The sequence below is a fragment of the Propithecus coquereli genome, unplaced genomic scaffold (assembly GCF_000956105.1).
Source record: "Propithecus coquereli isolate 6110/MARCELLA unplaced genomic scaffold, Pcoq_1.0 Scaffold301, whole genome shotgun sequence".
Taxonomy (NCBI): Eukaryota; Metazoa; Chordata; class Mammalia; order Primates; family Indriidae; genus Propithecus; species Propithecus coquereli.
The window spans coordinates 2131615-2203703 of NW_012148631.1; the positions used below are offsets into that span (position 1 = coordinate 2131615).

A 72089-nucleotide genomic window follows, 5' to 3' on the forward strand; every position below is an offset into this window, starting at 1 on the left:
GGGGGGCAGATGGTTTTGGATGATTCAAGCACATTACATTTATTGTGCACTTTATTTCTATTATTATTACATTGTAAAATACAATGAAATAATTATACAACTCACCATAGGTTGGGGACTCCTGTTCCAGACGACCGTTACCGGTTTCCATCTGCCCCTCCTTGGTGGCCCCTTCGGGGTAAATGACCCCGACTGCCCTCACCTCCTGGTCCACGTTCTTGAGCTCAGTGACTGTTGGCAGGTAAGATAACCCCAGACAGACACGAAGCAGAGTCACCTGCGGAGACGCCCACCGCGCCCCGGGTCACATACCCGCTCCAGGCCTCTCCCTTTCCCACCTCCTGACCTGCGTATTTGTGGTCTAACGACAGAGCCTTAGCCAGGCCAAACTTGGCCCATGCTGTATTTGGAAGTGAGCCCAACCTCTCTCCCAGACTGCAGCGCCCCAGTGCTGTGGTCCCTGTGCCTGTCTCAATGGGCCTGAATGAAGTCGGCCCTGTTGTGCTTTAACAAGTGTCATTGAGTAATTTTTTTTAACCCTGAGACCCTCTGCCTGGTACCAGATGGAGCCTGGAGTCTCCACAGTGCTCCCGAGCGTACTTACGCCTTCAGCCATCTCATTTCCCTGCCTCAAAGGCCCACCCCAGACCCATGGATCTTTCTCCAAACCCTTAGCAGGGCGTGGAGAAAGAGCATGGACCTCAGTGAGGGCCAGGGGGTCCTCAGGTCACATTTCCCCTCAGCCAGCTGTGTGAACTTGGGTGAGCTACTTGAACTAAGGGACCATCGACTCGCCTTACGTGGGGATGAGATTACCTGGTAAGGAGGCCGCCTGGCACTTGGGACACCGTCAGCATGAATTCCTTTTCATTTCCTCTAAGCAAGTCACCTGGCTGCTTTCTGTCTTTCTAATTTCCTGACCCAGGGTCTGTGGGGGGAAGCGTGTGGGTGGAGCAGGGGAGAGGTTACTTACACACAAGCCTTTTGTGGCTGTTGAGCACCCATAAACAAGAGGCTGCCCAAATTAAAACCATCCACCCCAGAAGCAGAGAGGTACCAGGCTGGTCTCCAGCTTCCATCCTTAATAACCCTCTCCCCTCCCTGCTTCCTCTCCCTCTCCCCTTTCTCATTCGTCTACACCCAGAGGGTATGACATAGCAAGCATCACTTGGGGAGGGAACGGCCGATTCCAAATGACTTGATCCATTCCACACCCACGGAGCCTGTGCCGGAGGCCAGGCTTGACTCTGGAGATTCACGGATGATATGAGGGGCCCCTGACCTCCCAAAATTCCTACCTAGAGGCTTTGTACATAAGTGGCAATGTGTGTGGAGGGGGTGGGAGTACAGGTACAGACATGCAGGAATGTACATGAGTCGCTAGAGTATCACCTGATGAATGTGGTGCGGAGATGGGTCCAAAGTCCCATGCTGGCCCAAAGGAGAGGGGGAAAGAGGGACCCCCCAGAAGAGGAGCCGGAGCTTAAAGGCTGAGCAGCAATTCACCAGGAGACCAGGCTGGAGCAGAGGAACCCAAGGGGTGTGCCTGCACTGAAACGCTACCTTGGGTGTGGGCTTCAGTGCCAGGAGTTGTAGTAACCGGGGCAGACTCCAGGAGAGGGAGTCTATGAAATGGGATTGACAATAATTACTCCAGCTATCCCACGGGATTCTTGGTAGGGTGACTCGAGACCATAGAAATGGAGAACTCTCTAAACTATAAAATACTATGCTGATATAAGGATTATAGTGTGAATTGATATGGTTGGTTGTCAGAGCCAAAAGCCACCTGAGGAAGCCGCAGGTCCTAGGGCAGTGACGTCTCCCAACTGCAGGGAGCAGCTTGCATTGAAGCTCATAAGGGAAGTCACTTCTCTTCATCATCATATTACAGGACTGTTACAACTATTATTTGAGAAATTTTTAAAATTTTTTATGTCATCAAGTGGAACAAATCAGGCAAGAGCTTAGGTGACAAGAAACAGCAGCAGGATTGGGTGTATAAATAGGGTGGTGGGGAGACCTGAGAGCCACCCCATCCTATCACTAGCATTCCACTTAAGAGTCACCAATGGCCAAGTCCCACTCCCTATCTTAGAGAAAGGGAAACTGAGGCCCACAGAGGGTACAGTGTTTGCCTAGATCGAGTAATAATCCTAACAGCTCGCATTGTGGAGTGAGCATCACCATTTTTTAGGTCATTTGATCTACACGATAACACTATGCGGTAGATACCGTCATTATCCCCATTTCACAGATTAAGCAAACTGTCGAGTAACTGGGTTCACACTGTTAGTAAGTGAGGGTTATGACTGGCACCTCCCTGTTGCCAGAGCAACCAGAAGTCCACAGGTAAGAGTATCTTTATGGGAAGAAATACGTTGTTTAATTTATTTAGGGTGTGTGTTGGGGGGAGAGTTGACTAAAATGAAGATGACCCATGTTAGACGTGGAACATGGGAAAACCTATAACGATGTCTCTTTTACCTGGGGATGAAAACAATGTGCAAGGACTCTCTCAGGTTTTGGGAGCCGGTCAGCTCAAGCCGGACAGGCAGAGAGATGCAGTTAGAGGCACCATGACTCCTGAGCCCTCCCGCTCCCCCTCCCTCATTAGCTGACACCATCAATTCAAGGTTAATGCATGCCAGGATGGGGAGCTAATTATTTCACCATTACAGACATAAATTTCCCCAGGGGAACAGTCAAAGATGGGAGCTGGAGAGAAGAGGAAGGAGCTGAGGAAGAAAAGAGGCCACCTAGCTCTTACAAATGAGAAAATAACATGACACCATCCAGGGTGGGCTTCCCACCCACCGGAGCGTGCTCTCCTGGAAATCTCCACGTCTTTCCTAGTTGGCCTCCAAGCTGACTGCTCTGCCCATGCTCCTGTTGCCTGGATATCTGGCAGTCATCAAGCCCCCACCCCTGCTTGTCAGCCTTAGTGGTTCCTAAATGAGATGGAGAAAATGCTTCAGTTCCACAATTTATTCAGTTCCTAGTCTGTGCCAAGACCTTGGATGCAGGAAAGGGGGATGCGGGGGATAGCCACAGTGATTAATAACTCATAGTCCCTCACTTCAAGGAGCTTTTAATAGTGGGGAAGACAAACGTGCATCCAATCAACTCTAGCACTCGGCTATATTATAGGAGCAAAGTGCTATGGGACAGAGAGATTCTTTTGTGCTAGGAGATTCTGGAAAGGAAGAGATATTTGAGGTGTGTCTTGAAAAATGAGTAGGGGTTTCAAGACAGGGAAATGACAAAGAAAGGGTATTATTCCAGGAGAAGGAAGCAGGAAAAGCAAAACTGCAGTGTAAGGAAAAGGCAGAACATGTTTGCTGTGTCTGGGACGTTGGGGACAGCGTCAGAAAGTGAGCTTGTAGGAGGAGCAAAGGCAAGGGAGTCAGCTGGGAGAGAGCATGGAGGGCCTGAAAGGAGACAATGTGACATTTAGAACTTCCTATTAGAGGCAATGGGGAGCCACTGATGACTTTTGAGGAAGGGGGTGGCATGATCAGGCCTGCATTTTGGAATGAGGGCTGGGGCAGTGTGTAACAAGAGCAAATGGAGGCAAGAGGACCCAGGTGGAAGCTCTTGAAAGACTCTAAAAGGAAGAAGTGGAGACTTCAATTAGTGGATGTGTTGGTGACCTCATTAAAGAAGGTGACCTTTCAAGATGATAGAGGTTTTCATCCACCCATTCAAGTTCATCAGTGTTCTTGTTGCCTGAAGACAGCTCAAGCCAAGAGATTTCTGATAAGTTGCCTCCAAATCAGCGATGTCTCTACCATCTTCTTGCTGAAAACCAAACCAGAGGAAAATATAGAAAAGAGCACAGCTGTACATGAGTGTACACACATGCTTGCGCACGTACACACACACACACACACACACACACACACGCACGCGTGCGCGCCAGCCCTATATCCAAGGCAGAGATGTATGTATATGGGGGAGATTGAAGAAGACGATGGACTCAGAACCCCCTCTACATACACATGTAGTTCAAAGAGAGGAAGGCCCCAGCAGAGCAGGGAAACTTCCCAAGCCAAGAGATCAGGGAGACACGAGGAGGAAGATGCTGGAAGGTTGTGGCAGAGGAGAGGTGGAGAGTGTTTACCGTGGATTCCAGAAGCTGGCTCGGGAAGGCCGCCACTTACCAAGCACCTTCGCTGTGCCCTGGGGTTTGGCCAGGTGCTTTGTATATTCCTCATGCTCACAGTAGCCCTGTGACGTGGGCGTAATTATCCCCTTTTGCAAATGAAAAACTGAGGTTCAAGGACATGTGGAAGTGACTTGTCCAGGGTCACACACAGAGCTGGGATCCAGACGTCTTTCCAAAGCCCATGTTCCTTTCTTTACACCGGGGGTTCTCAACTGTGGCACTGCTAACATTTTTAGCCAGATGGTTCTTCTGTGTATTGTAAGATGTTCAGCAACATCCCTGACCTCTACTCACCCGGTGCTAGTAGCACCTGCCCCCCGCCACAGTCAGGAAGATCAAAGATGTCTCCAGATGTGTCCACTGGGGGCAAAATCAGCCCTGACCGAAAACTCCCACTCTACACCCTCCTATCTCCCCAAACAGGGCATTTATAATTCCCATCCCCACCGATCCACCACCCTTGCAGATCGACCCTCTGTTCCTCTTCCCGCTCACGAAGCTAGTAACCCCCTGCACATGCGCACTTCGTCAGCCCAGCAAGGCAGCCTCAGTCAACACCGCCACTCCGGGGCCCAGCCCTGACCCTGCTGTGTGAGATGGAGCCACCTGCGTCCCCTGCCTGTAAAACACGGGGGGTCTTGACCAGCGGTTCTTAACCAAGGCTACACATGAGAGTCACCTAGGGATTGTTTTATTGTTCTATTTCTTTTTTGTTAGTTTATCTTCAATATTCAAAGTAAAGATACCCTTGTTCTACCCCAGCCCTACTGAAGCCAAGGGTTGCACGCTCCTGGTTAAGAACACCTGGCCTGAATCCTTCCTAGGGCTCATTTCAACCCCACCTGCATTCGTGAGCTCCCTTCGATTCGTTCAGCCACCTCCTAATCATTTTCTCAGTCCCCGCCGTGTGCCAGATGCCATGTTAGGGACTAAGGGTCAGACAGGGCTCTGGGTAAAGGAGTGAGGAACAGGGAACAAACACACCACTGCCCAGTGCAGGACGTGCTGAGAGAGAGCCATGTCCAACTCGCTGTGCTGCATGGAGAAGCGACGGCCAGCTGCTGTGAGTGTCAGTCTGGGGAGACACGGAGGGGACACGGTGTGTGAATGGGTGTGAGGCTGCAGGGGTGGTGTGTATATCTGTGTATGTGTGAATAGGGGTATTTGGGTGGGATTATGGGCACACGTGCCTGTATGGGGGACAAGAGTGTTGCGATACAAATGCATATATTGTGTGTGTGTGTGTGTGAGAGACAGAGGCAGATTGTGTGAATTGTGGATATGGTGCATGAACACATGTGTGTCTGTGTGTGAAGAATATGAGTGGTGTGTGTGTTTTTGCCTTTGTGTGTCCATGCAAGGTGTGTGTATACAGCACATGTCTGTGCATGCGTGTGTGTTTGTACAGGGTCAGCGAGAGGGAAGCCCTCCCAGAGAGGCCAGGCCTGGCTGGGTCTGACTCTTGAGGAAGTTTAGGAGCAGTTCAGTGGGGGGAGAGAAGGGGTGGGCCTTCCAGGAAGAGGGACAGAGAGGTGCGACTGAGTGTGGCATGGGTGGGGCATAGCAGTGGCCAGGCAGAGAGGGAGAGAAGGAGAGAAGATGAGGGGTGGCTTGGGACCACACTAGAGGATCCCTGCTGGAGCCCTCGGTACCCCGCTGGGATTTGAGGCAGACATGCCGGCGTTTTGGGGAGACAGTGGCAGCAATGGGGTAGCTTTAACCACTGTAGCACTTCTGGGAGGCTCGGGAAGAGGCCTGGCAAGGCCACTGTCATGGCCACACCTGAGCTGGCTGCGTGAATGTTTGCAAACAAATGCATACTGAAGGGGTTAGAAACCCGTGTTCTAAGGCTCTGCTTGGAGTGACATGTCTATAAAATCCAGGGGAAGGGGCGGTGCGAGCAAGCCAGGAGCCTCTGGCAAAAATGAGGTTGGTTGACAGCTCCATGACCAGCTGCTCTGCGCAAGGCGAGCCTCTCTGCCAGATCACGGGACCACCTCCCTCCGCCCACCCACCCCCACACCCCCGCCCTAAGCCATCTGTCTAACCTCTGTACTCTGGAGCATGAGGAAATTCAGCACAACCCCACTGCACCACCAGCACCAGGCAAAGCATCTTCCTCCAGCTCTACCCAGGACAGATCTCCTTGGCCAGCGGGCTCTCTCTTCAATCTGGACAGGGTGCTGCTGAGCAGGACACAGAAGTGGCCCATGGGGATGGACCGGCATGGGAAGGGACAGGGGGAGCCTGGAGGCTGTGCAGCGACTCAGACTGGACACCAGCCTCCCTGGTGTGCCTCCTTGGGCAAGGCATTCTACCTCCCCAGCTCTCAGTTTCCTAAGACAGGAATTTGGAACTGCCAACAGCACTGAGTTGCTGTGATTCATTCAACAAATGTATACGCCCACCATGTGCCAGGCACAGGAAGACATGAGAGAGCAAAACGGATGAAGACCCCGCCTACGTGGAGCTTGCATTCTGCAGGGAGGAGACCAATTGGTAATAAACAGTAAACGCAGGAAATGACTCAATCATGGAGGGCAGTGGAAGGAGATATGGTAAGAAACAAAGAAAAGAACAGCATAAAGGGGACAGAATGGCTGGGATGGCAAATACTGGAATATGAAATGTGGCTGTCGGGGTGGAAGCATTTAAGGAAATGCTGACGTAGACCAGGCAGAAGACAGTGTGGCTGAGACCAGCAGTGGTGTCTACTGATTCCGTGGATGGCTGTGTCTGGCACTCTGAGGGTCTGAGGAGTTCAGAACAGCCATCATCATTCTAACTGGATGGTCAGGCTCCCAGCCTAACTTAGTGTCTCAGGACAGGACCTGGGGCTCACAGAGCTCATGGTGTCCACTGGGACCTGTCCAGTGTCTCCAGATACCCTACAACCCTACCAGCAACTGACTATTATCCCAGTGATTTCCCTACATTACCCACCAGGGACATGCCAGCTAAGAGGCCAGGTACCTGGCCTGGGGCATCTCACCATCCCAAGATCAGCAAGTTCAGGTGCCTCCCCTCTGAAAATAGCAAGGCAAGGCATGCATCTCAGTGTCCCCAGCATGGAATGGTGCCAACAGGTCTGACAGTACTCGGGGTGGCTGTTAGCTGTAGGAGTTTGCCCTGAATCTCAACTTTATCCTGACATTATAGATATTTGTGTCCCCCCAAAATTCATATATTGGAGCCCTAACTCTAATGTTATGGTATTGGGAGATGGGGCCTTTGGGAAATAATTAGATTTAGATGAGGTCATGAGGATGAGGCCCCCAGGATGGGATTAGTGTCCTTTTAAGAAGAGTGAGAGAACCCAGTGCTCTCACTCTCTCCGCCATGTGAGGACATAGCAAGGACGTGGCTGTCTGTAAGCCAAGAAGAGGGCCCTCACCAGGAACTAAATTGGCCAGCACCTTGATCTTGGACTCTCAGCCTCCAGAACTGTGAGGATACAAATGTCTGTTGGTTAAGCCACTAGTCTATGATATATTGTCATAGCAGCTCAAGCTGATTAAGACACGTGAGATTGCAAATGCAGCCCCAACCCCTACCCTCTACTGCAGAAGACAGCATGGCTCGATTTCACAAAGGCTTCACAGAGACAAACTGTAAAGGACAAAGGAAGCTGCGTGGTGCAGTTGAAAAAGCACTGGGTGGGAATTAGGAGAGCTGATCAACTGCATGCACTTGATCTTAGCCGAAAGGCCAAGAAGCAATCTAATCAGCTGCCTGACCTTGGATGTGTAGGTCAACCCCTCAGGACTAAATGGACTTGGTCAGTGGTTTTCTAAGTCTGTCCCTTACACCCCTAAGGATACATGAAGATGCATCAGGGAGAGGCCAGGTGTACAGGTCTCCCCATTCCACTTCGACAGGAACTGGCTCCAAGTTTACCTGTCTTAGAGGTACTCCCTAGTGAGATTTATTTTTTAGAAATAAAAAGTGTTTTTTTTAAAAAAAAATAGCTCAAAAACCCTTGAATGAAATATCTCCGAGGCCCTTCCCAGCTCTAAGATGCTATCATGCTGATTCTGGGACTTGGTTAAAAGAAGAAAAAAGTCATCCCAAAGAAAGATGTACTATGTGTTGGGATCAGTGAGGGAACCTATTCTTCAAGAGAGTTCGTAGGGTGATGGGAGAGAATGTAAGTGGCATATAACCTGACTCAAAGTGGATTATACAGTAATTTTTACTGTGGAATTTGTTGGCTCATTTAACTGAAAAATCTAAAGAAGAGCTAATATCCTCCTTCAGGCAAGGCTCAATCCAGAGCTCCCTGTCTCATCATTTTGCCATTGGTGATAGTATCTTCATCTCCAGGTCCCATATGGTGTTTCATCACCTCTCAGCAGCTCAGGGTGTTCCCTTGTGATAGCAAAGTGGCTGTTCCAAATCTTACATCATCACATAATTTCCCTCCAGAGGAAGACCAAGAATGTAAGTCTTCTCTTTCTCAGAAGCACCAGCAAATATTTCTTCAATCACCCATTCTAAACCAATCACTGGGACCAAGGGGACAGGATATGCTGTTTGGCTTACAATGATCAAGGTCCACCCCTGAAGTTGGTGATAGAGTCAATCCCATGCAAATCAAAGGCTTGAAGGGGAGAAGGTTACACGTAAGATAATCAGAATACAGACACACCAATGAAGAGTGATGCACACAGAGCAGCAGAAATAGCCATTGTCTGGGGTACCTCATAATTGTAGATGCTTCATGCTTGGTCTGTCCTTTCATACATTAGTGCCTTTGATCTTCACAATATCCCCATAAAATCAATAGCACATGTATTATTTATCCTATCTCTAGAGAAGAAAAACAAGAGCCCAGAAAGTTTGAGCTGTGCCAGGAGCCCAGGGCTTCTGACTCCAAGCCCAACACTCTTTCCAAAAGCCAGATAGGTACTTAATGACATTGCTGTTCATCTATAGAGGAGCTTGAGGAGGAAACGTGAGAAGATGGACTAGACTCAAAAGTTAATGAGCTTCTGGGTGTATATACCCAAAAGAATTGAAAGCAGGGACTCAAACAGGTATTTGTACACCCATGTTGATAGCAGCATTATTCACAACAACCAAAAGGTGGAAACAATCCAAATGTCTACTAATGGACGAATGGGTAAACAATGTGATATATACATACAATGGAATATTATTCAGCTTTTAAAGGAAGGAGATTCTGATATATGCTATAAACATGGATGAACCCAGAAAACATCATGCTAAATAAAATAAGCCAGACACAAAAGGGCGACTATTGTGTGATTCCACTAATATGAGGTACCTAGAGTAGTCAGATTCATCGAGACAGAAGGTAGAATGGTGGTTTCCAGAGGCTAGGGGAGGAGGGAAGAGAGTTATTGTTTAACAGTCACAAACTTGCAGTCTGGGGAGATGAAAACGTTCTGAGGTGCATGGTGCTGATGTGAATGTACTTAGTACCACCAAACTGTACACTAAAAATGGTTAAAATAGCAAATTTTATGTTATGTATATTTCACCATACACACACACAAAAAAAGTTAATGAGGAATCGTTGCGGGTTTTCTGAAGGTGAACAAGCGCCTAGCTCAGACAGACTGAACGAGAGGCCTCTGCCCTGACTGCTCAGCGTGAAATAAACCCCTACAGGGAGGCGCCGAGCACAGGTGTGGGCTTAGCAGACTCTGCCGGCGAGACTTCTAACAGAGTTAGAAGTAACACTCATATATTCAGAAATGGGATGTAGGATGTTTTTTCTCTCTAGATTTGGCAACTTCAGAGCTAGTAACAAGTTGCAATGGCAGACAGAAGAAGAAATAAAGAAGAAAAAATTGATTTCCCCAGCCTGTGTTACACACCAAACCAAGGCAAGAAACACACCCAGACGTGGAAATTAACTGACCAAGGTTTGCATACCATACCCAGGTGCACAACCACAGTGGGAATTTACCACCTGGTCCCACCTTCACACTGTGTCTTCTCCAGCGCCTTGAGGCCCCCAGGGGAAAAGAACCCTGCCCAAGATCCTGGGGAAAGCAAACAAGCAAGCCTTAGAGATTATCTAATGTAAACCCCCGCCCTAGAAGGACAGATGGGGGAAGTGATTGGTCCAAGGTCATAGTTCGGGCTCACATCAGCACTTGCCTGGACCACTGCCCTGGTCCCTAGCTGAGCCCACTGCCTTTAATTTCTCCAACTTCAATCTTTCCACCAAACAGCTGCCAGAGTGATCTTTCTACAACACACATTTGATCCTGTCACTTCCCTGTTTTAACTGCCTAGATCCCATAAAGTCCAAACTCCTGGGCATGGCATTCAGAAATGACCATGAGGCCCTGCCTACTTCTCCAACCTTGCTCAAGGCACACTAAGCCACGGGGCAGGCCCCTGTGCCTATCCTCACACTGTTCACTGCACTTGGAATGTCCTTCCTCCCTAGGGCAACTACTCTCCTTCTCAGATTCAGTTAAAGCATCACCTGTTCTATGAACTATCCTGACCTGCTTGCTCTCTTCCCAGATAGAATTAAGCAGCTCTCCTTCACTCGAGCCTCCACCGCCTTCGCTTCTACCACTCGAACGTCCAACCACTGTTTTTGTTGAGCTGGGTATCATTTTAGTTTTTATTCAGCAAATATATTTTCCTAAGGTTTCATGTTACTTCATTTTCTTATGGAGTCATGTACTCCTCAGCTCTCATGTGTTGGTGTTTTGCAGAATCACAGTTTTCAGACAACATGAGGATGTAGCAGTCATGAATATACAACAATCACAGCTGACAAACTACGGACTAAATCCTGCCCGCTGCCTGGTTATATAAATAAAGTTTTATTGGAACAAAGCCATGCCCATTTATGTGTCATCTGTGACTGCCTTTGCTCAGCAACAGCAGAGTTCAGCAGTTGTAAGAAAGACTATGTGGCCCACAAAGCTGAAAGTATTCACTATCTGTCCCTTTACAAAACAAAAACGTTTGCTAACCTAGAAGTTTATAAGCACAAGGACCATGTCTGTTTTGTACCCGGAATGTTAAGTGGTACCCGATAAATACGTTTGAATGAATAAATGACACACATGGTCCTCAAGCAGAAAGGGGGTTAAAAAACATGGTAGGAATGGTGGTGGGAGCAAAGGCAGAGCACTGGGTGTGGGTTTTCAGGAAGGAGCTGGAAGGTTTGGAGGTGCGTGTTGTGGGAAGGGAAGGGGGACCTCAGATGAGCCCGGTGTTATCTTCTCTGCTCCTCTGATGAAACAGTGGTTACCCGGCATCAAAGAAGGAGATGGAGTGTATGTCCAGTGAAGAGGGGGACACCTCCTCCTTCCACCAGCCAGGCTGGGGCTAGCAATGGATCTTGATGGGCCAGCTTTGAGAGCAAAGGGGTGAAAGCCAACCTGTAGGGTCCCCTAGTTCCCCCTGTTTTTTCTCTTTTCCTGACCAAGAAACACAGAGTTCCTTGACTGCTCTGTGACCCAGCCAGCTGCATGTTTTTCCCGAAAGACTTGAACCCGGGCCAGGACCCTGAATATTCCCAGGCACTAATAAAGCTGTTTAGGTTGTCACCTAAAAATATTGAAAGATTAACCATGTTGCCACACACATAGAAATTAGCCCCCATCCTGAGCCAAATTCCTTAAACATCCACATAAACTCCACACCTCATGGTGGACATACCCAGATAGAATACAGTTATCCCTCAATATTCCTGGGGATTTGTTTGATGACTCCTGCAAGTACCAAAATCTGGGGATGCTCGAGTTCCTTATATAAAAGAGCGTAGTATGTGCATATAACCTAGACACATCTTCCCAGGTGCTTTGGATCACCTCTTGATTACTTATAATACCTAACACAATGTAAATGCTATGTGAATAGTTGTCATACTGTATTGGGTTTTTATTTGTGTTATTTTTTACCGTTTTGTTGTTCATTTTTTCCTGACTATTTTCCATCTGCGATTGGTTAAATCTGTGGATATAGAACCCATGGATGTGGGGGGCTGACTGTATCTCTTCTCTCTAGCTGTCCCTCACAAGGATTGCTGTGGGACTCCATCTATAAGGTCCCTAATGAATGCTGCAGACTGAGCTTACTGCTTCTTTCTTCGGAATCCCAACCGGTCCCATCTTGGGACAGTTTAGACAGTCCCTTGCAGAAACTCCTCTAACACTGTTTTTCGGGTGACTCCAGGCATATGTTCGGCCATGTAAAACAAAAGTGCTTCTGGCTAAGGTCACACTGCTGCAGTTCCTGCCTGGGACCCTGGCTAGGAATCGTCCCAGGAATAGAGAAGTGACAACCCTGAAACCATATCACCAGGGAGGCAGGAAAGGGGTAAAGGGAAGAAATAAGGAAAGTTGATTGGAAGCCTTTGGGAACAAGTCTAATGGGAATTTATAATATAGTATACATGTATGTATATATACACATATACATAATATTATAATATATGGTACATAGATATATATACTATTATATATAGTATACACCTATATACTATATCATGTATTATATGTACATATTATATATATTATAAAGAAAAGTTGGAAAGACAGAGAGGTGTCTATTTGGTGGGGAGACTTACAGAAATAAATTTAGTTTTCAAAGCACTTAACTTCAAAAGTGCCCCATCACCGCAAGTGGGTACATGCTCAGGTTCAAGAGTCATCAACAGTCCAGAACAGAGGTCAGCAAATGCCAGGCCATGGGCCAAATCCTGCCCAATGTCTGCTTGTATAAATAAAGTTTAAATGGAACATAACCTCACCCATTTATTTATATACAATCTATGGCTGTTTTTGTGCTACAACATCAGGGTTGAGTAGTCAGAACAGAGACCACATGGCCACAAAGCCTAAAATATTTGTTTACTCTCTGGCTCTTTACAGAAGAGATTTGTTGACTCCTGAATTAGAGCCCAGCAAAGGGCCTGTCCCCATAAATGTATGTTAAATGATTGAAAGCCGCACAGGTATGTGGCTTCTGGGCTTGAGAGAATGACCAGGTTCAAGGCAAAGCAGTGAATTAAGCAAACATCAGGTCAGAGAATTCAAGTTCCTGAAATGTAGGACCAAAATGAACAGTGGTGGAAGGCAGAGACTACCTTTGTCCTAGGGCATGGGGTGGGGGGCCTCCAAATCAGCTGCCGCTGGCAGATGCCTCCTAACTTACAATGGCCTCAGTTCCAGCCAACCAAGACCTGCAGCCCATCTCAGATTGGAGACCCCAGAGAGAAGTCCGGGACACCAGGAGGAAGGTCTGGGTCAGCTGGGAGGGGTTTGAGCTGGCCCCAGGCCCCAGACCCCAGACCCACTCTCAGAAACACAGGCCTGTGGAGGACAGTGAGGAAAGGAGGCAGAAAGCCCCAGGCTAGAGCATGAGGAAAGGACAGTGGAAAGGAGAGCTAAGGAGACAGTGAGGAGACAAAGACATTGCTTGGAAGAAAAGGGACAGATCTGGTTTTCTTGTGAAATAAAATGAACCATGCTGAAAAGGGCTCAGTAAGGTGGCAGAGAACAAATAGAATGCATTCTTTTCCCTTACTCATTAATTCTTTCAGCACCTACTATGTGTCTGGTTCCACGCTGAGCATTAGGATGGGTGCAGATAACCCCTGCAGGGTCCCGGGGCCCGTCGTCTGGTGTGGGGCAGGCGAGAGCACAAACTACTACCCTGTGGCTCCTGCTGCGGTGGGTGCTAGGAGAGCCGGCACACAGGATGGGGAGAACACCTGTTTGGGGACAGGGGGGACTCTGAGTGACCTGGTGTGGTTGGCCTGACGGATAAGAGGAAAAAGACAAAGAGTGTGCCGGGCAGGGGGACAGCATACACAAAGACAGAGACAGGGAGATGGAGCGGCGAAAAGAGACAGACAGAGAGCCAGCAGGGGCATCTGGAGAACTGGGAGCAGTTCAATGTGGATTGATAATTCAGGAGTGACAGAGTGACTAAGGTATCTTTGGGGCCATATCCTGAAGGCTTTTGAGCGCCATGCCTAAAGGAGTTTGGGCTTTATTTGGAAAAATATCCCCTGTAGGATGTTTAAGCAGGGAAGTGATCTGATAGTCACAGAACTTCAGGAAGAGTATTGATAAGAGGGGAGTGATGTGGTAATGGAACAGTGCTCCTTCCTCTGGGACCCCCTTTAATGTCACCCCTCCAAGGAGGCTTTCTATTTCAAGCCTATCCAAGCAGAATGCCCCTCGCCCCATCTGCTCCAAGCCAGCTCTGCGTGTCTCCCAGCGCTTACTCCTACACACGCCACATCTGTGCACGTGCTTATTTCTGTTCTGTTCGTCCTGCTCACTAGAACATGAGTCCCTTGATCAGGGACTTTACCCGTTTTGTTCACAGCTGTGTCCCCAACACCTTTCAGAAGAGCATCTGACACACAGCAGGCTCTCAGATCTTGTTGAAAGGATGAAGGAAAAAATCATAAAAGTCCTATCTTTCCAACACAGGGAAAACTTGGCTGCGGGCCTGTTTTTATCTAAAGTGCGAGGCAGACGGGACTTGGGTTGGCCCAGAGGACATTCTGAGCTGCTCTGAAAGTCAGTGACACGAACCCCAAGCCCAGGAGGTCCTAGGGCTGTGGAGCCATCCCCGCAGGCCACTGCCGCTGCAGCACTCTGAGAACCCGTGCGACAAAGATCCCACCCACACGCGCTGACCTAGCACCTTGGGCCCTGTAGGTTTCTGGCGTGTACATCACGCCGGCATCTGACAACACCGATGCTTCCAGGGAGGGTGCAACTTGCTACCTAGGACCCTGGGTCTGAAATCAAAGATAAAAAATAATTTATTAAGTACCCCTTGTGTGCCAGGCACAGAGCAAGGTATTCTACATATGCTAATGCTACAAAGTAGGTATTGTTATCCCCAGTTTACAGAGCAAAAACTGAAATTCGAACTGATCAGGGGGTGTGCCACGATCACGGAGCAACAAGCGTCACAGCCCAGATGCTAGAAGCCAGGTTTGACTCCACCGTCTGCACTCTGCTCTCCTGAGCCGAGACCAAAGAGTCTAGTCCGGAGCAAGACCCGCCCTCCAGGCTTTTCACCCTCGTGGTTCTCAACCCTTAGCCCCCTCACCCAGTGGCGCCTCTTGACTCCTGAGGAAAACACTGACCCTCCAGCGTGGACAGGGCCAGCTTGGCAAAGGGAATGGAGAAAGGAGAGGCCCCGCTGGGCCCTGAAACACAGGCAACGTGGAGGAGATGCAGAAGGATATTTGGAATCAAGAAACCCTGCACACTGACCCGGGAATCATTCTGATCAATCAAACTAATGTGCGCAGCTTACCCCTCTGACAATGACTCTAACGTTTTTTCTTTTTTGATTGATTTCATCATTTATTTCTTTATCTATCTGTGTATTTATTCAAGTGGAGGGACTACGGTAAGGCTGAGTGTGCGGGCCTGAGCTCTCTGCGGCAGGGAAAGCGATGCTGGGGGCTCGGGGCGGCCATTGCCCTCTCTGGCCCACTGCCAGCATAGCACCATCTGCACAGCTCCTCCGCCCAGGCTACCCTCCCGTAGGGGCAGCTTCCCCGGGTGCCGGTGAGGGGTGTGGACGATTCACCCTCACCAGGACTCAGCCGCTTCCCGTCAGTCCAACCCACCTTCCTTCACCTGCCCTGTGGCCGACAGTGCCAGTGATTGTGCTTGTGGCTTGCGAATGGTCTCTGAGCTCTTTCATACCTTCAGCTTCTGGCATAATCTTCCAAGGTGCCAGTGACTTAGCAGCTCAGAAGAAAAGGCTGATTGAGAGAAAAAGAACAAAGCACCAAGGCTTGCAGAGAGTGGGTGGAGACCTCCCCTGGCTTCGGGGATTCTCAGGCTGTGGGTGTCTGGCTGAACCCCAGGAGACGTGAAGGAATCCATGTGTCACCTAAGGCTGATGTTACCATAGATATTTGATTTTCCCAGAGTTTGAGATGGGAAGACTCCTGCAGGAGGTCAGCCCTCTGCCTCTCCTCTGGTCAGGACTCATGGCCTAGAGCAGGGGCTCCTGCGAAGTGGTTGCTGAGCCCTGCCCCCACCCTGCCTCCCCTGCCCTCCTTGACACATGGCTGACTCCTTCCCATCCTCCAGGAACGTCACTTCTCAAAGCAATATCCCTGAGTCGCTCCATCTAAACTGGCCATGTTTGTTTATTTCCTTCAGAGCTCTTATCGCAATTTGTTGTTAAGTAGCTTTCTTTTCTTGGGAATAGTCTGTCTTAACCTTCAAAGGAAGGACCAGGAGTGATTGAATCAGCATTATTCCACCAGCACTTAGCACAGTGCCTGGCGTGGAATGAGCAGCCTTCAGTAATATTTCTTCACCGAATCAATGAGTGAATGGAATGGGAGCTCTACCTCACAGCAGTAGTCCTCAAATTTTAGCATGAATAAGAATTACTTGGGGAGCTCATTGAAATTCAGATTCCTAGGCCTCCCTTCTTCAGATTCTGATTCAATAGGTCTGGGGAGAGGCCCAGGAATGTGCATTTTTAACAAGTACCCCTGGGGATTCTGACAGAAGCACCTCTGGGCAGACCACAGTCTGGGAACCACAGCCTTACATGCATGGTTTGTCTCCACTGCAGAGACATTGCCACAAAAGAAGTTTTCACCGCCTGCCATTTCTTTTTCCTCTAATCCTTTAAGCATATAGAGTCTGGAAGGTTGTGTCTTGGAGCTGAGGCGAGTTGCAGAGAGGAGAAGGTATGTGTTTATCACTATTAGAAATTAGAAGCAAATATAAGAAGCTCACAATAGACTACTGTTACCCAGGCACACAGGTGCCGTTGAATTTTTGAAGACCCAGTATTTGACCCTGGTATTGGGGCTGCACCAATTAATAAGACAAGGTACCTGACCTCAGGGAGCCCTCGGCTTGGTGGTGGAGATAGGCAGGCCCATGATGTGGAGCTCAGTGACGTCCAGTAAGAGCACCAGTGAGAGCAGCACAGGGAGGGAAAGTTATCTGGGAAGTGAACAAGCTCGACAGAGGAGACAACATCACAGCCAGGTTTGCTTTAACTAAAACTTACTCGGCGGGAAAGAGGAAATATTACAGGGCAAAGATCAGCACAAACCAGAAATGGCCACACCCTGAAAAGCGTTTGGGAGGAAGCAGCAAGAGACCTTTCGGGAGAGATGCACAGTGTTTTCCACGGTAACAAGGTTAGCCTTGACCTGCTCAGAGCTTACAATTGCCAGCCCACGAACAGGATCCAGGCCACAGCGGTATTTTCTGTTGCCTGTCTGGGGTTTAAATTTGTTCGAATGGGAATGTTTTTAGGCAAAGAACTCTCTTGTTTGTCACAGTTCCCTCCACTCCTTACACTCAGCCTTCCTCATACATCAAATTACCTACCCAGGCCCTGAAAGCTATTAGGGCTGCCACCCTTTCTAGGAGAAGACACCTCAACGGAGAGCTGAAATCAGACAAGTGACTTGATCCCCTCTGGATTTTAATGAAGATCAGTCTGGTGATATGTGGTGGACAGGAGGGGACAGAAAGAGCAGTCAGGAAATCCCTAATAACCTTGCTCAACTGTCCACATACTTTTTTGATCCTATGCTCTCAATATATGTACGTTTATTTACTTAGAAACCACGTACATGTCTTATGTCCTAATATAGTGTGTGCAGGTGAGATAAGATATACGCGGAAAGAAGCATTTACATGGATGAGATAAAGATGAAATAACGCTTTGTAAGCTTTTATTTTGTTAACCCTTCAAAACCACCCTTTTTGCTAAAAAATTATTGCGAAAAGTAATATTTGTAGTGAGTGCAATGTGGTTGACATGTTTCATCATGTTTGTATTATCTTCATATCAACATTTTTGCAGTACAATGTTCAGAAGGTACGGTTTTAAGTTCAAATTGTTTTGATACTCAGTTCTAATAGTTTTCAGAATTGGAAAAAAGATACCTCACTAAAGGTGCAGAGGTCCAAATGGAAAAGTACTGCATTGGCTGTGCTTACTAAAATAATAATATTTCAGTCTTACCCATTATGCAAAGGGCTTTGTTTAAATTCAGCTAGTCAATTTCTTAGTAAATTTCAGTCTTCTCTGATGTTGATCAATCATTCCTGCAAACTTGTTACTTGCACTTTTATATTTTTAGCAAAACACTGAAACTCTTTGTTTGGAAGTGTTTAATTGGGTTAGGATAAGGGAAGAGTCTGTGCTACCACTGCCTTGCTATTTGCATTATTAATGTTATCTTCTCTCAGTGGTTTCTTTTTGCAGGACTCTTTATTTTTCTTAAGCCATGTGTCCATTTCTTTAGGGCTAATTTAGTGAAGACAATACATAAATCCATTTAAGCCAGCCCATGTGAACTGCAGAAGGTCAAATTGCACTGAAAGCAAAGGATTGGGGGGCCATGCCCCCCACGTTGGAAAGCCCCAGTTCAATCATCAGGCTCTTGGGGTGCAGCCTGTCAGTGAGTGACCTTGGACAGTCTGACCACCAGACCAGTGAGTGCCCAGTATCCATGCACGTAGTAAATATTAGTACATCTTTCCCATTGTGTGAAGCTGTAGAAGTTCTAATATTTTCTCTCCACACCCAGAGGCTCATCTTGCCCAGAGCCTATTGTGTTCGTGCCTCTTTTTGGAAACCCCAGTTTCCAAGGTGAGGAGAAGCTGAGCCAGCCATTGCAGGACAGAATGAGAAGACAGAATGAGAAGGTATCAGCAGTGGAGGTCAATCTGGTATTGAGGGGGGAAGATGGAAAATAAGAGGGTTGAGGTTGTCCGAGGGTTTCCAGCTGGATTGCAGGTCAGGTGGGCTACCCGGGGCTGCCAGGCAGCCTTTCCTGAGAAGTGCAGGAGCAAAGTATCTTATCCCACTGTAGCCTCCCAGGTGAGGGGAAGATCAAAGGCTGTCTCTGTCCCCTGCTTTACTTGAGCTCTGTTCCTCTGTCCTCCCCACCATCATTGGATACACATTTGGAGCAAGCCCCTGACTCACAATCCTAAGACCTGGTTCTGGTCCATGCTGGCTCCACCACTTAGGATCTGGGTGACTCCAGCAGAGCTTCTTCATCTGCAAAATAACAACAAAGAACCAAACCCCACTTGCTTCACAGGATTATTACGCCACTCAAGTAAGACAAGGCCACACACAGTAAAGGCTCTGAAAACTGCAAAGCACTATATAAATGAACGGCATTATTGTGACTTATTATTACCCTGGATGCTTCACGATTGAGGTACAAGGCAAGACGTACAGACTCACTCAGGCCCTTGTTTTTCTGGGACGCATTCTAGGAGGGTGTCTAGCCATGTGGAGTGGGAGGTGGATACCGAGATGAGCACACTGTGGGCGGGATGTCTGCATAGCTGAACATCCTGAAATACCGCTGACCTCAGGTATCCCGACACTAGAGGTCACACTTGGAAACGAAGTGACCTGGATGGTGCAGAGGTTGCTGGAGGTTCTGGAGCTAAGGAGCAAGAACGCCAGGGATCACTGGAGAAGAAGCTGGTATCCGTGGAAACTCCCTAATCTGGACATTTCTTCCGTTTATCCGTTGATCTGAGAACTCATCATGCCCACTGGCCAGATAAGAACCCGCGATCCAGAGAGGTTAAGCAACTTGCCCAGAGCCGTGCAGATAACCATCCCCTGCTCTCTCAACTGAGTCTCACTGTTCCTGAGTCACAGTCCTCCCCCATCCCACCCCAACTCCCAGCCCTGAATTGCCTTTGTTATTCTTGAGCCTTTGTTCTGCGTGACAACATCTTAGAAATACTAAGAAAAGCCCCAAACCACTGTTTATTGAGAAGCTGAAACCGGCTCCTCAGCCACTCCTGTTCCAGCCGCCTGCAGGGTTCCCAGGTGAGACTGGGCCGCTCAGGAGGAAAGGAAGTGCCTTCTCTTCGCATGCCCGCTCCCTACCAACCAGCTCAGAAAGATTTTCGAGGCTGGCCGGGCTCCAGAGGGGCACTAAGGAAGTTGGTTTGGGGCCAAAGACACCTGCGGTACGTTGTACACCGAGGCCCTCCCCTGCCTGCAGCAACGTTCGCTGGTCCTCCTGCCTCTCTCCGCATCTCCCCTCTCCCCCTCCAGGACTGGCAGGGGTCTGGAAGGAGCTCGGCCATGGTCAAGAGGGAATGAGGTGTCTCTGGGCATCTGCTCCCTCCCTGCCCCTCCCTCTGACTCCCTCGAGGCTCCTAGCTCTCCAGGGTGCAAGGCCAAGCCGCCAAGGAAGTCACTGTGCCTCCCTCTGGGGCTGGATCGGAGAGTGATTTTGGGGGTTCCTGGCTCTTGTGAGGGGGAAGATTCAGGGCTCAGTCAACATCGTCAAAGCTCTTCTGTTAGGAGGTTCAGTTGGCCATGGAGAAAGAGGGCCTCCATGTCTGGGATGCCCCTAAAGGGACCGTGCAGGAAGTGAGCGTCCTCTGTGTGAGGACTAGGATGGGGGCAGGAGGCGAGATGGAGAAATGCAGCCACGTTTCTCCCGCCGCTTCCTGGGTTGCCTGCTGAGCTTCTACCCTCCATTCTCTTGGCCTCTATGTGTCTTTTTGAAACTTCCCAGTCTGGAAAGCCCTAGGTCCTGGGATACGAAAGTCTCTTTTATTGTGTAGAATAGGCTTTCTGCTGATTCCAAAAAAGCTCTTAAAATGCACAACCAGAAATCAGAGAATGGTCAAGTTCTCATTTTAAGGATGGGAAGCTGAGGACGACAGAGGCGAAGTGTCTTGCCCAAGGTCATACTGCTAACTCCCACCCCATCACACCAGGACAGCAGGTGTCCTCCACAATCAGGGCTAAACATAGTTGGGGGGGGGTCACTCACTTTACCTGACTCTCATGGGTCTTTGATCTCGGGAGTATTTCCTGGCTGGGGGCCAGGGGCATGGCTAAGACACAAACCCCCGGCAGCCAGTAGCCACAGCAGAACTGGATGGTTCCCACAACACCCAGGACCAGTCAGAGCCCCACCGAGGGAGGGGCTGTGAGAGGCTCCGCCCACACCCATTTCTGCCCAGCAGGTTGAGCAGCTCAATCCTCCCCAGAGAGAGCGCCACTCCTCCCGAGAGTGGCTGGGTGCCCACATCCGAGGAGTCAGGGCTGAGGATGGGGAGAACCCCGGGGACCCAGAAGACCGTGCCCTGCCTGAAAGTCCTGCCTGAAGGCCCACAGGACTTGCCCTAACAGAGTCTGGACAGCTGCCTGGTAAGGGAATTGCGGCCCCTCTTGGTGCTTGGAAGGAGGGGAGGAAAGGAGATCCGAACACAAGCCCTGCTGGAACTGGAGGAGGGACTGGGGGAGGGGGCAGGGCCTGGAAATTGCCAAGCACCAAATTTGTGTCGGGTAACACCATCTCAGAGCAAGCAGCAGAGCCAAGATTAGAGCCCCTCTGGCTGACACTAGAGCCACGGGTGTTCACCCCCGTGCTGCCAGCCAGCCAAGGCCAGCGGACACAGGGCACACCACGCGCCACCTTACCTTCCGTGACTTTCTTAAGGAGGACCCATGGCAATAATGCCTTTCCTCGCCCCAACCTAATTCAGGCTCCACTCCTGCTTCCCAGCAGATGATTCTATCTGTGCTGGAGTGACTGAGGACAGGGACACCGTGCCTGGAGTTGTCATGTTGGGCTTCACAGTATTTATGTGATGGAAATACTGGAAATGGGAGTAAAGACTCAGGCATATTGGAATCACCTCTGCTTCTCAGACCCAGTCCAGAAAAAGGTGCCCTCAGCTACCTATGTGACCCTAATGTCCTGTCCTTCCTCAGGTGGTACCAGTCAGCTCGCACTCTGGGTGGCAGCTTGGGGTACATTAGAAAGAGCTTGAGTTTTGGGCTCTCTTAGTCATAGTGGGATCACTGGGTTCCCCATGGGAGACGTGGAAGGCAGAGAATGAAAACTATTTACTGAATGTTACCTATTCCCATTTTTCAGATGGGAAAACTGAGGCTCTGAGGGGTTAAATGATTCAGGTGTATCTGAATCCAAAGCTCAAGCTCTCCTCTACAAGTAAAGGCAGGAGTTTGACCAGAGGCGCCCTCAGGGAGGACAAGTGCATAGATTGCCCCTGCTCAGGAGCCTCCCAGGACCTCCTGAGTACTATGTTCCAGCAGATGCAGAAGGCTGGATGGTTCTACCCAGAATCTGTGTTGCAGCTGGAGCAACAACCCTCAGGACACTGTCCTCTGGTGGCTCGGTGCACCTCTATGCTAAATGCCATTCCCAGCATCTGTATCAGAACTGGTGGTCTAAGCCTCCATTCAGGCCGGCCGATCATAAATAGCCACTTAATGATTGGCTCCTCTGCCACGTGCGGTGGCGGCACCAGAGGCTCTTATTACTTGGGACGTCTGTGGATGCAACACTGCATCCCAGAGATGGGTTTGGTGTAAGAAGGACCAGCATCAAATGGAATCCCATTCAGCATGGGGGGCTGGAGGCTCTCTCCCTAGATTCAGTGTGAAAAACTTGGAAAGCACAGAGAAGTTGGAAAACAGATTCGAATCATGGCCACTCAATTGCTGTGTGACCTCAGCCAAATCCCTTCACAAATCTGAGATTCAAATCTAAAAATTAGCACCCACTGGGCCCCACGGCCAAGAGAATTAAATGAGATTAAACACCAAACAAGGCATCTAGCACCTTGAAGGCATTTAGAAGGCTTTTCCAGCTTCCCTCTTCTTCCATAATAAAATGAGACACATTCAGCAACCTAACCAAGCAAGCAGGGTAGGATGGGATCACATTTTTGGCTCTAACCTGGGCAAAGCTGCCAGAGCATGGGGAGACTCCTTATAGGAGGTTCAGAGGCCCAGGGACACTGTTTCCCTTTTCCTAGCAGAGGGTCAGCCACAGGGAAAACATCATTCAATAGGAATCTTGGATCTGAAGACTAGATGGTTCCCCAACTTGATCAAGGGCAGCTTCCTGTAGGAGGAGTAAGAATGGAGGAATATGCTAAAATGAGACCCATGATAATTCAGGCCGGACTAGGAAGAAGTCTGTATAGCCAAGGGCTGGGGAAAGGGGCTGAGTATAAGTGGGTAGGAGAGCGGCCGTGGGTGATCCTCCACATCTTTGTCCAACATCCGGAGGGCTCCCCCTCCTTTGTCCACCTGGCAAATGCAGCGCACTCTTCAAGAATCAAATGACCTTCTCTGTGACATTGATCCTGGCACTGTCCCATCCTCCCCCGATGGAGCTGACCACTCACTTCCTTTGCATACTAAATATCCTCTTGCCTCTGCTCCTATTATGGGATGGTTATAGGGAACACCAATCACCACTCACACATCTCTCTCCCCTAGTAGAAGGGAGCTCTCATTGTGTCTCATGTGTGTCTAGTTCAAAGGAGGAGCTCAAAAGCCTTTGAAAAATTGAATGAAGGGATGGAGGGCAGGGGAGCCCCTCCATGGACCCTCTTAAACTCGATGCTGGGACGAGGCGAGGACAGAGGTTGGGGAGATGGGCCAATGGAAGAATGTGAATTTGATTTTTCTAGATTGATAATGTTGATTTTATAGCTGGTATTTTGATGAGAGAGAAGGAAAGAGCTAACATGACAGAGAGCCGAGTTATAAGAGCTTACCTATGTGCAAAGATGTTCATTCCTGATTATAACTTAGCATTCTTAGTGGGACATGTATTATATAAATGGTGCATTCATTTCAGGAGCTACCTTGTAGCCATTAGAAACAATGAACTGGCACGGATGGCATCATTGATATTGAGAAAGAGCATGTTTCATGGTGCAATGATGAAAACTCTTGGGTCAGCTTGCTTGGATTCAATCCTGCCCCTCACTTGCTACATGATCTTGGGGACATTATTTATCCTCTCTAAGCTTCAGCTTTCTTATCTGTAAAATGAGGAGAATGGTGGTAGATACTTCATAGAGTTGGGAGGATTCTAGGTATGCTTGGTTAAGTGTAAGCATGTATTAAGTAGTGAATAAATGTTTGCTATGTTAATCAAGTGGAAAAAAAGTTAATAGCCCAAAAGTGGATGCTATTGCCCCAATTTTGCTTTTTAATTTTTTCTCCATGCAGAAATATATATGTATATAAATATATACGTGTATGTGTGAGTAAAAAAACTGTTAACAGTGGTTATCTCTGAAGTATGAGACTAGAGAGAGGAAATGAGGGAGGGACTTACACTTTCTTTGTTTTGTTTTTATTTTATTAAATAGACTATTTTTCGAGTTTTAGGTTCACAGCAAAATTGAGCCCCCCACACACATACGGCCTGCCCTACCATCAACACCACACACAGCAGGGTGCCACAGTTGTTATAACTGATGCACATACATTGGCATATTATTGGGACCTACACTTTTAATTTTGTACATTTCTGTCTTGTTTTCATTTCTACAATGAACACATATGGGTTTGTAAGTAAAGTAATATTAATGAATGGCTGAATCACACCCGGAGCTCTAGAATGGCTAGATTCTAGAAAGTGGCCTGGTTCACAAGGTTACCACACGGAAGGGGATGATCCTCACCGGGGTTGCCTGGGAATGAGGCCTGAACCTGAGAACCCCCATTCTGCTGTCACGGCATGACAGACACAGGCTGGCCTGCCTGTCTGCCTCCCACTCTCTCAGAGGGTCGTCTGACAGCAGCTCCCAAACCGAAGGAGGCCAGTCCCTGGGCCATGCTTCCTACAGCGCAGCCCCTGAACTGAACGGCTTCTTTGGGCTCCCAGGGAGCAGGTCTGGGAGGTGGAGAGAGCAGCAGGTGCCCTGGGGCTGGCTAAGGCACAGGCCCCAGCCACTTCTGAGGGAAGAGAGTCCTGAGCAGGCGGGGGAGCAGCAGGCAGCCCCTTCATTACCTGGTCCATGGAAGGTTCTCAGAAGGTTTTTATTTCCTGTCTATGCAGCAGGCCTCACAAGCCTAGACCCTGGGATAAATAAGAGAACGTCTGGCTCGGTCAGGGTGAGTGTAGAGTTGGGGGTGTCCATCCTGGCAAAGGCAGAACAAGGACAGGGTAAGGACAGTCTTGGGGCTCCCAGGATAGACCGGCTGCATTTCTGGTGCTGGCAAGCCACTTTCTAAACTCAGCTCTCAGCCCTTCTTTAGAGTGGATTTAAAACATAATCCTCCAAAATGAAGCCATTCCTGGAGGGACCGCAGGGAGCAGGAGCTATAAACAAAAGTTGTGGAGAGAGGCTGCTCCCCGTGCATGCTGAGAAAACGGGGTGCCCACCACCCACAGGAGCAAGGGGCCGGGTTGAGAGCAGGTGAGCCTGTTGGATCGGTTGCTGCTCACCCTGTTCCCTGTTTCCCCAGGTGATTCCTACTTCAACCCCTCTGAGTGAACAGCGACCCAACATGAACTACAGTCCCCATTTGACCTTCCTGTGCCTGTATCTCTTCACTCAAAGGTGAGCTTTGCTACCCCAGGATGGCCTTGGTCTGAGTAGCTTTGTGTATAGGCATTTGGTCGGGTGTGGGGGGATGGCAGCTCTTCCTACTTACCTACAGCAAGGCAACACCCAGACCATTCACTTCCCTGGAGCACTGGGATTATGAAACTTCCTACTAGTTATTCTAGTTAGAGAAGAGAAATTTCCAAAATGGTCATAGAAGGAGGAAGCCATGTGCTTTTTGAGAAGATACTTGGAAGGTTCCCAAATTATCGCCACGTTTTAATCTATGGCAAATGGGTCATGAAATGGAGATGCTAACTCAACAGCTGAAAATTAAGAGACTTCTCTTTAGAAAAGTCACTGCTGGTCCACGCGCACAACACACACATGTAAACACAAGCTCAAGTTTATGTGCATAAATGTTCATTCACACATAATCAAACATGTGCAACAAAACTCATGTTGTTTTCCAGGATGTGTATCCAGGGGCGTCAGTTTAACATCGAGGTCAACGGAAGTGACAAGCTTTCCCTGCCTGGCTTTGAGAACCTTACAGCAGGATATAACAAGTTTCTCAGGCCCAATTTTGGCGGTAGGTTATCCTTTGTGTTCAAGACATGAATTCGAAGGGACAGGAGCAGAGACAGTCTGCGGTGGAGGGTTTCGGGAGGTTTTAGTTGACTCCATTCTCTGATCTGCAGCCTATTTAAGAATTGGCAATGATGGATGAGGACGGCTACTAAAGACTTTTCATACTATCTTGAAGAAAGCACTTTGCCTCTCCACCTGCGAGATAAAGAAATACTCTCTCCCACTGATGAGGTTGCAAGAGCCTCCTAACAACCACTCACACGCTGTCTTTCTTCTGCCCCCACTTCCGGTGCCATTATTCAAGGAACTCACCGTATGCCACCAGGACTACCCCACCTGGTCTTCCTGCCTCCAGCCTGCCCCTTCTCAGCTAACTCCTCACACTGCCACCTAGACAACCCAGAGCACCCACACGTGCCCCAGCAACCTCACACGGAGTCCGGGCACACCGGGCCCTTCCCCACCCAGCCTCTGGCGGCCGTTCTCATCCTCCCCTCTACCCTGACTTCCTCCTCCTACGATGCTCCACGGTGTGCCCAAATGCGTCCTGACATTCTTGGCCTCCCAGGCCCCTGGCCCTTTATGGAGGCTGTTTATCTGCCTGGGATTGCTTCTTCCAACTTGACTCCCTGGAAAAATGCCACTTTTCCTTCATGTCTCAGTGCAAAGGCTCCTTCCTCTGAGACGCCTTCCCGGAGTCCTCCAGGCCCCATCCCCTTTCTTGACACTTTATTTTAGACATACCTTCAAATCATAGCCATTAATCTGGTATACTGTAACCGGTTTTATGTCTGTCCCAGCTCTAGGCTGCAAACCCTTGGAGGAGTCTTGCTTCGTTACCTCACTAACTAACCCCAGTAGAAGCTCAATACTTGACATATAACAAGTTGTTGACTAATATTTGCTGAAAGAATTAGGCAAGGAGGGAGAGAATGAGAACAATGACACACCTCCTCATAGCAGAAAGTAGTAGGAAGAGCCTTGGAGTTGAACAAGCCTGAGTTTGGCTCCTAATTCTGCTGCTTTGGCAAGTACCTTAGCTTTCTGAGCCTCAGTTTCCCTTTCTGTAAAATGGGGACATCCCATCTATCTTGCAGGGAGGACTGAATGCAGTGGAGTGTGTAAGCCTGAAGCATAGTGCCTGCCATATGGACAGGGCCCAATCCATTTCAATCCTTTTCCCTTCCTGCTCCTCCCTTCAGGTGATAAAACTCTCTGGTCAGGTCTAGGGTTAGCGTGTTAGTCCAGATCCTCCGAGGAGCAGACAGCAAGGGGGGATAACATCTTCAAGATACTTGGTGGGAGAATGTCTAGCAGGGAAAATGGGGCAAGAGGAGAGGGAAGCTGGGGGAGCTGTCAGACCACAGGGCAAGTCGGACCCTGTGGGAAGGAGAGGGGGAAGGAGAAAAGGCCAGCTGGAAGTGTCTTAGATGGCAGCGCTGTTTAGAAAGGCCATCAGGGAGACCTCGAGCCAAAGTTGACATCAGAGGAGTCCCATCTCTGTGACTCCAAGGAAAAGGCCTGCCTTAGTGTCCCCACTGTATCAGCTGAAGTCCATGGGAAGCATGGCCTCAGAGCAAGGTGACAGATTCCAAAGCACAGTAGTCAGGGCCCTCAGTCGATTATACTCCCTCAGCTGGAGATCCGAGAGATGCCTTTGCACGGCCACATAATCAGGGTTTGAGATCCTGTGTCAAGGAACCTATAGAGGCTCCACCGTCCCCTGGTTTTCCCAGGCCCTTTTGAACTCTAATGACAAGCATGTGAGTCTGCACACCTTGGTCAGGTCCACTCAACAGCAGGCTGGTGTTTGCAGGGCGCTGGGGCAAGGAGCTCAGTCTGAGAACAGAGATGTGAGGCCCAGTCCCACCTGGGGTGAAAATGGGGCACAGGGCCCTCAGTCAAAAAGGGAGGAAGGTACAACCCTCCACCCCCTGTTTTATGCCTTTAGGCACTTTGCCTCCTAGGGAGCCTATACTTGCATGGCAGCCTGGAGGCCCAGGCAGTAGCCATTGCTCTCCGTAATGTCTGTGCACTCAGATTCTCGGACCCTGATGTCCTTACGAGACAAGACCTCTGTAGGATTTTTCAGGAGCTGAGCTGGACAGCGCAAAGGTTTGCGAGCAGGCAGTAGTGAGCACCACCCAGGAACTGGCTTTGACCTCTTTCCTGGAAGAAAGCTGCCCTCTGGTGGCACAGCTTGCTTTCATAGCCAAGGAGAAGAGCAAGCTCCCGTCCATAAAAAAAGCCAACTGAGGCGAGGCCTGGACTGAACTATGTAGAAATAAACTAAACAAAAACCACAACAGGACTGGAGCTCGCGTGTTTCCCATTCCCTACATTCTTCAGGGAGGGCAGCTAGCACTGACTGATAGCACTTAAATAGGTACTGTGACCTTCCCAACCCAACCCCGATGTCTTGGGCTGTTTGTGCTGCTATAACAGAATACTGGAGACTGGGTAATTTATACGGAACAGGAATTTATTGGCTCACAGTTCTGGAGGCTGAGACGTCCAGTATCAAGGTGGCAGCATCTGGAGAGGGCCTTCCTGCTGCATCACCACGTGGTGGAGGCATGAGAACAAGAGAGAGGGCAAGAGGGGCCCGAACCTGCCCATCAATCCCAGCCATAAGGGTGGAACCCTCGTGGCCTAACCACCTCGTAATGGTCTCACCTTAATACTATTACAATGGTAATTAAATATCAACTTGAATTTGGAAGGGAACAAACATTCAAACCATAGCAGCACCAGTAACTCTATTTTGCAGGTGAGAAACCACAGCACAGAGAGGCTTAGCAATTTGCTCAAGGTCACAAGGCTGTTAAGTGACCAGTGTGAGATTCAAACGTCCCTCTCTGACTCCAAGCTCCTCTTCTTGAGCTGCACCTTCCTGCCTGGAGGGGCAGAGAGCCACTTAGCAACCACACCCCTTCGGCACCTTTCAGGGCCTGCCCTCAAAGATCTCCCCCTTTTCCACCAAGTATTAACACTGAATTATTTTTTAATTGCATTTGCTCCAAAACTCCATTTCCTAGTTCCTACCTACATTCAATGGCTTGGTTTTCTTAAATTAATAATCAAGTGACTTTGCCGGATTCCTACTGATTATATGTTTTTAAGCTTCTTTTGAAATCCACCTCTCTCCCTCCTGGTTAATGCATAGTCACAGTCCCCTGTGGCACCCACCAGGGGTTATGTTTGCAAGTGAATGAGATTGCATCTATTAACCTGGTGAACAAAGTTGTTCCTTTTCCAAAATCAGCTAGGATTATGAAAAGGAGAGGGGAAGGGAAATGCCATTTTTTTGAGCACCTATTATTTATTATGTGACAGACGGCCATCCTGCTGGGAGCTTTGTAGAGAGAACCATTTATGAGCAACTTCTGGTCCATAAAGAAGTGCTGGGCAGGCACTTCCTGTACATTCCCTCTTGCCCCCACTTTACAAAGACACCATCACACACCTAATCTCCTTCAACCCTCTCCGTGACCCCAGCATGTCATTAGTACCATCCCCACTTGCAGGTGAGAAAACTGCAGCTTTTGAAGATTCGGTAACTTTCTCAGATCACAGAATGGGGATGTAACAGAGCTGGCGTCTAGGCCCTTCCTTCCACATTCCCGTCTAAGGAGGAGTAAGCTGCCTGGCCTGGCCTGGCTCCTGCAAACCTGGCTCCTGCAAACCTGGCTCTGACACCTTGGTCTCTAGAGCCAAGACTGGCTCTTGCTGAAGTTCAATCCGGCTGCTGAGACTCCGGGACTGAGACCTAACAGTCTGCACACAGGACCAAGTGGGCAAGGTTCCAGAATTCTAAATAGTTTAGGGTTCCAGGAGAGTAAAGGAAGGGGAGGAAAGTGTCAGGAGATCAGCAAAAGCTCAGCTGTGAGCAGTCTTGAATGCCATCTTGTGGTAAATTTACTTATCAAGGGGGCAAAAAAGACATCTGCACAATCAGATTACCAAATCTCTGTTACAGATCTATTAATAAATGCAAGCACCATAGGAAAAACTCTCCACGGAAGAAGTAGAAAATATCTCACCACTATGTTCTTTAAAATATGCACTAATTAACCCATTAACTGCCTTGTGAGTTGTATTTAACTCACACCGTAAGCCTCATGAAGCACCTGTAACTGCAGTTGGTTCATGAAAATCTTACTTGTTGATGTTCGTATTGTTACAACAAATGTTGACAATTTAATTGCCTATAACTCACACACAGAAAACAATAAAAATAATGAATTTTTCATTATATTAGAAAGGATTCTTTTGTTGTCAAAGTTTTTATTCTATTTTCATAATAAAACACTGTGGCCCCAGGGAAAAAAATCTTTTTCTAGTGTGGCAGTCAATGTGTTAAACAGTGTGGTCTCGCTTATGTATTAAGATAACTATATATTTGTGCGTATTTTCATACAAAAGCGGGGTGCACTATACACAATGGTCACTCCTGAGAGGGGGAAGATAGAAATTAACTTTTTACTTTTTATACCTCTAGACTGTTTAAATTTTTCTAACAAGCAAGTATTACTTTTGTAATTTTTAATCTTTTTTTAATGTATGAGTGTAGTATTAGGAAACCTTATGTTTGTGTTTCCATGCCTTTCCAATTCTTTCTTCATTCTTAGGAGAACCAGTTCAGATAGCACTGACTCTGGACATTGCAAGCATTTCTAGCATTTCAGAGAGTAACATGGTAAGTGTCGCCCCTCGTTGTTCCATCGAAGGAATCCCTCTCTCTGTGTTCAACAGGGGGACACTTTCTAGCTACCCAAAAACAGAAAAGAAAGACTTATACTCCTCCTCCATTTGGAATGGAAAAGCTAGAGACATACCCCCAAATTCAAGATAGTGGAGATTCTTGTATTAATAGAACAGATGTTCTCACTACCAGGAAGAAGATGGAATCAAAGGCCAGGAAGAGAAAAACCTGGGAACGGAGTGGGTGCATTGGTGAGGGATAAGAATTGAGGAAAAGAATAAAAATGTAGTAGGCACGTCCGGTATGCAGGGTCCTTCACAGAGAGGGAGACAAGCTGATGAAAACTGATGATCAAGTGATGGCTTTCAATCATGCTGTCACTCAAGAGAACACATTAAAGACAAGGGCAGACTAAAGCTGGTTTGCCAAGAGGGCCCAGGATGCGTTCTGCATAAGTCCTGGGCAACCCTAAGCACTCAGCCCACCAAACAGTTCCACAGCTTGGCAAGGCTTTTGATCTAGGGCAACGCGAGCTTGTGTGCCGAGTAAGTTAAGGCCCTGAACATGGCAGTGGGAGGTATTTTCCAGAATAAATAAAGTAGTTTGTTCTCTTACTACCTTGTGTCACTACTCTAAGACATAACTTTATTCACCCATGTCTATGCACACTTGATCTAAGTGGAGATGGGAAGGGAGTAAAACTTGACTACTTTTCTTCTGCTTTGGGGGTTTGTCTGGCCGCCCCATCCCTTTCCATCCCCTGCCTCCACCTCAGGACTACACGGCCACCATATACCTCCGACAGCGCTGGACGGACCAGCGGCTGGTGTTCGAAGGCAACAAGAGCTTCACGCTGGATGCTCGCCTCGTGGAGTTCCTCTGGGTGCCAGACACTTACATCGTGGAGTCCAAGAAGTCCTTCCTCCATGAAGTCACTGTGGGAAACAGGCTCATTCGCCTCTTCTCCAACGGCACCGTCCTGTATGCCCTCAGGTAAGCAGGCACCTGCGACCTCAGGGGTGAGGGGAAGCGGCTGGATGAAAAGGCACAGATGCATCTTGGGTTTTCTGGAAAGCACTGAAACGGCCTCTCTGAGGTCCCATGCTTCTCATGCTCCTGCCTTCCTAGATCCTTGTCCCGTAACAGCAGGGCCCTCCCTCAGTTTAGTCAGGCTCGCTAAGCACCTACAGAATGCCTCCCTGTGCCAGCCCTGTGCTGGACACTGTCGCAGCCCAGATTGCAGAACGGGGGATGCACACAGAAAGAAACACACAGACACACACAAGACGTACAAGACGTACAAGACGTACAAGCCTGCAGTACCCGATTTGTACCAGTCACTTTATTCTTATACTTTTCTCTGTCCGGCAGCTACTTCCTGGCACGTGACTACCTTGGGCACCCTGAGGAAAATACATTTTCATTCCTTCCAGATGATTGCTTAAGGGAAGCAGACGTTTGCATCTTAACTTCTTTATCTCATTACCGTATGCAGGACAATGAGATGCCTTGGCTTGATTGCAAGACCTCAGGCGCTTGGTTATCTGTCATAAAGCTATCTGTCATGAGGAATAGTTCTGTTTGGTCAACAGGCCGTGCCCGGGCCTATTGACCTCTGGCGCCAAGGAGAGCACACCCAGTTTCGCTGACTCTGGGCTTAAGCCAATTTTGGCCAGGGACGGTCCCTACAGACACCAAGGACACAGAGCTGAATGAAACATCGCCTTAGTGACATGGATGTGGAGACAGAGGAAGTCCCGCGTGCTGGGACCCAGGTTGGGGAGCAGGTTATTGGTTTGGAGGTAACGCAAGAGGATGCTTTCACAGGATTCCAAGCTGAGTCTTAAAGGGTGAAGGGAAGTTAGCGAGGGAAGAAGTAAGGGCAACTGCAGGAACAAACAGAGAGGTGCGTGCGAGGAACCCCCCTGCATGGGGCTCAGTGGAGCTGGGGTAGCTCCAGAACGCATCTCTGCGGTCTGAGCCATGTTTGGACAGAAAAGGAAGATGCAGCTCCCCAAAGCATCTGGCACCTGTAGCCATGGGCTCCCCTCTGCCCTCTTCCCAAATCCCTGAGACTGAAATTTCCTTCCACCCAATCGTTCGTGGAGCCTCTGGTTGGCTGGAACAGGAAAGGTGCTCCCTGGGTGTCGCATGAGGCAGCTCACAGGCAGAGGACTCATCCCTGTCTGTACAAGGACTGTGCAAACCTAATGCTCCTGTGTGTCTGTGTGTGCGTGCACGTGCGTGCGTGTGTGTGTGCATGTGCTTCTGTCTGTGTCATGGCATGTACCACAGCCAGTCTTGTGTGAAGATTACAAACAACGGGTGATGGTTTAATAGCCTGGCTCTGGAGTCACACAGATTTGGGTGCACGTCCCTGCTCTGTTCCTTAGCAGCTCTGTGGTCTTAGGTCTTACTTGACTCCCTGGGCCTCAGTTTCAGCAGCAGCAAAATGAGAATGTAAATATTTCCTACCTGGTAGGGCTGTTCGAAGGGTAATGCATTAATGCCCGCAAAGCACTCAGCTCAGGGACGGGCTCATAGTAAGCATTTGTAAACAACAGCTGTCCTTATTCTCGGTCTCCCTTAAAGGACTGTGAGTTTCCTCGAGGTGTGCACCATGCCGTAATCGCCTCCACTTACCCCAAGCGCCTAGCACAGTGCTGAATAAATAAGGGTGCTTAATAAAAATGTGCGACACTGAAGAAAAAGGAAGATAAAAGCCTGTCGATGAAAATCTCCTCTGTGAGGGTTTCGCTGACATTTTTTTTCTTTTTTTTTGACACAGAGCCTTGCTCTGTCACCTAGGCTAGAGTGCAGTGGCATCATCATAGCTCACTGCAACCCCAAACCCCTGGGCTCAAGCGATTCTCCTGCCTCAGCCTCCCGGGTAGCTGGGACTACGGGCACACCACCACTCCTGGCTAATTTTTCTATTTTTTGTAGAAATGTTCTCGCTCTTGCTCAGGCTGGTCTCGAACTCCTGACCTCAAGCAATCCTTCGACCTCAGCCTCCCAGAGTGCTAGGATAACAGGCATGAGCCGCCTCACCTGGCCTTGACTGACCTTTAATTGAACATCTCTCAGCACTAAGCCCCATGAGCTGCAGTGCCTGGTGTCTCCACTTGCTCTGCGCCCTCATCCCGGGCAGTAGGCAGGCCTTGTGGGAACAGCACAGCCAACAGACCGGGACTCTGGTCCCAGCTCTGCCACTCAGAGCCATGTGAGCCCAAGCAAGCCCCTAAGTCTGCTGCCAAATGGTGATGATAGTGACAGTGAGCACTGTTCTAGCCCCACACAGGTCTGCCATGAAGATTAAGTTTTAAAAGTGGATGCAAAGCGTCTCAAACAAGCCCAAAAGTGAGTCTGTTCTGTGATGTTGTTAGAAGTTTTGCCTCTGAATTGCCAGAATTCTGACTTTCTCCACTCTGCACCCGGTTTTAACAGAGCCTTACAAGCATTGTTTAGCGCAGAAAACCTCAAGGGTGCTTTGGATGCAGGTTCCAAGCCACATGTTCACTGTGAGAGTTCAAGGCAAAGTCCTCTTGAGTGGCGGTTGGACGGGAAAATATCCTTTCTATAGATTCCTCATAACACTCTTTTTGAATCCATTTTTCCTTTCTTAGAATCACGACGACTGTTGCGTGTAACATGGATCTGTCCAAATACCCCATGGACACACAGACATGCAAGTTGCAGCTGGAAAGCTGTGAGTATACCCTGCAGGCCCCTGAGGTGATTGTCCTGGGTGACTCAGATCTGTGCATTCGTGAAGAGTGTCCTGAGTATAGTGACGTTTCTTTTCCTGATGCTGATTCACCGTGGATTCAGCCCTTCTGACTGTACTTCCTGACAGATTGAGGGACTTCTGAAAGAAACACCTTACAGCCTTACATCTTTTGGAGAGAACCATTGTGCGTTAGTACCAAATATCTCCACCTGGAGTGGACAAGCCAATCAAAGGAAATGCTTTAATGTAGTTAGTCTAAACCAAGGGTCAGCAGACCGCAGCCCTTATGCCAAATCCAGCTTATCATCTGTTTCTGTAAACAAACTTTTATTGGAGCACAGCCATGCCCATTTGCTTACACATCGTCTACCGAGCTAATTCCATGTGAATTCCAAGAAGGAGTGGTAGCATGTCCCAAATTTATTTACCCATGGAATCTCCTTTCATGGGTATTTTGTCAGACAATCGTTTTATAGAAAACATTTTGGCGAAAACAGATCTAGATACCTAAACTTTTAACATTTTACGTATGCCATCTCTTTGGCAACCAGTTCTCAAAGGGTCTCTGATTCCAGGTGAGTTCTTCATGAGTCACTCCCCAGCCATGATCTTCACCCACTCTTACTCCACCAAGACCAAATTAGCCACGGGTCCCTCTAGTCACTGCGAGAAGGTCACGGACCTTTCATCAATGTCCTATTCATCTGTCACCAAATGTGCCCAAGGCTACCCTATTAGTTCTAGAGAGCCTCAAAAGCTTTCTCTTTTTCTTTGTCCTAGTGCAAAGCGCCTCATTAATAGGAAAGCCTCACTATCCATTGCAGAGTAGATAGAAAGGCTAATGGGGAAAGACTTCTAGGAGGAGGTAACAAAATGTGTTATGTGACCTCAGTCTGCTGTTGGCCTGGTTTCCTTGGCCAAACAACTTTGTCATTAACAATAATAATAAATGTTCTCTTCCTAATGAATACTATAGCATCCATTTACCAATTGCTTACTGCATACCAGGCACTTTACTCGATACCTTCCAAACAATCTTATGAGATAAATATGGTGCTTCCCATCTTGCTGATATGGAAATCGAGGCTCATTATGATTTGATAACTTCCCCAAGGGAACACAGTAAGGAGCAGCACTGGGACTTGAACCCACGTAGCGTGGGTCCAAAGTCCAGAGTTCCCCTAACTCTAACAGCCAGCCCTTCCACTGGGCTGGAGTCACCTAGGGATTTTGTTCCAGTGGCTTGTTTGTGATCTGAGCTGTATATTTTTCCTGAGTATACCATAAAGTGCTTTTAAACAGTAATATGGGGATAATGAAGAGCTTTTAATAACAGCTTTCCAGTTTCTTCAGTGCTCATTTATTATCATTATTTTTCCCCAAATTGAGTAACCACATGATGCTTGGACTGGAGTCCCCAAATCCTGCCAGAACGTTAAACTGAATTACAGTGTGATGACCACTCAGTGGTCCCAAGCATATTCCTGTGCCAGTTCCTTTTCATTACTCAGGACCAACCCGAGTGTTTTCCCTTCCTGTGTGCCCTAAGGGAAGTCTTTCTAGAGGGTACAGGACTTTAAATAATTATAACAGAATAAATGTTAACAATCAAAAGTAATGGTGTTATGGCAGCCTGGGGGAGTCAGAGTTTTCCTAGGGGAAATGTCACTTGAGATGAGCCATTTGGGATTGGCTGGAATTAGCCAAGAGGACACACAGTAGGACTCAGAATCTGCTAAGATGGAAGCAAGAAGGGACACAGCAGAGGTGAGACGTGGCGCATGTGCCGTCGTTAACATTTATCACACAATTGCTTCCAACTTTAAAAAAAAATTACGTGATATATATAAACCTTAAACAGTAATGCCAGTAAATGGTCATCTAAACTGTCATTTGGGGATTTGCTCACAATGAAGAACGAGGATTTACTCTAAATTTGACGTGTGACACGTGAATTCCCTGGCATTGTCAAACAATCTCCATTGTTCCTTAGTAAACCACTCTGAACTGCCCACCAAAGTTGGGCTCCTGTGACAGGCACACAGCACCACAGATATGATTTATTAAGGCATCAAAGGATGTCTTGTGTCTGGGGTGGGGGTGGGGGCACCGTAGTCAAGCTCCAGAGAGTGGTGGGCACTCCTATGTAAGGTCACAAGTGGGCAATATCAGAGAAGCACAACCACTATGAGGCAGAAGCCATTTTTCAGAAGTAGACATTTAATTAAAAGACTCAGACAAACAGATTAATTATCTTATTGATTAAATGCATGCAAAACCTTCTTGAAGCAATACAGCTGTTTGGTGGCAGAATAAAACTTGAGGTTATCAAAAAGAGAACTCATTTTCAGTCCCACATGGAACAGGTAATTATCCTCCATGTGTCATGGCTGGCCTCATCTCAAATCCCAGGAGCAAGATTCTCCTGGAAACTTCAGCACTCTGCTTGCACAAATACCATCCCCAGTGAGCAGAGGAAGCTTTGGCTGAATGTTTAGTAGCAGTCTGGGGGTATAGAAACCTCGCTAAGGATTTTTTCTAAACGCCATCCCTAGAAAAGAATTGATACCATTGCACAACTTCCCATATTCACTCAGGGACAGAGAGGTGATAATGTAACGATTGTGAGCATTTACTAGTTGTAAAAGCGAAGTGTAGGAACTTGTGCTACTCACTTTTGTAGATTTTTTTTTTTTATTTCTTTGAGATCATAGGCCTATGCAGACAGCTAGCTTCAGTACCTTTTGGGGGCTTCCAAGGGACAGCCCACAGATAATTTTTACCTGGAGATCCCCTAAGAGCTCATGACTACTTCTCTGCCCCATGGAAGGAGAAATAACCCCTGCTAAACAGTGGGTGCCATAGCTGAGACTTAACAAAATGTTAGTCCCAGCTCTATCATCACATTTCCCAGTAGCCTTTGAAAACAAAGGCAATATAGGTTTGTGTTTAAGATCACAGGTACTGGAATCCCATCACTAGCTGTGTGATTTTGGGTAAGTAACTAACCTCCCTGGACCTCAGGTTTCCTCATCAGCGAAGTGGGAAAAATAATAGTATCTGACTCAAAGAGTTAATTTTTAACAGGTTTATTGAAGTATAATTTATATACCATAAAATTCATCCATTGTAAGTGTATAATTCAAAGATTTTCGGTAAATTTACTGAGTTGTACAACCATCACCACATGCCCTTGTTAGAACATTTCTGTCACCCCAGAGAGACTCCTTGTGCCCATTTGAAGTCACTCCCCGTTCCCACCAACAGCTCCCACACAACCACTCTTCTGCTTTCTGTCTCTATGAATTTGCCTTTTCTGGATGTTTCCTATAAATGAAATCAATATGATACGTGGTCTTTTGTGTTTGGCCCTTTCACTTGGCATAATGTTTCTGAGGTGCATACATGTTGTAGCATGTATCAGTACTTCATTTCTTTTACTGCTGAGTAGTATTTCTTCGTATGAATGTATATCACATTTTATTCATTTATTCATGAGCTTATGGACATGTGGCTTGTTTCCACCTTTGGCTATTATTGACAATGCTGCTGTAAACATTGATGTACGAGTCTTCGTGTGGACATGATTCCATTTCTCTTGGGCAAATACCTAGGAGTGGAATACTGACTGGGTCAAATGGTAAATTTATGTGTAAGTTTTTAAGAAACTGCTGAACTGTTACTGTTTTCCAAAGTGATTGTACCACTGTACATTCCCACCAGTAATGTCCCAGGCTTTCCATGTTCTGGCCATCTGTCATTGTCGGTCTTTTTTATTGTAGCCATTCTAATGGGTGTGAGGCATCTTGTCATAGTTTTGATTGGCATTTCCCTAAGGACTGATGATATTGAGCACTTTTTTATATGCTTACGAACCATTCATATATCTTCTCAAAGAGATATTTTGAGGATTAAATGATACGATAATGTTGTGAAACATTTAGAAATGTAATTGCTTACTAAATGACAGATAATATTATTATCATCTGAGATACAGTGCTTGTTTTGTTTCTTGCTTGCCTTATCCTGAGAAAGTTAGACAACCTCCCTGAATCTGAGAGTTTTCAGAATAAAGTGTGAAAATCATTATAATTCATCAATCCTAAGGAATAGCATTTATTGAATAATAATGTTTTAGGAAAAAAAAGCTCTACTTTTTATGTATAAATCAACTGTAAGATCCATCAATTTCAGAAAATATAAAAAAAAGTCCATCTTGGAATTGAAGAAATATAGAAATTATTGCAAGAACCTTAGCAACATAATGCATAAAGGACTAACATAAATGTTTAATAAAAGGTAACTATTGTTGCTGTCATCTATTAATTAAACTGCTTTGAGATTTATTAAACATACATTTATAGACATCCATAAGGCAACTAGCTGAAAGTTTTTTGTTTTTGTTTTTGCATCTATGCCACTGCCGAAATATGAACAAGTTAAGTTCTAAAATCCCTGAAAACACCAGCAGAGCTTGTGTAGGCAGTCTTGCAAGGCAGTGTCAAGCATTAGCCATTGTGTGTTCACAGATACACATTCAATAAATGTAGTTTAAATTATGAAGGAGTCCACTTCTAAAGACGTATCATCCACCAGATCTACACAATACTTAGCACAGGACCAGTTCTCAATTGATGGCAAATAGTCCTAGCAAGTCGCTTCATTCTGAACAGACACGGCCATTGCACTTGAGAAATCGTGCCAAGGTTTGGATGGGATCATCCTTGGACTTAACTGCCATCAAGACAGAGCTCGTGCTGTCTCCACATTGTACCATTTTCCAGACCAGTTCAAACTGCAGCGTCCTTGCACTGTCTCCGTTTTATTTGCCAGGGGGCTATGACGGAACCGACGTGGAGTTCACCTGGCTGAGAGGCAACGACTCTGTGCGTGGGCTGGAAAACCTGCGGCTTGCTCAGTACACCATACAGCGGTATTTCACCTTAGTCACCAGATCGCAGCAGGAGACAGGTAAACTGGTGGGATGAATTGCACAAAATAAAAATAAGCAGCCCGAGAGAGAGGGTGGCTCTATAAGTCAGAAATATCATCTCTTCTCCTCTTTACCTCTTCGGGGTCCAGTGGAGCCAGGGAGTTGAGTTTGGGTTCCGTTCTTCTACCAGCTCCACCCTTAGTATTGAGATTATCCACTGGCGAGCAGACCTCCAGACCAGCTCGGAAGCCTAACACGATTTATCTCCAGATACTATTTTCTAATGATTGCTCAAATTCCGTGCCTTCGTCATGCATAAAATGTACTCATGTTTCTAACTGGAGCACTGGTTCTCTGCCACCAAAGAATAAAGCTAAGAACACAGCTCACAGATGAAGAAGACAGTAGCAAGACCCAATGAGAGTAGGAACACCGTAACTATTGCAAGCTTGGCAGGAAGAATTACTTGTTCACTTCATTTACCAGCATCAAATCTCTTAGTCTTTGGCATTTTTAGATGGAGATCTTCTAAAAGATGCAATTTTATACATAAGCAGTTGGCATTTTCTTCTCACTTCCTCATGATAATATTAAGAACTCTTATTCTCATCAACATATGCACCCTGAAAAACAGTACTGTGTATTTTAGTTGAGCCTAGATATTAAAAATCATATGTACACCAAGGTCACAACTACATAAAAATTAGAAATTTTAACTAATTACCGTGTATTACTTTTATAATGAACAAATAAGTAACACTTCACATTTTAAAAACAAGTTTGTAAATTAAGGTTATGTCATCACAGTTTACCAAACCTGGACTCCCAATTTGGGTTCATGAAAAAAAATGGCTTCAGTTTTCAGACTTACTTAATTCCAGGAGGCACATGCGTACTTTAATTACTGAAGAATGTTATCATTTAGTCAAATATTGTTTCTAAGTGGTTTTTTTTTTTTTCAAACATTGACTTTCAAAATTGAGAGAATAAAGCAAGCAGTGCAGACTGATAGCACATCCCTGGACCAAAGGGCAAAGCCCTGGTTTACGCTTGCTTCCAGCATCATCCACAGGACTGTACTCGGGTCTAACACTCCTGTGTCTCAATTTCTCCTCTAATAAAGTAAAACAGTAAGTTATCACTAGGGGCCCACCAGGCTCTAAAATTACATATTTTTATTCTGTACTATATTTCTTCAGTAATATTTCTGTTGTTTAGCTATCTAATCGTATACTTTTAGATTCCAGGCATCAATGTGGGGGTGGCATGGGGTTGGGGCAGCTGTCATCCACTGTCCTGTTTTTCTCCTACTCCACTCTGAGCCAGACTTCTCCTGTTCCCAGAGGAAAACCTCTTCATCCTTCCACCAAGCTAGTCTGGCCACTACTGCTCTGTCTGCCACTTGCTCACCTCCCTTACTAGAAGGACTGCAGGAGCATGGCTTGGAACCCTACCCCTGCACATGCTTTGTGCTAGAGTAGCGTATTTGCCACACGGTGTTCTATTATGATAACTGTCCATCACATAACTTCCCCACCTCCAGACTACATGGCTAGTTTCCTAAGGATATCCCTGAAGTACCATAAAATCTGGGGTGCCTCTAAAATCCTCAAAAATTAAAATGTATTGAATAGGTCTCCTAGGTGTATTCCATAGTATCTTGAAAAATGGATGGCCTCAGGTCATCTTCATCAAATAGGTATTCACTGAACAACTACTTTGCATGCAGGATTCATTGTCTAGTGGGGTAGAGGTCAAGGAAGCCAGTAGTTACAATGCTGTAGGAATACCGTGATAGAGAAAAGCACAAGAAGAAGGAGGCAAATGGGGGAGCAGCACCCTTATAAATCCTATTCGATGCAATAGCAGTGTCTCTTGTGGAAACCATAATGACGGTTCATAATTAGCCAGATTTTGGAGAATGACAGAGGGCTTCATGTGCATATAGCTATGTTAAACATCCCATAGGGAAACCACTCTGCTGTGTGCACAGACAAGACTCTTGTTTATCTCTTGTTTACCCTATCAGGAAATTATACGCGATTGGTTTTGCAATTTGAGCTTCGAAGGAATGTCCTGTATTTCATTTTGGAAACCTACGTTCCTTCCACTTTCCTGGTGGTGTTATCCTGGGTTTCGTTTTGGATCTCCCTCGATTCAGTTCCTGCAAGAACCTGCATTGGTAAGCAGCTCCAACAGATTTCTAAGAACCGGGTTATCAGGTACTTGTTTTTTTTCCACTTCTATCCTTGTTTTCATTGATAGTCACAGAGTAAGTTCCAAGAATTGGTTTCTTGAGAAATTCTTTTAAAGAAAGAGAAAGAGAGAGAGAGAGGCAGAGAGAGACTACGTTAGGAATAGCGCATTTTTAAACTTATGTTTCATAGTGATAGGTAAGGGATAATTGTGGTCAGATGGTCCATTGTCAGTTACTTTGTGTACTGACCATCCCCTCCAAGGAGAAGATAGAAGGCAAAACATTTAGAGAGCCACATCACTCGTAATCTGTACAGAATGGACAAATCAACCCTGTTCCAGAAGTTTTTAGATTTTTCAAAATGAGATACGTTCCATTTCTGCATCCTGTCCTCATGCTACCAACTCCTGAATGGAGTCACTCGGCTAGGAAATGGTGGAGGGTTTCTTGGCCACTGACGTGGGAACATTTCCTGCCTGTTTTCCCAGGAGTGACCACCGTGTTATCAATGACCACACTGATGATCGGGTCCCGCACTTCTCTTCCCAACACCAACTGCTTCATAAAGGCCATCGATGTGTACCTGGGGATCTGCTTCAGCTTCGTGTTTGGGGCTTTACTGGAATACGCAGTTGCTCACTACAGCTCCTTACAGCAGATGGCAGCCAAAGATAGGGTAAGAATTTAACGGCCCTGGGTATGACCCATCACTTGTGCCATGGGTTGGTCTGCAGAGGTGAGCTGGACCCGGTTCCTGCTCCCCAGTGGTTCACTCTGCTCCAGCGAGTCTCATCCTGTTTCAGGTGGGCACATCTGAATGTCATGGTGCCCCTTAAAAAAGACCATTCATTTAACCAAATACAATGAGATATTAATAGGTTAAATTTTCCAGCAGAAAATAACTGTTATCCATATGCAACATAAAACCACAACCACAAAAACAAGCATCCATGAAAAGTCCAGTATCAAACCCAACGTGATCAGCTGCTTATAATTTTAAGATTAATATGTATTTGCTATTTAATTCTTCTGTTTCACTCTTGTATTCTTAAATTATACGAGTAATGGTTTACTGAAAAATGTATGGAAAAATTAGATTGTGACAAATTTCTTGGTTAGCATATTTTTCTACTAATTGAGAAAGACTGTCATTATTTGATTTAGCAGTGGAATGCCATGGTCCAGCTCTCTAAATAATAATAATGGTTGTTATTTATCAAGCATTTACATGTGCCAGACATCATAACAAACCATTTGCAAATATTATATCATTTAAAATGCTCATAACAATTTAGTGAGGTTGTTATCTCCATTTTTACAGTTGTGGAGTCTGAGGAACATGAAGGACAAGTGGCTTATCCCAGGGGATACAGGTAGTAAGAGGTAGAGCTGGGATCCCAACCTAAATCTGCTTTCCAAAGCCTGACATCTACTTGTTATTCCCACCTGCGATGGGCACTGGGCCATGCTCTTACCTACTGCTCTCTGCAGGCCCATGGAACCCTGGGGTTACTTGGCAGCCAAATTTGATAGATGTTGTCATACCAAAGCTCATGCTAACAGGTGAGAACATGACAGGGATCCGATTCAGAAGCGGTGCCCACCTTTATCTAAGTGTTAGGACCACACAGGGTCTAATAGTGTGGAATGAGGGATGAGAATAGCCAAAGACTCAGCTACTTTTCCCCTTGGGTTTGGCTATGATGAGCAAAGATATACACAGTCATATCACCCACACACCAAAGGCAGATCATCACGAGTGTCAGCCTAAGAATAATGTGAACTTCATTTTATTTGCTCCCCATAGGCTTCCCTAAGGGGAAGGAAGGAAGTTGAATTACCCCCCAAAATCTGGATTTACTAGATTGGTAAAAAGGAGGTTGGTGAATTACTGAGAGCCTCCACTGAAGACACTAGAAAGCCCTTATTTTGGTGTGTGTATGATAATAGCTGCGCTACAGAGTATTTGCTGTACCCTCCACACCTACCAACGTCTCCTTTAGTCCACTCAACAACCCAATGAAATGGGTACCATTATTATCCCAACCTTACTATTGTGGAATCTGCCACTCAGAGATGTGAGCTAACTCATCCCAGACCCCACACCTAGTCAGTGGCCTGGCCAAGGACCCAACTCACACTCTCTCTGACTTTACTACACTCCCACATTCTGCGTCACCCCAGCCATGTTGGAGAATGGCAGCTCCTGGGGATTGCAGGGAGTGAGACTCTTTCTGTTTGCATGGCAGAGGCCTCAGGACATAGCTAATTTTTATTATCTTCCATAATCAGTCACTCCCTTCTCCTTGGAACAGACTAAAACTTGTCAAACACCTACTAGATGTTTCACATAATTTATACCATTTAATCTTCCCATCAGTCTCAGGAGATAGATAATATCATCACCATTTGGCAGACAAGGAAACTGAGTCTTAAAGGGATTAAGGTGACTAAAGTTTCATCATAGTGAGAGACAGAAAGGGATTTGAACCCAGGTCTGCTAGCTTCAAAGCCTGTGCGTTTGGCATCTAGCGCACCGCTCTGCATGTTGAGAGCGGGCCATGGTTATTCGTTCTGTTACACATGTTGGCAACCTGCATCTGGATAGGTGCCTACAATCAGGGTAACAGAACTCCAACTCTGGCTTACCAGCCAATTTCTGAGGCACTCAATGCCACTCTCTATTAAACCTAATTATTCAATACTGAGGCCTCTAAACTTTTTATTAGCTCATTACCCACTTATTTATCTTGCTGAGTCAAGTCTTTTAAGCTAACTGCATTGTCTATGAACCAGGCGACAGCGAAGGAAGTGGAAGAAGTCAATATTACTAACATCATCAACAGTTCCATCTCCAGCTTTAAACGGAAGATCAGCTTTGCCAGCATTGAAATTTCCGGCAATAACGTAGACTATAGCGACTTGACAATGAAAACCAGTGACAAGTTCAAGTTTGTCTTCCGAGAAAAGATGGGCAGGATTGTTGATTATTTCACAATTCAAAACCCCAGCAATGTTGATCGATATTCCAAACTACTCTTTCCTTTGATTTTTATGCTAGCCAATGTATTTTACTGGGCATACTATATGTATTTTTGAGATGGCGTTCAATTGTTTGCATGCCACAGGTCTTCAACAGAACAACGTAGTGATGTAAGTGGTATTCTAGGCCAAGTGTGCACCTTGACCCAATGGTGCTACAAGTGACTGAAATAACATTTGACTATGTCTCCTAAAAGAATGGACCCTAACCATTATTCTAAGCTGTATAGAAGTCCTAGCATTATGGGATCTTGTAATAGAAACATCAGTCCATTGCTCTTGCACCAAGGACATCCCTGTGGAGCCCAAGATTACAAACCTACCCAGGACTATTTCCTCAGTGGCTCCCTGGTCTGCATTTACCTCACATAAAATAATAGGGAGGGTACCATTACATGTATTGGGTAACCTTCAAGTGTCAGGGGTTGTTTCTAAATTAATCATACGTGTTACGTACTAAATGTCTGAAGCACTTAGAAAATATATTGTTGCCTATTTAGGGAGTAACATTTTCTAGGTTTTTGTTTTTGATTAAAATGAAATGTGGGCTTATATCAATTCACTGGGAGTCACTGCACTAACTCAATGCCAAGCTGTATTTTTAATAAGGGGTATTATTTAATACCACAGCAGAATTGTCCCCAAACTCCATAAGCCCTATCACTGAGAATCAAATGTAAGTAAAGAAAAAGTTAGTGAATCAATAATATAAAACATAAATCTCTTATTTCTAAGATAAAATGGATTCCCCAGACTGGAAGGAGTCTGAGGCTTTATTCCTCCATTATACATGTCTTATCGTTTTACTTTATATGCACATCAGTCCTAAACAATGGTAAAGCCTTTTTCTCACATCACAGATAGAAATTGAAGAATTTTTTTAAAACTTATTCTAGGAGTCTTAATATGGACTGTTGCCATGAAGACTTGCAGAATCAAGCTCATTTTCTAGCTGCCTTTACTCATATGCTAAGGAAGTACTAAAAATACCTGGTTGACATGGTCGAGAATCCCTGTCATTCTGTCATTTCTGCTACTCTAGCCCTGAGCAGCACTTTCCCAGCAGCAGACCCCCTGCATCTTTCCAAGAGGAGCTTTCATCCTTATGCTCTAATGACCAGGAATGATGCTGATTAGCTAACACACTGCATTACCCAGGAACAAGTGGCTTAGCTCAAGTAAGCTTGGCCTTGCTCAGATCCTCGATCCTTCTAGCCGGACTATTTTGAGTGTCATGTCCTGCATGAGCAGAAGAATGTTGGGCCTGAGTCCGAATTTTCTGAGTAACAATGGAATATGTCATAGAACCTATGCTCTCCAAGGCCAGCCAGCTTCACCCTAACGTAAGAAGCACAAGTGTGCGTCTCTCCCTGCTCCTTGGCCAAACTCAGCCAACAGCACCAAAGGTGATGATTTGCAAGTGTGCCAGGGTAAAGCTTCCAATTCAGCCTCCAATATTTTAAAGAATCTCAACATCTTCAATTCCTTAGCTCCCTTTTCTAATAAATGCATGGTTTTACTCTTCCTTTCAGAAATAAGCCATGGCTTTAGAAGAGGGTTTCTCTTTTGTAATTCTCCATACTCATAGGCCCTCATTCATTTTCCCATTATGATACTTATCACAATTCCATTTCTATAGGTTTGCTCACCTGATCTTTTAACAACACATATCTAATGGGAATGGCTGGGTCAGAAGAGGTGGAATGTGGTTGTATGATTCAATCATATTTATGATTTTTTTTAAAAAAAAATTTTTTAAAGGAAATATCTGCTCTGAAACCCCATGTAAGCATTATGTAAGGATAACTGTAAAGATGTGGAACTGTGAAATAAATATACCATGTTGGCTACCCACCAAGTCAAGTGGTCATTCATAGAATGAATGTTATAAGATCCCACTTGGAAAAGGTATATATCATAGTGTGAATTCACTGGACTCACACTCTTCCATCCTCATGTTCCCCCCACTCCAGATAGTACATATATACATTCTCTCTCTGCCTCTTTCTCTCTTTCTCTCTCTCTCCCTCCCCCAACCCCATACACCAACCCTACAATTTTTACCAAGTAAATAGTAAACACTGGTGACACAGTCAATGTTTTTCTTTGACATCACTGTACCACTCTTGCCTTGCAGTTATACAATTGGGCCTAGTGATATTGAAAGAGCCAGTTCTCAAAAAATAGATTCTCATCAAAGCCTTCTTTATTGTATTGAAATTCTCTTTTGTTTTTGTTGAGGTGGTATTTTTTACAGTTTGAGAATACACTTTGGGGGATAAAAACCAACTCTTGGATTTTGTATTACTCTGCACTTTATGAAGGCTATTTCATCAGAGTTCTCGGTAAAAAATCTTCTTATTCTAAATCTGTCCCACATACCCTACCTACCCAGAGCAGTCCCAAGACTCACTTTATCCAAAATATTCATTTCTTGGGTGAAAATATCAAGACTACCCTCATCAAATTTCCAAAGGACATGGAACTAGGTGGGGTTGGGAATATTCTAAGTCATGGGAATGTAATTTTTAATCACCTTGATATTGAGAATAGCAATAGTCTCAATATAGGAAGTCATATAGATATAGGAAGACATTCAATAACAAGTAAGTGACAGATGGTTCATTTCAAAGGAAAGAGAAGGAGAAGTGAGCATAGCAGAAAAGAACTTGAGATTACAGTAGATTTCAAGCTGAAAATGAGTAGCAGTGTAGGGGAATACCATTGGAAGAAAAGTATAGTATGAGCTTTTGGTGCCAGGCAAGTATAGTGACAAGTATAGAAATCTGTAGTTAGGGAGAGTTTGAAACCAAGACATGGTCTTGCTTCAATGTTGTGCATTACCCTCACACACAGAGAGCAGTTCTTAGCAACTGGCCCATAGTGAATTTTTGTCAGTCTATTTACTGCCAAAGATCCTTGCTTCTTAAAACATATACATTTTTAAAATTGATTCTTATCTATTTTTATTATTAAAATAGATACATTACATTACATATAATTTTCAAGTTTTTATAAAGAATTGAGAAATATATCAGACTGCAGTATATTTGGATTGAAAAACAGTGAGTCCAGTTTTGGCCCATGCTTTTAAGAAATATGTACAAAAATGGGAAAAGAGAGAAAAATGATAGGTAATTAAAATAATGGAAAACAAGTCTAATAAGAAGGAGCTTTTGCATCTTGAAAAGCAAGACTGAGTGATAATGACTTTCATTATTAAATTCACGAAAAGTTTTGTGCAAGGGACAGGCTGTTTCACTATTCACCTGAATAAGTGAACTGAATAAAAGTAAACAGGCATAAACAAACATAAAAGAAAGCCTAATTGTTTAGAAGGAAGAAAATGTGCAAGTTGAATAATGAAATGCTCAGATTCTCTATCTGGAAATTTCCCAGATGGAAAATTGGGGAACAAACAATCTTCTCTCCCCTTTGATTTTGTCATCCACCAGCCTGAAAGCAGACAGCTCTATTCTACCAGGTAATCTTGGGAGGTTGTAGATGCAGGGAGATGCCTCTGGCTTCAGAAAATTAAAGTGTCATACAAAGTGTTGCTAACATAAAACGAATGCCTAAGAATATTCCTGGTGGCCTGTGAGGTTGAACTTCAAAATTATGATTTCTTTTTGGGGACTTGAAGTGGAGTCACGTGATTCACAGCTTTCAGTGACTTGGCTATGATACAGGCTTTGACTATCCAACTTCCTTACTTATAACTGTGCCTTTCCAGAAATTGGAGCAAATGCAATCTCATTTGGAAAACAGGAAAAGGGAATAGAACATAAGAAGTAAGTGAGCAGCTACAGTTGGTCCAATGTTTCTGTGATCTTTGAGGACATCTACACTTGCCAGCCAGCTCTCTGTTCTTCTCCAAGTGAAGGCTAGAGCCAAGGGTTAAAAGGTCTTGAAGAGGTGGATGATCCAGACTCTGAGTTCATGGCCTGCTTTTTACTCACGTTAGGACAGGTGAATTTATTGTTAAGGTTTTCAAGAAATAGTATTTCATATCTTATCATGTGAATCTCCATTTTCAACCAGAAATTCTCCTCCTACCCAATACCAAAACTTGGTTAACATACTTTTGACCAAACTACCTTTTACTTTTTTTCCTACACAACTATACAGGAAAAGATAACATAGTAGGTCGGAGACTGCTGTCTTTAGAAAGGCCTGTTTGCAAGGTTGCCTGTGGCTGGGTATCTGGGAGCTTGGACTCTGGGAGGGTTCCCAGCACTGCCTACCTGGTAAGGAGTGGCTTAATGTGCCTAAACTGTTGTACAAACAAAGTGATTTATGCTGAACGTCTGATTTCCTTCCGGGAGTCTGGAATTTTGGTATATGCCAGGCAGAGGTTGTCTATTTGAGCAGTCACCAATAAAAATCTTGGACACTGAGTCTCTAATGAGTTTCCTGATGGACATCAGTTCATATATGTTGTCACAATTCAATGTCAGAGAAATTAAGCACATCCTGAGTGACTACGCGGGGAGAGGACTCTTGGAAGCTTGTGTCTGGTTTCCTCTGGACTTCACCCCCCCATGCCTTTTTTCCTTTGCTTATTTTGCTGTATATCCTTTTGCTGTGATTCACTCCAGCCACGAGTGCAACTGCATGCTAAGTCCTGTACGTCCTCCTAGTGAATCATCAAATCTGGGGGTGGTCTCGGGGACTCTGGACACGGATGCTTTGGAGCAATGGTTCCCAAACCTGGCTCATCGTAAGACTCACTGGTGGAGCTTTACAGAAAACAGATCCCAGAGTGTCACCCCAGACCTATGTACTCAAGACATATATTTTTTTTCAAAGTTTTCCAGATGATTTTGATATTAAGCTAGATGGGAAGACAGATGCCAAATGCTTTGGTGGAAAAGACAGCAGCTGCATTCAAACTACATTTTCAAGGGGAAAAGATAATACAGTGTATCTGTCGCATGGAAGAAAAGAGTCCAGCTGAATATCATTATTGAATATTAATAACATATAGAGCAGACAGAAAGCAAACTTTTCCTTTTGTCTCACTGAATCTTCTGCGTTAGTGCCAAGAAGGAACATGACAATGTTTATGTCTGATATGGCTGTAACATGACCAGAAAAAAAAACGATAAAATGTATGGCCCAAGAGTGATGAGAGTATATGGGGATGTGGGCATGCAGCAGTTCTTCATTGTAACTCCCAGTGTTTGAGATGTAAACTTTAATTTTAGTTAAAGTTAATTTGAGTTCATGCAAATGAACTAAAAACCTTCCCAGGAATGCAAAAAATTAGACTAAGTTCAAATAAAGAATCTGGCTTCTGCAATGGGCAGTTGGCTTGAATGATACCACATAAATAGCTCTCAAGGAAGTCAGGGGTATGACTCCAAAGTTTCATCAAGAACTTTCAGAGAGATGAAAGGGAGGGCTCAGCTGAGAAATAGGAGATCATATTGTTGTGATATAAAAGGGCATCTCTAAACTCAGACTCCTTGCTCCTTCCTATGGCCTCTTGGAGTCTGGCCCGCAACTTATTCTGTAATTTGCACTGAAGACAGAGGCTTTGCAAATTTGAATTATATTGTGCATATTATCATGTGGATTAAGTCATTTATTTAACTTCCAGATTTTAGAAGAAGTCTTGAAGCTGGCTTTTTAGGTTGAATACTTTTATGGAAACATTTAACAAAAAATGTGTATATGTCCTCATAACACACAGAAACATGACATGACTGATGAATGAACAGTTGATCTCTATGAAAGATTTCTTTTTAGAGGAAGTAGGCAAATATGTCCCTGATGGATTTTGCTTTTCAATAACAAGTTATCGAACCAGTTCACCAAAATATATCTTGAAGGATCGAAAAGCCCTCATTCATCAAATCATATCTGTGGAACAAAACAAAGGAAATGGGAGAGGATGACAATGGGAAATGATAACTGCAAATATCACCAGTAAGAAGTTAGACTCAGATGCCATGGCATTTAAAGCTGCAAACCTTAGAATGCAGTAGTAAAGTGAATTTTTTCAATGTAAAAAAGTCTCAGGAGAAGTTATGTATTTTTAAAAATGTGAGATGTACCATTTCTGGGTTTATATATTTCTTATATCCTAACAAAACATTCTAATCCATTTCAGAGGGATTCAAAGGCAAATTCTCAACAAGGGTAGAATTTTGTTTTTATCTACTCCTGGAGTGATTTAACATAATTTATCGAGTTATTTTGTCCACAAAGAATGCAGTTGTGTACCCTTTCAGACTTATCCCAAAAGACTAATCCAGTTTACATTAGTGTAGGAGCCCAAGAATGAGAGTCAGGACATCTGAACTCTGCCATTAACTTAATCTCTATTGGCCTAAGTTTCCTAACATGCCAAATGGAACAAAAATAATCACCCTTCCTATCTCACAGGGTTGTGGAAGGATTAAAAAGGAGATTCTAGATGTGAAAGTATTTTGGACTTGTGTTAAGTCACACGAATGGCGGCTAATTAATTTGATACATGATTATGCACATACTACATATGCCTGGAAAGTTAGAACTTGGAAGTAGCAGAGACACTGTGAAGTCTAACCAGCTTATATGACAGATAAGGGTCAGAGACATCACAGGATGTGTCCAAGATCAAACACAGGGCACAGCCAGGACTAGAAGCCATGCCTCCTAAGCCCAAGGTTCTTATCGCTGATCCTATTACCTCCTCAAACGATTCTGTGCACTCAGCTTCATACTCGGTCTATGCAAGTTACAGTATCTACGTTATCACAAAAAGCCACAACCCCACCAAGATTTAATGGCGTTATCTGACTTGCATCTTGATGGTCTCTCTCAATCTTCCAGAACCGTTCCATCCCCAGCAATTCTAGGCAGAGGAATCTCCGGAGTCTTTGCTATCAAATCAGATCATTCTCTCCCAGAAAGGACTTTTAAAGTCATTCATTGGCCAAGAGGACCCAGCTTTCTACCTCTTCCCTCTAACAGTCCCTGCAAGGGGATCGCAAAAGCTGGCATCCTGCCCACAAAACCTATCTCTGACCTGGCTAGCTGCGCCAAGAACACAGCAACACATCCTGTTTCATTTCTGCAACGACGAAAGATCTCAGATCATGATTCCTCTCAGCACTACACAGTTGATTGTTTTAAAAATGCATTTGTATATACACACAGCACCTTCCATTGCAATGAATCTTTCGCATTTTTAAAGGTAAGTTGTATGTTCTGACACTATAAATGGTAGTAGAAGTATTTCAAATTATCTCCCATTTGCTTACTGTATTAACCAAGAGAGTACATAAAGGGCAATAAAGTTATATGTTTATTAGAAAAGCATACATGCTTTGGAAAGCACTATGCTATCACAGCACTGTTGTCTGCTCAAAGTTTTATAGTGTTTTCCAAATAGAACATGGGAATAAAATAACTTTTATGCAGTTTGCTGGGGGGAAATATTAAGAATAATCACCACAGTGCAGTCCATAGGTGGTGTTTTCATTTTGCTCCTTTCCAGATAGACAGGCTTGATGCTATGAGCCACACGAAAGGACAGGAGTCCATGGTGTATAAATGCTAGTTGTTAGCCACAATTTATTAAGTGCCAACCTCATACCAAACACCTTGCTTACCTATCTTTCATCTTGACAATAATTCTATAAAGTAGATATCATTAACCCATTTTGCAGAAGAGAAAAAAATGATTCAATAAGATTAAGTGTCTGGCTCAAGGTTATACAGTTGGAAAGTGGCAGAGCTGGGATTTGAACCCTGGTCTAATTTGGCGTCAAGACCTATGCTTAATCCAGTACACCATACTGCCTCACTCTTACAAGCTGTTAGCAGTCTTCAGAGTCTGGATCCAAGTTAGACAATAATAGGGATGAAAGAAATGCAAACAATAATAAGATCATGCCCCTTTCACCTTGCCACCTAAGAAATGTTCACTGAACTTTCTATCTCCAAAACCAGTAACTCACGAGGGTTGTGAGAAGAAACAAACTGCACTGTGAGAAATTCAAGGAGTATATTGGAGAGATTAGGAACGTTGGCTTTGACCTGAGTCAGCTAGGGTTTACGCCTGGCTCTGCCTTACCAGTTGGTTGTGCGACCTGACTTAACCTCTTTGAACCTTATCTCCTTCTCTGTAAAATAGGAAAAACGGCCTCCTAGGCTTCAGTGATACAGTGTGTGCAGTGTACACAGTGACATAAAGTGTGCAGAACACAAGACAGTTCCTGGCAGATGGTTGCGTACTCAATAAATGTTATCTCTCTTTTATTGGAACTTTTGCTGGGAGGTTGCTGTCTAAAAATAAAAGACACATTACTCGTAAAGCAAAACAAAACAAAATTCACAGTTTCTGGTTTAACTGGTTTTTGTTGGCACCCAATGGCTCTACACCTCTTGATTTAAGAAAGCCTTAAAAACAAAGAGTGGATATCAAGCCCTGGGTTTCTATTTTCAAGAACAGATGCATTTTGGGGGGCTCAGCTAACACTAAAATCTAGTCAGACTGCCCAAAATAAAACCCATTTGATTTCTGTTGCCAGTTTAAGTAGGAAGCAGTGCTGATAAGAGTGTGAAGTTAGAGTCCTTAGAATTTCTAATCAATATGTCAGTCCCTAAACTGCATGTCTCACTCTTTCTTATTTTTACATAATAAAATTTTAGCCTCCATTTCATTTCCATCATTCCCAAGCTCTTCTTTAAAAAAAAAGTCCTAAACAGTATCACAAAAGTAGCAGCTTGGCTACATGCAGAGCTGAAATGGGCACTAGCTCTGGGTAAGTCTCTTGCCCAAGGAAACTCTCCAGTGGACCGTCAGTCTTTTTCACTGATAGCTTAATCCAAGAGAAAATGCAGAGGTCCCCTTAGAAAGAAAGCACCTTAAAACATTGACCTTGGGATGAAGCCGGGCGCGGTGGCTCACGCCTGTAATCCTAGCACTCTGGGAGGCCGAGGTGGGTGGATCGCTCAAGGTCAGGAGTTCGAGACCAGCCTGAGCAAGAGCGAGACCCCGTCTCTACCAAAAAATAGAAAGAAATGATCTGGACAACTAAAAATATATAGAGAGAGAAAAAATTAGCCGGGCATGGTGGCGCATGCCTGTAGTCCCAGCTACTCGGGAGGCTGAGGCAGAAGGATTGCTTGAGCTCAGGAGTTTGAGGTTGCTGTGAGCTAGGCTGACGCCATGGCACTCACTCTAGCCCGGGCAACAAAGCGAGACTCTGTCTCAAAAAAAACAAACAAAAAAAAACATTGACCTTGGGATGAATAAAGAATGAGAGACATTTGGGCAGGGAAGTAGGAGAGGAAAATGAGGCTGTTGGGTGCCAGCTCAGTAAGTAACTTAGAAGTTAGGCACCCAAGATAAAGTTTTGCATTAAAGGTTAAAACCCATAGTTTCAGATAAGCAAAACTAAAATAAGTTTTTACAAGAGTTCTTAACAAATTATCATCCACAGGGCTGGGTCCTTGTAGAGCTACTTTCAGGCTTAATTTTTACTTCCCAGGGAGGCCTTTTTTCCCTCTGGACAGCACAAGTCCCCATGTTTCATAGACTATAGCAGTGTATACCTTTCATTAAAAGCCCCACAACTGTGATCATAGCTGTAATCTTACACCTATTTGAATCATTCATTGGTTACTATCTGTCTTCCCATGAGATTTGCACTTCATACACACAAGGACCCTGTCTGCTTTTATTCACTGAGTACCACAGTGACTAGCATAGTTAACTCTACATAAAAAGCATGTAATGAATGTGTTGAGTGAATAAATATATTCATATTCATTGAGTCTAGAAATATTGAACCAACTTCTGTCCTGGAGACTAGAGTGGTGTTTCCCCAAGGGTCCTTAGAGTTAGAATGCCTGAGTTTGAGCCTTGGCTATGACATTTACTAGCTGTGTGGTCTTAATCAGATTAATTCTCTTTCTGCGCCTCATCTGTCAATTGGGGATAATAATAGTCCTTACTTCATTGGGTTACAAAGAAGATAAAATGAATTAAAACATATACATTTCTTAAAGAGATGCTCTGCACATAACAATGCCTGAGCAAATATAACCTACTTCTATTATATTTATTAAAACAATACTTTGGCCAGATGATCTGGGGATAAAAAGGCATTTTTAGTCAAATAATTTTGGAAGAACCTGGATTAAATAAAGTTAAAGGGCTTTTTTGTTGCAGAACTTTTTGTCTCAGAACTTTCAATATGCTAATGTACATTATGAAGGTCTAATGATACAGTGTTTCCAAAATGTATTTGCTGATAGAATCCTTTTTGTGAGTAAATTATATTAGAGCATTTCATGGATAGTTTATGAAACATGCTTTGGGAAATGCCAAATTAGATTATTAGAAAAATAGCAAGAAACAAAATTTGAGAACAAATATTTTTCAACATTATAGATACTGAAGAAATCCTGTCTATACCAAGAAAGTAAATTTTTCTTAAAATCTAATTTAAAAAAACATAAAATACATAAAAAAAAAAATCTACCATTAAGTTTTTAAAGCCCAACATTTGACCTGGGCTGAGGTAACACACCCCTGAGTGCCCGAGAGTCACTGAGCGCAGAGGGTGGAGCGGAAGCCTGCGGCAGCTCACAGGAGAGTCCAGGCACAGGGCAAGGGAGAGCTCCACACTTAGAGGTCCGTGCTTTGAAGAGAAGTACAGATTGCATGTGGTGATGTGCACGGTTACTAATTAGCACTTGCCCTTTTCTTCCTTCCTGCCCCCCAAATAATTTAACCAGGTGTATTAGTTCGCCAGGGCTGCCATAACAAAGCACCACAGACCGGGTGGCTTCAACTACAGAAATTAATTTCCTCACAATTTTGGAGGCTACAAGTCCCAAATCAAGGTGTGGGCAGGGCTGGTTTCTTCTGAGGCCTCTCTCCTTGGCTTGCAGGTGATCAACCTCTCTGTGTCTTCACACATAGCCAGAATTTTTCTCTTCTTATAAGGACACCATGTTGGATGAGGGCCCACCCAAATGACCTCTTTTTAACTTGATTACCTCTTTAAAGCCCTTATGTCCAAACGCAGTCACATTCTGAGGTGCTGGGGGTTAGAATATCAACATACAGATTTTGCAGGGGACACAATTCAGCTCATAACACCAGGTGTAACTCCTCTCACTGGCCTCCTAAAAGACCGAGGGGTTACTATGTGTCATGTGCAATTTCCTGCATCACAAAAACAAAAAAAGAAAAAAATTAAGCCCTCTGCTAAGTTACCTGTCACCCTCTTTCTTGCCCAATTTTTCACCAACCATTTAAGTTCTTACTTTGTGTCCCCCAAACCAAGAGAGCCCCTGTGAATGAGGCCTTTCAAGGCCATCCCTTTCTTTTGGGAAGAGCTGCAGGGACCTCGTACTTCTCTGCTGACTCCCAGTATCCATCCTCAAAGAGTCTTTGGACCCCTCAACCCAGTCATCTTTTCCAGATCCAGTAAATGCTTTGGCTGTCGAGGATGTCCCATCACATTACAAAGATGTAAAACCCACAGGGTCCCAAAGGTCTCTCCTGGTGGTGTGAAGTTCTTTCACAACTGGGGAACTGTAGGGCACCCATGATTTGATGACAGTTTACATGGCTGGGAACAGCACTGAGTCAGCAGAGTCCTCGACACCTAACACATGCGAAGCTATTGTCCTTCCCCAGTGAGAATGGACTTCACCAGCCAACCTCAGAGCCGGGACCTGGCTGGAGGGCATGGCACGGTGTTTGGTTTCTGTAATGGAAAGCGGGAGGCTTTTTTTTTTTAATTACCTTGTTATGTGACAGAAGCATAAGGTGAAAGAAAAGTATGAAAAGTCGCTTCTTTATATACCTGACCTTCTGATAGCCTATATGTTTTAGGGACAGATAACTTCCTAATGAGACTTTTTATAATAAAGCTTTCATTGCTTCGAAAAATATTAACTTTTGCAGTTCTTCCAGGTAGATCAAACGGACCCTGCAGTTATAGTTACAATATCCTAAAGATTTAGCTTTTCAGTAATAATGGGTAAGAGCCTTAGCATTGCCACGGGCCAAAACTATATTATTTGAAATGAAACTTCTCATAAATATCCAACTATGAAGTCACTATCTATCAACTGCTGTTATATAAACAAGACAGAGCTAAATCTCCCATCTGCCAATATTGGAGCTGCCACAAAGAATGATTTTGTGTCCAGTACTCACAAATTAAACAAGTCTTTGCTCTGTCAGCCAACTCTGGGGAGCCAAGTTTGGTTTAGGTAGCCACCGGGTAGGAGGGTCCGAGTAAGGAGGCCTGTTAGTGCCTGAATTCTTCATGCATTTCCCTTTTGCCAAGAGCTGAGACCTCCATCAGCCTTAGCAGCTCTCGTCTAGGTGGTATGAGATGTGACCGATTCTATAGAGAAAACACTGTAGCACTCAGTGTTCACTTCCTACATCTCTTTACCACAGTTCTCTCCATACCTTTGTGACAGAGTCAAGCTCTGGACTTTGCCAAGCACCTTCCCTGTGTCGCCCTCACTGCACCCTGAGTGCTCAGGGACCTGGTTCCTAGGAGTTCTATTCCACCCCGAAAGTGCTGACGGGAGGTCAATGGATCACACCTTGATAAACACTGCTTTGAATAGTATGAAGCCACCAACACAATGTACTTCTAAGATCAGGGATTGCTTACTATTTGTCTTTTCGCATATGCTGTTCCAAGGCCTGGAAGATGATCATCACCTAATACATGTATGATGATCTGAGCTCAAACCAAGATTCTTATCTTCAAGCCCAAGATTTTTAAGTAGGGAAGTCACATGACTTTGGTTTTAGAAAGTAAACAGTGGCACCTTAGAGGATGCAGAAAACAGAGTAGAGACCAGGATCAAGGGGACCAATTTTGCCTCCTCTAATTAAAATCAAAGAGCACATTATGATACTAGTGGCCGAGATTGACATAACTCTTGCTCTATCTCGGTGATCCCTTAATGTTAAGGGCTCAACTGGGTCCTCCAAAATTCCTATGTTGAAATCCTAATCCCCAGTACTTCAGAATGTGACTGTATTTGGAGATAGGGCTTTAAAGAGGTATTTAAATTAAAGTGAGGCCATTAGTGTGGGCCCTAATCCAATATGACTGGTGTCCTTAGAAGAAGAGGAAATTAGGACACAGACACGCACAGAGAGAAGATAGCCACTTGCAAGCCAAGCAGAGAGGCCTCAGAAGAAACCCTGCCAACACCTCAGTCTTGGACTTCTAGCCTCCATAATTGTAAGAAAATCAATTTCTGTTGTTTAAGTCACTCAGTCTATGGTACGTCATGGTGGCAGCTGTAACAGACTAACACACTTAGTATCCTGCATGAGCCTTAGTGATACACTTACTTCACAGACCCAGCCAAGCAACCTCATCTTTTACATCTTTGTACCCCCAGTGCTGAGCTCAGGGTCAGGCATATGACAAACTCTCAAAAGGTATTTGCTGCGTGAATGGAGGAATGAATGAACCACTTATTCTGCTTGTGTGGGGGCATCTTCGATGCAACATTACTTCTGAAAACTGGAAAGTATGCTGGAATAGCGTAACCATCCAAGAGAACGGTTAGTTCGCTCCAAGGGGGAAAAGAGGAAACCAGCACTCCAGGTCCCCCTGCAGCAATCAGGATTTGGAAAAACAAAAGGTTACAGAGGCAATCCCCACAGCACAGATCTGTAGTATTTCCCAGGTCTTTCAAACACATTTAATTCTGCACATGGAAAAGAATGGCATCATTATTTAATCCAAAATACAATAACAACAATAGATGGCTCATGTGGGCACATAAGTCCCCTGCAGAGAATTTAATGTGCATGTTGCCTTTACCCATGTATACAGCCAAGGCAGTGCGAGTGGGGGCCAGTTCATTCTCACGGCCTGGGAAGAGAGAACGTGGATGCCTGTGGTTGGTATAACGCAAAAGCGGGGAAAACAAAGAAAGCCCAAGGGTATAGCTGCAACTTCACTTAAGACTAATGCATATCTTCATTTTAGTCCTCAGCAATAATCCAAAGAAATATCTGATGCTGCTGAAAGACTGCTGTCATCCCTGGTAGATACTCATCAATTACTATTAAGTATTGCACAGTTCAGGTCAAGATATAATATGTCTGAGAAAAACCATGGCACCTCCTTTTAATCTTGCGTAGAAAACAATTAAAGTATATAAAGCACATTATTAAAATATGTAAAATTTATAATTTAATTATAAGATTGCATAGCTTTATGATCTAATAGTTCTGCTGTATTTTGCATATTAGTGAACAATTGCTTTCTTAAAGCACACAGTAGAATCATTTACTTGATGCTGGAGAATAAGTTAATTATGGATTCCCTGTATATGACTAATGGATTTAATAATCACTTTACTGTAGAATTAACTTATACTTCCCTGTGCTTATAGCACTAATGATGATATTCATAAAAGTTATATTTTTTTAAAAATGTAAGATTGGCACAAAAAGAGAAACCAATGTACAACTTGGTTTTAGAGCCAGCAGTTCTAAATAGATAGTTCAGAACCATCAAGGCCCTCCTCTTGCTCTGTAATAAATCACACACACCCGCTCCACCTCCCACCCCTGCCACCAACCCTGCCTCCATTGGCTTTATTAAGGGAATTTATTTTATTTAAGGGAAGACGAAATGCTTGCCAGATGCATTTAGTGAAGCCCCTGATTTTTTTTAACCTTGGTTGTGGGTTGCAATGAGGATTCTTCACTTACATCTGCTTCGTGGAGCTCTGGGAAGCCCCATATGTGCTAAGAGCACAATGGGATGCCACAGTCCCTCTGTCCTAGTTTCAGTCTGTTGAAGCCACTCACTTTTCTCCTTCAGCCAGAGCAAACAACATTAATAGAAGGACAGTGGGACTGTCCTTTGTTTAAGAAGTCCCTAGCACTGTCTTTCCCATATTTTACTCTTCCTTACCACCACCAGTACCACCACCATCATTGTCACCATCATCATAACCATCACCACCATCATCTAAGTTATTATCCCTCATGAAATTAAGCAATGGAAGACCTGGATTTTATTTCCAAGTCTGTCAATTATAGGGAGAGGTGACCTTGCATGGGTCATTAAACCTCTCCAAACCTGTTTCCATAGCTCTAAAATGGGAAAACTGATTACCTCCCTCTAATTCTAAATGTGCTTTCTTCCAGTAGCCAGTCCTAAGTACAGGCAGTGTATAGTTACAGTGTTTCCTTCTATCCCAACAGGCATCACCCACCCCTCCATAAAATACTCTGTTCTTTCTGGCACCAAGATTTAAAAATCCTGGAAGAAAAGAATTAAGGCTTGCAGTTTGGTATACTGCACAGAGCTGTTCACGAAGTATGTGCTTACTGAATGCATGCTGATGAATTGATTGAAAGAATGCAAATTCTTAATTCACTTCCTGAGGACCTGAGGAATTGTGATTTCCTTTAGGTCAGAGACCTATAGCTATAGCTGTAAATCCTTGAATCGCCATATCCCTGCCTCACACCCCCACCAATCGCTCCCAGCTAGTGCTCTGCAGAGAGAGAGTGTGCAAGGTCACAGTGATAACAGACCAGGGTATGCAATCTAGCCCCTTGCCAGGACTCAGGAGACCTAAAGGTACTACTTTTGGTGCACCTTGAAGAAACTGTTGCCAATTTCTTCAAGATGCTGGACACCTCTTTCCCTCCTCCTTAGCGCACTAAAGGGGTAAACTAAACTTCTTTATAAAATACTACAAGAGAGAAATCCACCAACTTTTTTGCCTTTGCTTTATTGATAACTTATGTACTACATTAAAGGGAAATTTTTAAGCTAAATTTTCAAGATTTCACTCAAGTCCTCCTTGGCTAACCAAAATGGTGCTGAGAAATAGGAGGCTGCATTACATGGTCTGATCCTGGTTGACACCGAAACTTTTTTTCTTGCATTTGCAATATACATTCCCACCACAGCTCCACTCTCGGGCCACCGTTCTGTCACTCTGGCGACAGTTGGGGTGATTTGTTCATAGCCTGTTTATTCATAAAAAATACTCAGAATACTCCCTGAAACTCATTTTCCTCATTAGAAACCTGTCAGCACACGAAACCCGAGCCCTGTTGTATGCCCCTTCCTCTTCATGCACAGCCGTTACCTCCTGAAACAGTGATTCAGAGGCCACGATGAGCACGCACATCACCTGCGGTCATGGTAAAATGCATACCCTGACTCAGGTGGGTCCAGAGTCTACATTTCTAACAAGCTCCCAAGTTAGGCCAAAGCTGCTGGTCCCAGGCCACCCTTTGACCAGCAAGAATCTAAACTTTCTGTGGATCAGCTTCAGAATAATCCCTTTTTAATTCTGTATGTAGAAAATTCATATTACACTTAACATAATTTTGTAATCCACAAAACAAATGTTTAAAACTGAGCAATTTCTACTACTGCAAAATAATTTTATTATTCTTTTTCTTGTGAAATATTGAAACTCATCATCTTTTATTTCTGTCTTCACTTCATCTCCATTTCAGCCTCATAGTCCCTTCTGCTATTTCAACGTGCTCCACAAACAGAAAGCAAACTAAATACACTGAGTGGTACACACTTGTACACACTTGTAACGGTTTCTGATTTTCAGGTGTCTTTTGCCTTTCAAATGTTAGTTAAATAATACCTTAAAGGTCTTGGGTTTATATAATACTTTATGCCTTATGAAGGGCTTTGCATGCGCTTATTTCATAAAAAATAAGTTCATGTCAAGGGAAAGATAGAATAATAGAGTGAAAAAAGTAAATGGACTTTGGAGTGAGAGTCACCTGGGTACGAATCCTGGCTCTGTTAAGAGTTCAATCTTGGGCAAACTATTTAACCTCTTTTCTTACATTTTTCTCATCTGTCACAAGGCAGGTATAAATAGCCACATTACGAGCTAGCTATTTGGGCTAAGATGGGGGTTGTGAGATTTCAAAGAAAACTGAATAACCAAGACTCAGAACCCAGAGGACATTTGATGTGTGTCCCCTCCACACTCACATCCAGCCTGTTCCTCTAAATCCGACTTCATCGTGCAGGGGTCTCTAACTGCCCCTTGTCCTGTGCTAGCTGTCCTTGTGCAGGACAGCAGCTGGAGTCAAACACAATCTCTTCCTTTCCTCTTTATCTCCAAACCTTTCAAATTCCTCCGTAAAACCTGCTGCTTTTGTGAAACACACAGTAGTATACGACACCTAGATTTCAAGTGATCAAACAAGACGTGATGACAAATCTAAGAAAAATGACACCAGCCCTTTAAAGAAAACCCAAATCAATTCCCTTCCCCCCCTCTTCCCTGAGTTTCCTCTTTCCCCGCTGTTATCTTACCTCATCTATCATACTTAGACAGAAATCCATATGTCTAGTTGAAATCACCATTTCTCAGGCAACAGCCAGGCCACTTAGCAGGAATATAAAGCAAGCCAATATAATATTCTGCCCAGAGTAATATTCGGCCAAAGGTTACTGTGCCAGAGTAGGTTAATTATTCTAAGAGGACTTACTTTTACTGTAATTATTGACCGCCATGAACTAATGAAAAACAACAACTAATGCGGGGGGGGGAACCAAGGGCAACACACGTAACCTAAACATCTGTACCCCCATAATATGCTGAAATAAAAATAAATAAATAAATAAATGAATAAACAACAACTAATAAAAAAAAAAAAAAACTCTGCTATTTATTAAGTGCTTCTGTATCCCCACAAAGCTTTTACGTACGTATCTCATTTCATCCTCATCACAACCCTGAGAAAGGTGTTCTAATTTTAAGGAAATTTTAAGATCAAGTTGGTGAAATCACCCAAGGTCACAAGCTGATGATAAGCAGAGCCAAGATTCAAACCAAGCCATAAGTGATTATCAGACTGTGTTTTGTTACTATCCTTTTTAATTTAAAATTTATGTCTAGCCAAGTAACATATGCACCATCCCAAACTGGTATCTCCCAGATAGGTCAGTTTTCCCCATAGAAGGAACCCCAGTTTCTTACTTGGTAGATAAACGTGGCTGCCAGCATTCCGGAACGCACCCCAAAGGGAAAATGGCCTGAGGTCTCCCTCTTCAGTATAGTGACTTAATCTCCTGGTCCAGCATCTTATCCTTGGCCACAACTGAGCAAATCTTGCAAGAAATTAAACTCTCCTTGCCTTGTTTTTTCTTTTTCTTATCTTTTTTCATTTTAAATGAGCTACTTGCAAAAGGATCTTACTTTTCTATATAATTTTCAAAATATCCACTCTTTTCAGCCCCATTCCATAACCTGCCTCCAGAGGCTCATTTTGCTTCCAAGTCTTGACATTCTGGAGTTCTGCAGTGCAATCTGGCCTCGTCATCTTGCCCGCTGCAGATGTCTAGGTGTCTACTCTCTCGCTGTGCTGTGCTAAGCCAGTTACTACCTGTTCCTTTGCTCTCCAGCTTCCAAACATTGCGTTGCATTCCCCCATTTGCCCTGGAGCCCTCTCCTGTTCTCTTTGCCCTGTTAGTTTGTGCTTTTCAAATTCCTTCAATATCATATTAGTGGAGCTTGGGGAGTAAATAAGAATACACTTGAGAACTCTTTTGCCATGTTTAACCAGAAAATCTATACTTTATTACTGTTTAGCAGGGTTTTTTTTTTTTTTTTAGAATCATAGCATATTAAATAATGGCCCAGAACCTCACTTGACCCTAAACAGGGACAGATTAAACTGGGCCATAGGTACTCTCTAGTATTTCATAAAATGGTAGCCTAGATGCATTGGACGTGTTAGTCTTATGATGAAGGAAGGAAGGAAAAAAGAATGGAAGGAGAGGAGGGAAAAAACAAAGAATGGAAAGTCAACCTCTAAAAATTTTTAAACCATACATGATAATAAAATTTATAATTTGCATACTTTTTCTTCATTAATACTATCACACTTGGGCTTCACTGTTAGGTGATATAAAACAATTCTATTCTTATACAATGACTGTCTCAGCATTTGGCTTCCAGAACCAACCAGGAGGCAAAAACTACAATTTCACTGTCAAGAGTATAGTTTGTTTTAAACCCAAAAGCTGTCCTTGTAAAAATTGCATCCCAGAAGAGCATTTGTGGATTTTCAAATATCCTGTTTATCTTCTCTAGACTTGGAATCTGATGTCAATATTGGTTTGAAATCATCTGTGGCAGATTTGTAAATTTTTTGGAGAGGAAAGAAGGAAAAATGTAAAGAAGAAATGGGGACTTTTTTTCTTTGAGCATAAAACCAAAGATTCGAGGCTGGTGTTGAGCCTTGAAAATGAAGCCTCTGGCGAGCATAGCGGCGTTTGCCTCCCTGCTGCCTACATGGCTTGCAAGGTCTCCCCACTTTGCATCACAAGCTCCAGCTGAGATTATTCAGGAGCGGCGATGTCTGTGGAAAATGTAATTTGGAACTCTGCTCCCAGCCTGCAAACTCCCTTTCTGGGGCTGTGTTGAATTGACAGGGCTGCTGCTTGGAACGCAGGAATGAGGACAGGAACAGCCTGTGGTCAGTATGGGCGCAAACTGGAATGGTCTTGGACGCAGAATGCCGACAGATGGAGAATCCCTGAGCCACGATGCATCTGCGTGACCCAGGAAACAGTCTATGGGCCCAAAGGGGAAAAATCTATGAGAATGTCTGCCCGTTCAAGAAGCTAAACTCTCAGACGAGCACCCATAGTAGCATGAGACACAAAGGACCTCGTGATTCAGGTAATACAAAATCCGCACACTATTCATTGGAATTTTTAAAGAATAAGTGATACAGATCTCTGCATATGTTTCTCTATTTCTAATCCTGACTATATGTGTTGAAATAATGTAAGAGCCTAATACCTATTTTGTGGTCATAATCTGACTTAATTTCTGAGTTATTTGACCTTTGGCTGATCTGAAAAACTCAGGTATGTGAATTTAGTTGTCCAGGGCTCGATTTAGTGCTCCATGGATAAGCTATTCAAGGATCAAAAAAATTAACAATAAAAATGTCCAACTATGTGACTTTACTGAGTAGTAGCAAATGTTTCTGTGTTTATTAATATTTCATAATAATAACGGAATTTTCTTTCTCTCTTCTACAGTTATCATGCAAAATCAACTTAATTTTTATTTAGTGATATCTAGATAGAATTAAAAATAATAAGAAGCAATAAAGGGTAAATGCCTTGATAAATGTAAATTACATCTTTGCTGGACTTAACACATTTTAAAAAGTATGAACATGGCACATAATTAATTGGATAAAATTTTGCTTTGGTGTGAGAGTCAAAACTTACATCATTTGAAAGAACCACATGCCACATGCAAATAGATTGTGAATCTATATTACTTGATAAGTAAGTGGAAAAGACTTCCTGTGTCAATGAAAAATCATTTGCATTTATTTTGGTGCACTAAAGAGCCATAACAAGACAAAATAAAGTTCTCATAAGGCTACAATTTCCTTGATAGGATAAAAAAGACAATGTAAACAAAACTACTATACTCATTGGGAAAGATGAAGAAAAATAAAGCAATTGCCACATTAACTTTCACAGAGATAGTTTTATAGCCCATATTAATATAACTCATTCTTCAAAAACAAGTCGCTCCAATTTCTTATAGATTTTTCCAATGTCCTAGTGCATGCTTTCCAGAGTTCTAAATTGCTTAGTAAACATCTCAAAATATAGTTCTGGAAATAGCTATTAACGAAATAGGGTAAGTTGAACGGTTACTACAGTACCAAGAATCCACTTTGTGTTATCACATGCACACACTATGAACAAGTATTGCAGAATATGATCATTCCATTTAGTTTTCAAAAGTCCATTGGTGCGATTTTCTCTACTGCATTTGTTTCTCTTTTTGTATTTCAGAATATTACAGGGGTACAAATGTTTTGGTTACATGAATTGCTTTGTACAGTTTGAGTCAAAGTTTTAAGTGTGTCCATCACCCATATAATGTGCATTGTACACGTTAGGTGTAAATTATCCATCCCCTCCTCCCTCCTCCCACCTGCTTGATTTCCATTGAATTTCACTACCATATATACACATGAGTGTTGATCTGTAAGTTTCAATTTAGTAGTACAAACAGTTTTTGTTCTTCCATTCTTGTGATATTTCACTTAAAAGGATGATCTCCAGTTCCATCCAGGTTGTTACAAAAGGTATTAGTTCATCATTTTTTTAAGGCCCAGTAATACTCCATGGTATATATATACCACATTTTATTGATCCACTCATATATTGATGGGCACGTGGGTTGTTTCCACTTCTTTGTGATTGTGAATTGTGCTGCTATAAACATTCGAGTGCAGGTGTCTTTTTGATAAAATGTCTTTTTTTCCTTTGAGTAAATATCCCGTTTGGGGATTGCTGGATCAAATGGTCAGTCTACTTTTAGTTCTTTGAGGTATCTCCACACTGCTTTCCATAGCAGTTGTGCTAGTTTGCAGTCCCACCAAGAGTCAGCCCTACATTTGTTTCTGACAAGTAAAAATTTGAGCTCCAAAAAGCAGATTCCCAGCATGAAATAAGGCTTAACCAGCAATGTCCCCACTGTAATAATGTCAACGCATTCTAGTCCCGTGTTAGAATTACAAATAGAGATACACAGAGTTTGCAGAGCATTGCAGTACTGGATGTGCTGAGATCCAAGACTCCTGAGAATTACATAGTTTACCAAAGAGGATGTTTTTGCCTAAGATCCAGGTGTTCAAAATAATTTCTCCAATCAGTGCTAGCCTATTATTATAAATGTATTCTGTTGCAAATGAGAAACAAGAGTTGTTCTCTCCAGAGTAATAGAACTGAAGTGACACTTGAGGTGAGTCCAATGATCCTGGTATCATAATCATAATTATTATTAATGATTATTCATAAGACTAAGTTTTCCTTCGAATGTCCACTGTTTATTTTAATTTTTAAACTTAGGGTAGCTCTTCTAATATCATTTTTAAAGTCATCAAAACTGGTTCAGAATCATCTACATCACTCCTAGTCATTGATCCACAACCTCTCAGTTGTTTCTTGGGCTGAAAAGGTGAGACTAAAGGACTGGAGATATAATAATTTTGGAGTACAGAATCTTACCATTCTTGATTTGGGTACCTCCTCCACACACTAATTTCTACATGGATATTAATAGCGCTATTGGAAGTTACAGTAGAAGAAAATGAATTCAGTGAGTCGGAGTCTTTCAGAATCTTGTGACAAGCCTTTAAAAATTCATAGTTACAAAACCATAGTTAACCTTTATTCTGTTAATTTATGTTAATACCTTCCTATCATTGTCTGAATTCACATGCTTTACAAAACGACCAATTTGCCAATGTAATTATGATTTTCCTGCATTCATATGAAGTAATATACAGTTATTTCAACATACTATTATATACATATATGTACTTATCAGCAACAACAAGCTAAAATCTTTTCAAATACTTTCAATGCTGCTTTTTACTTAAATCTGATTCAGTGTTCTTGAGCTAAATAATATAAACCTAATATGGTTTAAAAGTTCATGGGGTATATAATTTTCTTTGGGGTTTTGGCAGGTAATATATGATGGATTGAGTTCAAACTTTGATCACGCTGGGGCTATGGAAAGTCTGTGAGACCTTTTGTGGACAAGACGGGTAGATTTATCATGAGTGACTTTAGCACAGGTTATTGTGAGTATATTAAGTTTGTAATACAAAGGGAAATTAAAGGGCCAGCCTCACTGATTAATATGTGACATTGGCTGGAACAATGAAGTCAGTATGAGAGTTTTCTTTAGTCAAGAACACAGTAATTGATTTGTGGGAAATTCAAGATAAAAACAAGTAGATTTGATTAATTGAAGCCTCCAAGAAGGCTACATTGTTAGCAGTCAGAAAATAACCCCCGCCAGCTTGAACAAGAGTGAGACCCCCGCCTCTACTAAAAAAAATAGAAACAAATGATCTGGACAACTAAAAAAAATATATATATACAGAAAAAATTAGCCGGGCATGGTGGCACGTGCCTGTAGTCCCAGCTACTCGAGAGGCTGAGGCAGGAGGATCGCTTGAGCCCAGGAGTTTGAGGTTGCTGTGAGCTAGGCTAATGCCACGGCACTCACTCTAGCCAGGGCAACAGAGTGAGACTCTGTCTCAAAAAAAAAAAAAGAAAAGAAAAGAAAATACCCCCAAAGAAAGAAAAAAAAAAGAAAAATATTTCCATATTTTAGGAGCCTTTAGCACTAGCTAAAACAAAAAATTTGGTGGTTAGGAGAGCTAAGCTATCATCTACTCTTTATGAGTTTCTTGATATAAAATGTACTCCTTAATGTTGAGAAGCAACAATTTAACAACAGTCCATTTTCTGTTTTATTTCTTAGCCCATTTATTTTTGATTGGATGTGGACAGCCTAATATGTCCAAGGGCCACATGCAGTAGTTTGGCCTTTGGAAAGGGGAAGTTTATGTGATTTCTGGTTTTTTATTTGGTGCCCTTGGCATCAACATCCCTGCTTTTGCAGGACAAAAAGAAAAAATGCTTCAATGTTAAATTGTATTGACTGATAGCCTATTCTAATTTCCTGAGATTACTACTAATGAAAAAAAATACTTAGTATTAAGAAATAGAAGCTATGGGATATAAAATTTATAAAATCTATCTACCTTTGTAGAACTGTATCAGTCAAAAAATAATTATACAATGTTTGTGTCAATTGCTATGTGGACTACAACAAATAAATAGTTTAAAAAGCGGGTAAAATAATTCACGTGTCTGGATTAAAGATGGCTTGATTTTTTTACGCTGGGTCATAACAAAGTCAATTTCCAAGATGTTGTATCACTTAAGATAAAACTGAGCTGTGTAACAATGATATTGCATTATTTTTCAGAAATAATTTTTAATGTATATAGTTAAATATTAATTAAATATAGGCTTGTGCGAATATTTTGAATTTTATCCTCTAAATGGATAAAAATGTCCTCTGAGCAACTGGTAGAAATTTAGAACATTTTGATGTGTTTTTTTAAAGTAAAAATAACACTGAAATATAATTCACTGTATTCTTTGTTATATTTAATTTCTGAATAAAGGGTCTGTTTTAGATTTAGCTCATTATCAAAATAAAATTATAAAGCTAGTTATAATATGGAGACCAAATGTTGTAATGGAAAAAATATTTACTTTGTAGACGGACAAACCTTGTTTAAATCTGGGCTCTGTCACTTAAGGATATGACTGACCTGGGGCAAGGTGCTTAACTTCTTTGAAGTCACCAGTAAAATGAGGAAATAACTACCTCACCAGCTGGTAGTGTTAAATAAGAATTGCACAAAGCTTGGTACATATGTATTCAAAAATATTTTTTTCTTTCTCTCATCTACAGAGTGCAAAATGAGATCCAAGAGTAATGACTATTTTAATCCCATATCTTAAGAACATCTTTTATATTTTTGATATGGTCCCTTTTTGTTAACAGCTTTATTGAGATATAATTCACATGTCGTATAATTTACCCATTAAAGAGTACAATGCAATGACTTTTAGTATATTCACAGAGTTGCACATCCATCACCACAATCAATTTTAGAATATTTTTATTACCCCCAAAAGAAACCTAACTCCCATTAGCCATCACCCCCCAGTCTTGCCATCATGCCAGGCCCTAGGCAATCACTAATCTACTTTCTGTCTCTCTAGGTTTTCCTATTCTGGACATTTTATATAAATAGGATGATATAATATACAGTCCTTTGTGGCTGACTTCTTACACAACATAATGTTTTCAAGGTTCGTCCACGTTGTAGCACGTGTTAGAACTTCATCATTTGTATTGCTGAATAATATTGTATTGCATGGGCATATCACATTTTATTTATCCATCCAACAGTTGATGGACATTTGGGTTGTTTCCACTTTTGGGCTGCTAAGAATAATGCTGCTATAAAAATTTTTGTACAAGTTTTTGTGTGGACATGTTTTCATTTCTCTTAGGTCTATGTGTATGGATAGACTTGCTGCATGATATGATAGCTCTTTGTTTAACCATTTGAAGAACTTCCAGACTGTTTTCCATCTGCAATATCTTATATTCCTACCAGCGGGGTGTGAAAGTTTCTTTTTCTCCATGTCCTCGCCAGCCCTTGTTATCATCTGTTTTTTTGATTGGAGCCCTCCTAGTATGTGTGGTTTTGAGTTGCCTTTCTCAGGTGACTCATGAAATTGAGCATCTTTTCATGTGTTTATTGGCCATTTGTATATCGTTTTGGGAGGAATGTCTGTTCAGATCCTTTGCCCATTTTTAATTGGGTTATTCATCTTTTTTGAATTGTAATAGTTCTTTACATATTTTAGATACAAGTCCCTTAACCGATAGAATGTTATTCCTTTTTTCCATGTCATTTTCCTACTTTTCCCCATCTTTAATATCCGCCACTCAGCTACGTACTCTTCATAGCTCCAATTTTCACCAGGTCTTTTGGGAATTTTAATAAAATTCTTTTTCCCATTCTACATAGTCTGTATTCAATGAAACGAGAGACATCTCTGAATAAGTCTATAATGCCAAGTTTCTTTGTTGTTGGATTTCCCTTTCCATGCTATGTAAATATCAAACGTATTTTTGTAGAAATTTTGGCTAAAGGTCTACTGATTATGTGAGTACTGAAAAAAAGACCCCAATTATTTGTGCCAGTTGCATTTACACATGCACAAGTTATATTTATTTCTAGAAATACTTCTTTAGACACTGGAGCCATTTTTGACACAAGTTTCTCACTTTTTTTTTCTTGTAGCTCCTGTTATTTCTTTGCCTCTTGAGAATACAGAGAATTTCACTAGAAATAATGTCATTTTTGGTTGGGAAGCTTAAGCCTACCCAATACTACATCTGGAGTGGAAGGAAAAGGCAGACAAAATATTCCTTCCTAGTGATGAAAGGTGTATCTCAATTCAGGTACATGAATTGTTTCCACAGCACACACAGGCACTCAATATGTTAATATTTATTGATGATGTTAATGAATTCTCTTCCCCAGATCACATTTTATAACACGAGTTTGAAATATTAAAATGCTTCTGTTGTAATCATGTCAGGCAATACAATAGTACCTTCCATATTCAAGATGGATGGAAGATTTACAAAATAATTTTGTATATATGATCTCATCAATAGGATATAGGGGCGTGCAAGTGGTGACAGAGAGAAAGGATGAAAGGGAGTTGTAGCCTGCTCTAGTGTAGTTTTTTTTTTTCAAACTATGGCTCAAAGACTCCAAATCACTATATCCTTTTTTTGTTTTGTTTTTTTTGTTTGTTTGTTTTGAGACTAGGTCTTGCTCTGTAGCACAGACTAGAGTGCAGTAGCGTCATCATAGCTCTCTTGCAACCTCCAACTCCAGGGCTCAAGTAATCCTCCTGCCTCAGCCTCCCAAAGAGCTGGGATCACAAGCGTGAGCCACCACGCCAACATGGATCCTCTTAACACCTGGTGAAAAGATCAGCTGCAGAGCTCAACCGCAGCCAAAAGGATCAGGATTCAGGGGACATGCCTCCCAAATCTGCAGGTTAAAATAACTATTCCAGATGGCCTCAGTTCCCTCTAAAACTTGACAACTGCTGGTATAGTTAAAGGAACAAACAGCATAACATGTCTTAGTATGAAATAGACTATGAGCCAATTATTAATATTTGACTTCTCTGATCCTGTTTCTTTTCCTTCTCAAGGATATCTCAGGATTGTTTAATAATAAATACATGTCGATCACCCAGAATATGCCATTGCCCAGAGTAAGCACTCAATAAATGGTAGGTATTATTATCAGTATTTTTAACCATGTCTCTGGGGCATTATTCTCAGAATAATGGGTGGAGAGGACATTTAACTGGAGGAAACCATGTGAACAAAAAAGCAAGGATAATTATGTTACACAAGTCATTCTTTACAGATGTGTAGAGTGTACAACTGGGAGTATTAATAGGTAAACCTGGAAAAATAGGTTTGGCTGGATAAGAAGACCCAAAACCTGAGAGTACAGAGTTTGGATTTTTCAGAGTAAGCCATGAAGTCATCAAAGGACTTCAAAGGAAGTCATCAATATATTTTTATTATAAGAATTTTCAAGCATCTTCGAAAGTGGAGTGAACAGTATAATGAAGCTCTCTGTACTCATCACCCGGGTTCAATAAAAATTACCAACATTTTGTCACATTGATTAATCCATCCCTTTTTTATTTTACTTTTTTCTTTGCCAAACTATCCCAAAAGCAATCCCCAACTTTCATGTTATTTCACCTTGCATACCTCAGTATGAGTCTATGGAATATATGGTGCTTTCTTACATAATCAAAATGCCTTTATCATACCTAAAAAATTAACAATATTTCCTTGGCATCATCCATCAGCTTGTCCATAATCACATTCCCAACATTGTCTTTCA

The 72089-nt window shown here is 43.8% G+C and overlaps 1 protein-coding gene across 2 annotated transcripts; it reads left to right on the forward strand.

Annotated features, from left to right (window-relative positions):
- The first annotated feature begins 21184 nt into the window (after positions 1 to 21184).
- On the forward strand, positions 21185 to 46017 carry GABRP (gamma-aminobutyric acid (GABA) A receptor, pi). Of its 2 annotated transcripts, XM_012649700.1 has the most exons (10): positions 21185 to 21334; positions 25427 to 25521; positions 25980 to 26098; positions 30729 to 30796; positions 31578 to 31795; positions 34429 to 34511; positions 39366 to 39503; positions 41495 to 41647; positions 42151 to 42338; positions 44459 to 46017. In XM_012649700.1, exons 2-10 carry the CDS (start codon positions 25469 to 25471, stop codon positions 44759 to 44761), a joined length of 1323 nt encoding a protein of 440 aa, XP_012505154.1. In that variant the 5' UTR covers positions 21185 to 21334; positions 25427 to 25468; the 3' UTR covers positions 44762 to 46017. The 2 variants fall into 2 exon arrangements, with proteins under 2 accessions (XP_012505154.1, XP_012505155.1); XM_012649701.1 differs by lacking the exon at positions 42151 to 42338 and having other exon boundaries at positions 44459 to 44845.
- The last annotated feature ends 26072 nt before the right edge of the window (positions 46018 to 72089 follow it).

Excerpts from the sequence above, each read along its gene's own strand:
- GABRP (XM_012649700.1), top strand. The coding sequence starts at position 25,469 with ATGAACTACAGTCCCCATTTGACCTTCCTGTGCCTGTATCTCTTCACT. Across the intron at positions 39,504-41,494 it reads CAGATCGCAGCAGGAGACAG|GAAATTATACGCGATTGGTT; the intron begins GTAAACTGGTGG and ends TTACCCTATCAG. Across the intron at positions 42,339-44,458 it reads AGATGGCAGCCAAAGATAGG|GCGACAGCGAAGGAAGTGGA; the intron begins GTAAGAATTTAA and ends TCTATGAACCAG.